This window comes from Akebia trifoliata, chromosome 15, assembly GCF_017979445.1.
Source record: "Akebia trifoliata isolate Shusen 1 chromosome 15, ASM1797944v1, whole genome shotgun sequence".
Classification (NCBI taxonomy): Eukaryota; Viridiplantae; Streptophyta; class Magnoliopsida; order Ranunculales; family Lardizabalaceae; genus Akebia; species Akebia trifoliata.
Genome location: NC_141389.1, coordinates 2,734,599 through 2,805,249, shown reverse-complemented (window position 1 = coordinate 2,805,249; position 70,651 = coordinate 2,734,599). Strand labels below are relative to the sequence as shown.

Genomic DNA, 70,651 nt, shown 5'->3' with positions numbered 1-70,651 from the left:
TATTTTTAATTTCATCCAGCAATTTTTAGACAGCGGGTTACCAAACAGTTCAACATCTTAACAGCATAATTAAACAGCATGTTACCAAACAATATATTCAATTCAGCAACAGCAACAACAACTTTCTCTCAGCTTCAGCAACTTAATTCAGCATCAGCAACTTTACATACAGCTTTTCCAAACAGAGCACAAATCTTATGAAAACTCGCTGTTTTCTAGCCCAATATGAAGGAGTCAGAGATTATTTCCAAGTTCATATCTCATCGAAGGGAAATATCAAGAGGTCAGAGCAACCTTTAATGCACTAGGTAATTAACAGAAACAAGGACTTAGCATATCCTATACGCCAATGTGTAGGTAACAATACAAACACATACAGACAGAAAAAAAGGGGTCTTCATAAAGCCAAGGAAAATTGGACTTAAGAATTAAGTCAAAACTGTTTTTAAAAAATACTCAGGCACTTTCACATGGACTTACTTCTGGAACAACTAAACGGTCAATACTCGCGTAAAGAAGATCGATTGATATTCCGCGTAGCTTAAATTTCAATACTGGGACATATGCGTCAGGAACTGGTTGTAGTTCAGTCACTTCCTCCATATCAGCCAGGATATCATGTAAAACAATAAAGAAATGTCCCTGTTGAAAACAACCAATAAATTTAAATCACCCGAATATTATAGCCAGAGTTCATTTATCAATGATTCAACACGAATAAGCCAACTGCATTCTACCTCTCGATTTATGTATGATGGCCCAACACACAGAGTGTCTATGTCAGCTCCAGGACCGTGTACCTAAAAATATAGTAAGATTAAAGGATTATTGCCATAATCAACAATTCAATATTCAACAAGTAAGACTTCTTGTTTTTTTTTTTTTTTCAAAATTCTTGAGTTCATTCATTCTTACATATTTGCTAAACCTGAAAATATGGTAAATGGTAATGAAATTAGATATAAAAAGACCATCAAAATATTTTCCAATACTATTTTAATAATTGCAATTTTTATATTTTTTCAATTTTTACTATTAAAAAACAAGCACAAAAATGTTTTTATGCGACCACATATGCTATGTGGATCCCCTATGTGCATAGTAAATCCTGATCAAATATCACCTCATACGCTACTTGAAAACACTGCTTAAATGTTAGTTGTGTTGACTTACCAGCTTGCTTGGTAGTTAGTATTATCTTATTAGTAATGACATATTTAGATTATGCTTTCTACTTTCTTTCTTTCTTTCTTAGAAAGACTTTACTACACTTTTAAAAATTAAAACATTAATTTTTTTTTGTCGTTTAAGCCCTACCTAGACCCTTCGTCCTCACCTAGGCCTCAAAGGAGTCCACCGCCTAGGCTCCACAACATTTTTAACAACCTTGGATGGCTAAATCTATGCCTGTATTGGCAAGTTTGTAATTTCCCTACTTTCTTTCATTATATATACATTTGGTATAGGGTTAGGGGTTAGTTAGCAAATGAAGTTGTGTTCAAGGGGTTCGAACCTAGGGACGTGGAACAACACTCCACATGTCTTAGTGCATCACAACAAATATATAACATCAATTATCAACTACACCTCCAGTCAAAAAAACATATTATCCACTATGGAAAGTTCCTTGATATTTGAACTTAATACCATCCTTCCACAATTTTTGTTTTGGCCCAAATACCATCTTTTTGGACTCTTTCACCTACGACTTCCTCCTCACTAACACTATTATTGATCTTCATTTTGCATGAAAAAAACTAGCTCAATTTGTCTTTTTATTTTTTTCATGCAACTCTAATAGTTTATACAATGTTCATAATGATCTTGTCTTTAAAGCACTCATCAATTTCTCAGTTTACAACTACAGTAAAGATACAACAACTCAAAATCAGTATGCTTCATTTTAGATTTTCAGCTATATTTGGGTACCAATTTGTTCCCTGAGTCAATTAGTATATCATGTACTTGACGAGAAAGCCTACGTTCACCTATGATAACACAACTATCTACATATTTCCAATGCTACTTTATATAAGTCAAGATCATAACACTCAAGATTCAAATTTCATGATTATTCCATGCAATACATTTTGGGGCATGTATTTTAAAATAAAAATATTACAGATGAGCGATCTCAAACACATATCTTACCCCTAATCGATAAGATCCAAAAGTAAATATAACAGCATTTGCATCCTGAACCAATCCATCGCAGTACCCTTCTTGACAAGTCAAGTCCTTCACCCAAGCTTTTACAACCTAAAACGTGGAATGAACAGTAACGAAATGTTTCAAGAAGTGGAAAATTGAAACTTCCAAAGCAAATTGAGAAATATGCGTGCAGAAAATATAAACTACAATTGTAATCAGATCTAGAGCCCAACTGGTGCACTCATGGTCAAATAACCATAATATTTTTTTCATGGCATTTCTGATTTAAAGGAGAAAAAATGACAACTTTTTGAATTTTTATTACTATTTGCTACAGTGGCTTGTAACAAGCCCATGGCAGAAATTTCACATTATAAACTGCCACATATGATTACCATGAAAACACTCACAATCACAGGACAAAGAGAACACCACTCCTAGAATATATGAAGGAAACTGCAAATTACAAATAGCTATAATATAAATTTATATTAATATATATATAAGGACAAAACAGAAGCATGAAGATTTTTCTTACATAGAGATTTCGTTTGTTACCTGATCGATATGGGCAAGAACCTCTTCTCTCTTCATAGTTTCGTCCCGGCTCTCATGAAGCCCAGCATCAACCAAGAACTTCAATAGGGTCAAAAAATTATTATCAGAAAATCTGCATGTTGGATAACAAGTAAAGAATATAAAAAAGAAGAAGCAATCTTTAATGTACCAAAACATGTTACGTACCCACTTAAATCATATCACAAAAATAAGAAAAAAGAAGAAAAAAAATGAGATTGATCTCGTTCGAGGGAGATCGGACCTCCTAGGCCACCAATTCGAGACGGTGAATCTCCAAAATCCAATAGGATCTTAATAATAATTTCTCTGCATATTTTTCATTAGTCTAATAATGAATTTAAATACAAAGAATTACTACATTAACTACCCACTTATCCAAACTACCCACTCTCCTATTCATTCAAGTAACTACCCCATAAGCATAATTCCATAACTCTTACACAATTCGTAACTACCCTTACCCATTACCTAAGACTCCTTGACTAATTAAAACAATTAAAATAAAATACATCAAGATGCATCAAATCTTGATACAAGATAATAAATTTCTAGGCACATAACATTCTCTACCCCTTGTAAAAAAACCTTGTCCTCAAGGTTTCAATCTAAAAAGTATTCCCTCCCCCTTCATCTTCAACTTCCTTTCCATCATCTCGCTCGTCAATTTCATCAATTTCTTTTGGCCAATTCCCCTCTAAAAGGAAAAGCTGCTGAACTTTACATTTATGACCTTGGAAAAATTTCTCATCGCAATTATACCATAACCCACGATCTCTACGCTCTTTCATGTCTACAGGTGAGAGTCGTTTAAGAGCAGCTGATAATAGTTTTCCTGAATGAACGATTGTGTTGGTGTCATTTGTAGGGTCGTTCATCCGCTTTCAAGCCAATATTTTTTCTTCTTGCATGCAAGCGAGGCCGATTGCATCAGTGAGTGTTGTTGGTTTCAACATCTAAACACTCAAACGAATTTCTTCCTTCAATCCTCCCACAAAACAACTCATCATGAAGGACTCATTAAGACCTTCAGTTCTGTTTGCTAACTCTTCAAACTGAGTTTGATATTGGTCCACCGAAGACGTTTGTTGCAGTTTAGACAGCATAGCCGTTGGATCCTCGTATGGTGAAGATCCGAATCTAACTTGCAAAGCAGAAACAAGTGATTCCCAATTTGAAATCGCTCCTGACCGTTCCATCCAACGAAACCACTGGAGTGCCTTCCCTTCCATGTGAATGGAGGCTATAAGTAGCCTTTGTGTGAACGGTGTCTGCTGGTGTAAAAAGAATTGTTTCGCCCTATAAAGCCAACCATCTGGATCCACCCCAGTAAACCTTGGAAATTTCAGTCGTACTGTCCGAGTTTGAATTCCCTTGTTAATATCAAATTGATAAGGTTCATCAAGTCTGTTAATTGTCTTACTGGAACTCTCCCCAATCTCCTTGCCTTTTTCTTTAGAGAGGTGCTCAATTTTGGTGTCCAAACTTGAAACCTTTATCACTAGTTCATTAAGCATCTTCCCATGAATCTCTGTGGTTTCCTTCAAGAAACCCATCATCTCATCGAGTTTGGCATTTCGTATTCTTTCCGCCATTCCAAAATCCACCGCTCTGATACTAATGTTACGTACCCACTTAAATCATATCACAAAAATAAGAAAAAATAAGAAAAAGAATGAGATCAATCTTGTTCGAGGGAGATCGGACCTCCTAGGCCACCAATTCGAGACTGTGAATCTCCAAAATCCAATAGGATCTTAATAATAATTTCTCTGCATATTTTTCATTAGTCTAATAATGAATTTAAATACAAAGAATTACTACATTAACTACCCACTTATCCAAACTACCCACTCTCCTATTCATTCAAGATAATAAATTTCTAGGCACATAACAAAACATACCTTCTCCAATTCCAAACTTCTCTGAAAATCTGCCTCTGTCGGCCCAGCTACAGAAATCGGTTCTGACCCTCGAAACTGTTTCGTAGGTGTTGGGGGTGGCGGACCATTCAAACCCTTAGAACGAACCATCTCTACGGAAACCAAAAACCCTAACCCTAAAAGTTATAATAAAAAAAAAAATTGCTCTAATTCTTATAAAGACGGGAGGAAGGAAGAGATCGAATCTGAAGCCCGAGCGAATAGTATGAAATAAAGACGGTAATGAAATCGGATCGATGGAGATGGATTACCAAAAACTGATAAATCGATGAACAAAAAAGCCTAAAACCTCAAAAGAACAACGGACCTTGAAGAAACCAACGGACAAGAGAAACCTAAAAAACCGTAAACTCTCAAGGAGAAGTTCTTGCAAGATTCGAATAGAAACAAAGATTTAAAAAACCCTAAATCAGAGAAACGAGGCAAATCGAGTTGTGCAGAAAGGGCGACAGGAAGAAACGATGATATTAATCTAATAAATGTGGAGAGAAGAAAAGAGAAACCCTTTTGAAATATTTTATAATTTCAATTCTGCCCTTAAATCTCTTTTAAGATATTTTAAAATTCTAAAATTCTCCCCGGTCAATCCAAACACGATAGGGGGAAATTGAGTTTCTCTTCTTTTCTCTTACGCTGTGTTTGGATTGAGGGAAGGGAAGAGAAAATATGCTATTTTCTCTTCCTTTCTCCTGTTTGGATTGTTAAGTGTGGAGGGAAGAGAAGCAAAATGGAGGGAAGAGGAGGGAAAAACTCAAAATTTTTGTTCCCCCCAAAAATGGAGAGACGAGGAGGGAAGGGAAGAGACCATGTTTTCTATTCCAAAATTGCCCTCACCCTTTTGTCAAATTTCCAAAAGAAATAGATATTGGCAGGCCGTTTATTACTACTTACACCCCGAGTATTAAAAGAGATTTCAGAAATCCTAGAGGTGTACAGATTACAAAACGAAGGAGGCCGAACCGAACTCGAGTAGTTGATGACCTCTCTCTCTCATTCTAGTCCTTCCTGGTCACCATCTCTATAGTGGAGCAGATATCACGGTTGCTGCTGTTTCTGCTACAGAGAATCGAGATCCATGTTTCAGGTTTCTAAAAGTAAATTCTGAAAATCAAGTTCTTGAATTCAGAGAGAGGCCAAAGGAGGAACCACTGAATCCTACTGTAAGTTCCCCACTTTGTTCTCTGATGTAATGTGTCCTATTTTATGTTTAGTCTCCTATTCTCTGTTTAGCTTTTGTTTCTGTTAATTGGAGTGTTGATAAAGCGAAGGAGGAGTACGTACATAACACATAATTTGGACTTTTAATTTGTTGACAAAAAACAGAGGAAATTAAAAAAAAAAACTGTGATAGTCACGAGTTTATAGCCATTTACTTAGTAGACTCGAAGGAAAGTTACTGCCTCAAGCTTTCCACAATGTACGAAGCGTAGAGATCCCTGCAACACAAAACAGTCCAAATAAGATAAGTACCCAGAAATCACATGGAAACTATCACGAACAGAGTATCAGGAAATTAACCAACATGCTCTTAAGTGGTATTGTTCACTAATGGACGATCAATCATTAAGGAGTTTTGGAGCTGAGCCAAAAGTTATAAGATAGTGGGCTGAACTAACTTGCATTCGGAATATCTTTAGGAGCATTACTTTCAAAGTATCGATAATTAAAATGTAATGTTGGTGCAAAAGGGTTCTTCGGATGCAAAACCTGAAAATTTGCCATTTCTAATGATTGAGGCAACTGGATTCTCCTTGAGATGTATTTTCAAATAGAATTCCTTTTGGGTGTCATGGATTGATCCAATGCTGCGTTTTTACAGTTTCCATTAAGTTGTAGCAGAAGGATTTTTTCATTCTCTCTCGAGTTTTAAGATATTTCCTCCATGCCCCCATAGCTTTCATTTGTGTACTATCTATGTTTGTAACTGAGTATCCTTTACTCAATAAAATAAGATGAAGTTTAGTAGACTTTATCGATGTAGAATGATTCTGGATTCCTTATATTGGATCCTTAACTGGTAGTCGGAACCGTAATTTTGTTAAATTCAATACTAGGATACGTTCACTAAAATTTGAAATGACGCAACTTCACTTTATTGAGATGATTCTTAATATTGAAAGATTTAGATTCAATTTCATTGATAAGATGGTGAGGTAACATAAAGTTTTGGGTCTCAGATTTAGTCATGAAAGTCACTATAGTTTATATTTATATAGCCCTCACTTGTCACGTATAGATTCCTAAAACCAAATCAATCCAAAAAAAAAATAATAATAATAGACCAAAGTTAATTATTTCAAAAGTAAGGGTGGGGTGTTGCTTACACACCCTATTTGTTTGTCGGGGAATATAGTGGAGACCACCGTATCTAATGGTTAATGACAGAATCTAATTAAGCATACTGTGCTTTTCTCCCCTCTTGTAAAAATTCCCTATGGTAGCTAATATCTTGATTTCTGAAAGTAGGATGGAATCTCATATTGTGTCTCTTTTATTGCTTGGGAGAGTATTGCGGCTATCTTACTACTCATTAAAATACTATATAGAGGTGGTAAGTGGTGACATTGTGATGCTTCAAGTAACCCAATTGCCCTATATTAGAATAGTTTATATATATATATATATTAACAAGAAGATACTTTCTTTTCCTTATGTGGACACAAGTTCCATTTGATTCAGTTTCACTTCTATACCATGTGTTTTGTAGGAGCTGATGATCCAAAATTGTGAGAACTTCTAAAAATAATTTTTTTTTTTCTTTTAACTATGTTGCATGATTGAGTTTGTTTTTATCTTGAGGAAATTAATGTGATTTCTTTAATTTGTTTCAGCCCCGAACATTAAAACTCGAAGAAAAGAGTTTTTCTAGTTACAATTCTCAATTAAAAATACAGCACCCCTTGTGTTGGCCAAACCATTTAATGCACTTCTTTTTTTCAGTTGCATGGTTCAATAATTTTTATATCACGCTGAGCTTGTATGTATGACATGTTACTCATTGTTTTGTGTTTTGTGTTTTGCAGATTCTTTGCTTTGTGGATTTCATGAGTATAACAATAGCATTTGAATGAATTGATCTTTGTACTGATGATTGAGGAGATAGGTACCAATTCTGGATTTTAGGTAACTGCACCATTATTTCTGGTGAAACATGCCTGGAGTTCTAATATTTCTGGTTTCAATTGGAAATCTCTTTGTTTTAGATGGTTGGCAAGCTAGGAAATAGAAGAAGGATTGTATTTGAAACTGAAAACAGGCACAATGATTAGGAGACCATTTCTGTTAATGTATTTGTACTTACTAATCTACATATTTCTCTCATCAGGAGTTATTTTGTACAACAAGGTAATGCGTCTTTTTGTTTTTCTTTATGTGCCTGTGTCTTGCCAACATTCATTCCTAATATTCTGATTCTGTATACCTTGAGTAGTCTTTTTATTTCTGAAATTGTGTAAACTTCCATTCCTAGATTGAACTTCCATTCACTTAGGGCTTCAATCCAATATTTAACGGGGCCTTCGATTTTACGTTCTAAAAGGGTTAGACCTAGGGTACATGGGCAACATAGGTTATGGGAAAGTTTGGACTGGATTTAAAGGGATTTTAGGTAGGTTTTGAGGTCTAGAAAACGGGTTTGGGCAGAACCATAGGTGCTGTATTTTATGGGTACAGGTATAGCTTGAGATTTGGAAAAGTTTGATGGGTTTTTTAGGTGGGAATTAATGGTTTGGCCATCACAAGGGGTGCTGTATTTTTAAGGCTTGCCTCATTGATATGAATTCTTAATGAGAACCATTTGGTCAAGATGCTTATGTCAGATGGTAACTTGGTAGGAGTTCATAATTAAGTGGTTGGTTGGTTGGTTACTAGTAAACCACTTGTTCTGTGTGAGCTCTCTTAGTTAGTATGCCATCTATGCGACTATCGCCAATTGCCTAAATCTCTCATTTTTTAGAGAGTTGAATTAAATGTTGCTGGCAAACTGACTTCTTTTTTTTCAGTGAGATGATAGAAGGTGTAGGTCATGAGTACTTGGAAGAGTTATTTGGTTGTTGCGAATCAGTGTTGGTTGAAAATGTTCTTCTAGTTCTACAGGTAACATTATTTTGCCAGGAAGCTTTTTAATTATGGTTGCTCTTAATGGCATGCCACTTCATAGTTGGTGATGAATAGTTGTTGCAAGATAACTTTATTCTTGATATCTTGAAGCCCGGCTAACATGGGACCTGCTTATCAACTAGTTCAGTTATCATATATTGCATGTCATCTCAAAAAAATCTCTGTTTATCCTTAGAGTCTGATATTGTGTTACTTCTTGGATTCCAGTAAAATACTTGCATTGGGATTCGATGAGAAGTTCATCAGGACATGGGAATATTATTTTGTCTATTGTGCAGCAGATTTTAAAACACGTACTCTCAAAAATATTATTTTGTCAATGAACACAACTTTCAGGTCCATGAAAAAAAGTTGGTCTTACTGCCATCTTATAATTTTTTCTTCTTTTAATTTGATTGATATGTGACTCATGATTATGGTCGTTTTCACATTATTTATGTAGGTGAAGAGGTTTGCATGCTTGTACACAAGTCAAGTTATCAACTTAAGCTTATACTCGCCCGACAAATACTACGGACCAAGCGAAGACTTCATGCCCCATGAATTCGATGTACTCGCCATCCAACTTAACGGAAATGGTGATTGATTGATTGATCTTTATAGTGAAAAATGTGGTGTCATGTAATAAATGTTTGTCAAATTGTTCTGGATCCATGTATCTTAACATGTCACTTGTGATTATAAATCAAGTTCTTCACTATGATTTCAGAATTGGAATTGATTTCACTTGGAAAATTCGAATTAATAAATTTCACTTGATCTTATCCTTTATCAAAATCACTTAAAATGATCATTGAACAGACATTGTTTTATGTTTCTTGGCAAAAATGTAAACCACAACACCAATTTGAGATCCAGGTGATAGAGGATCCAAGTGAATCTTCTGAACTTCAAACATCTTCCTTGCCTTTTTGAAGTAAATGGAATCAAAACACCTCTTCAGAAGAGCCATCAAGAACATGACATCATTGTCTCCATTTAAGAACAATCGAAGTATATTAAGAAGAGCTTCAAAGAAGTAATCGTAGTAAACAACATTAAAACCTAAGATAACATCAAACACTTCTCCAATTGATCCCACATCTTTAACCTCTCCCCATATAAGAGATTTGACATTGACAATCACACCCTTCAATCCAACTGCATTGGCATTTATGGTTGTATTGAATTGGAGGTTGTAAAGGATGTGAGGGAGATCAGTGAGAGTGACATTGGCATCGAGGATTGCTACAACATCAATGCCATAGTTGACCTTTTATTGCTTTCTTCTCCTCAAGAGGTAAATTAGGGTTGGCTTGGTTCTTTAGTCGAAAAAACTCGAAAATTGGAAATGGGTGGGTTTTATTAATGTCAAGCTCACAACTTTTTGTTTGAAAAAATGATGAACTTGATAGTAATTTAAAAAGCATCGAGTTCGCCAGTAAACAAAAAGTGAACTTGTCAATAAATAGTAGTGAATTCGATATTAAAAAAAATCCTTCTGCGAGGGTCCCTTAAGTAATTTTTCTAAATAAAGAAATTTACTATTAATTTTAAGTGCAATGGTTATTTGTAGACTATGAAGGGTATAATAGTCATTTGGACTAAAAATAATTTCTTATTATGATATTTGGTTGAAAGATAAATATTTATCATATTCTTTACAAATGAGTTTAAGTGTTTATATTTTGTATTATTGTACAAATAGAATTTTATTCTTTAGACTATGAAGGGTATAATAGTCATTTAACAAGAATAATTTCTCTTCTCTTCTCTTATGAATCCTAACCAAACAGAAGAAACTTGATTCTTTCTCTTCTTTTCTCTTTCAATCCAAACAAGATGAAGAGAAACTAGTCTTCTCTTCCCTTCCCTTCCCTTCCCTTAATGAGTTTCTCTTCCCTCCCCTTCCCTCAATCCAAACACAGCGTTAATGAATTTCTTTTCTCTCCATTTCTCACAATCCAAATAAAACCTTAAGTAAAGATTATTTAGGATCTTGGTAATTATATGAATAAATGGAAATAATCTTATGGAACTTATTATAGACTTACAATGGTGCCCAATCTTTCACATTTAACCTTTGCTTGGTCCACAAATTTTTTCCGGTCATGTTCATCTCTCATTTGGAAAAAAAAATAAAAATAAAAATAAAAGACAAAAAACCAATTTTCTTGCAAGTTCAAGGCTGGCATTAGCATTTTTGATGCCTAAATTATATGAAAATGTCATTAAAGTGCTTTAAATTGTATAAAGTTGGATTCTAAAATGGTCCTACAGGTTTCTATCCATCCTCTCATTCAAGTCTCACATGGAGGTTTAATTTCAAACAAGTTTGATTGGATTGCTAGATGGGATACAAACTCAGTGAATTAAGGCTCTAATTAACACACACACAAAAAAAACTGAAAAAGGATTGAGGGGCATAGCAGTGGGAAGCATAATGCAAATAAAACTAGTATTGTTGGTTAATTTACTTTGGACTTTCTTCTTCTTTTTAAGGTCTTAAGTCTTCAATAGAATTATCCAAGGATGGAAGGAGTTTTTGAGAGTAAAAGAAATATTTTGAGAAGAGAATTTGATAAAGAATAATGATAATCTAACACCTTCATGTGGCATACTCCCCCATACAAACGTGACAAATATGTGCAGTTGTGTATCTCAATGAAAATATATATGATTCTAACACATGCCACGTTAGGGGTGGATGGGAGAGTACACCACTTGGAGTGTCAGATTATCACGACTCTTTGATAAAGCTTTCCAAGTGAGAAACCTTGGATGGATTTGCCTTAGACCCCATGGTTATTCCAAACTTTTCATGAGATCATGGTGATACATTATGCTCCAAAACCTCTAATTGGTGATATTTGCAAGACAATCAAAGTGGACTACTTTTATCTTTTATGATGGAGGTCTTAAAGGTAATTTAAACTTTATGGTGTCTTATCAATCATGATCATTAATGGATAAGGGAGTAAATTATCTTCAAGATTTTGAGATAACTCCTTATGGATTTCATTGTTCACTCCCCCAAGATACACATAATTGCGTAATTTTCTTTGATTGGAGTATGACCTTATCCTTTTTTAGATGGTTTTGGTGGTAATTAATTACCACTTCACTTATCTTAATCAACAAGATTATCATGAGATTAATCTGTCATTTTATCAATAGTTAATCATAGAAGACCGAGGTCAAGGGGTTATGTTTTTTGCTTTGAAAACACGGAGGTATCTCAAATGAGTCATAATAATCTGACTCCCTTCACAGAATCATAGAAAACCATAAAGATATCTCCTTGTGTATCCCGAAGCAAAGCAAAGGATTTATGGCTCTCTAAAGAGAGCTTACAAAAAAGTGAGTTGGATTTTCATAACTCATCTCGAATAGGGATTCCAAAATAAATGAAACCGGAACCTCCAAAAATCACGGGTACCTATTGGTTCCGATTCTCAAGAATCGAATGAGAAAAAAAGTATTGCAAATCATTATAAAAAAATTCCTTTCAAAAAATTAATATTTTATAAACAAAATTATTAATTAAGTTATAGTTTGGTATACTAAAGATACAAATTATTGATTTAAAAAAAAAAAATTTATTTAAAAATGTATCTTTGTTAAAAGTAATAAATTTTTAGAAGAGTATCTCATTTTAAGATCCAATCAATAATTTATATGAAAAATTGAAGAATTTTATATAAGATGCATTATTTTGAATAAAAAATTAAATACCTTAAATCATCTATATTATGAAAAGAAATGACAAAATAAATCGATTTTGGGTACTCACAGGTATCCATTGGATAGAACCTAATGGTTCTGGTTCCTATCAGTTCGGTTCCATTTTAAAAGTAGCTCTACTCAATCCCAATAAAAAAAAAATCCGGAATCAAGATTTTTGATTCCGATTAAATGGGTACCCATTGACACCCCTAATCTCGAATAGGGGGCACACGTTAAAGTGCAAGAAATACACCTTGGGAATAAACATAAGAAGGTATTTTGGTAAAAAAAAAACATTTTTTGGCATTTTTGGTACAAAATTAAATCTCCCAAGTGTATTTATTGTACCTTAACGTGTGCCCTTAGGCCACATGTTAACAAAACCACCCTCAAATATTCACCAATTGATAAAAACGTGGTAGACTTATATTTGGGTTCGGATATTGGATTTTAGATTTCGGATCTATTTATCTCTCCGAGTCAAAAGCGATGACCCATTAATTTTCACTCCTAAATTTCTGGTAAATAAATAAATAGAAACCCTAACTCGCCTACATTCAGTTTTTTTTCCTCTCTAAAATATACAATTTTTTTTTTTTAATTTTTTCAAAAAATTGGAAAAAAAAAAACAAAAAACCCCGCGAAAATTACCAATCAAATCTGATAATCTGATGGCCTTTCACGTCGCGTGCCCAATTACATGGTTCGTTAATCGTTATTCCACTCACACTAAAACCTCCTCTAAATTTATCTAAACCTTCACCAACTTTAGCGAAGATTTTGTCATCTCGCTTTCAATTATCTTTCGATCTTTCTTAATTGGTTTTAATAATAGCGATAATAATTTGTTTGAATTCGTTTTACAGCCAACGCATCTGTTTCTGCACTCTTGGATTTCCTCAAAAGATTCAGAGTGAAAAAGGGAGGAAAGATTTCTTAGAGGAGATTTCTAGGGTTGAAGAGTTCTTGAATGATCCGTGGTTGGTTAGGGCTAAGGAGAAGACTACTGTGCAGATTTTGGTCCCTCGGATTGTGCGGACTCCTCCGCCTCCACCGCAAGTGATAGATGGGTTTGGAGGAGGAGATAGTTATGGTGGTGGTGGGGATGGGGAGGAGTATTTGTCGGTGCAGTCGAAGCGGGCTGCATTGCAGAAGAGAGGGGCTGAGGTTTCGATGGTGGCCGAGGATTATGCTCGGACGTTCGAAATGGGAAGCTTGGTGGTGGTGAGGCTTTTTCCTCCTCCAATTTATATATTTTTCTTTGAATTTTGGAAATTTGAGATATGTTCATTTTGTTCTAAATTTCTGAGATCATATGGTGTTGAATACATGGAAGCCAATTAGAGTACCCAAATAGCTTAACCTTCTTTTTATTTATTTATTTGTTTGCAATAATATCAATTGATGGGTAGAATTGTTATTGGAAGAATCATTTTAGTTGGCTTATATTGATAGCATTTAAAGGTGGATAATTTATTGGAATAGTAATTGTTGAATTATTAAAAAAGATAAAGAATTGAAACGAAATAAAAGAGCGTTAATATACTATGTGGTTGATAAGAACCTAACCAATGCACCTAAAGCACAAAGATGGTAATGGTGCAGAAAGTTAAAGTCTCTTAGAGTATCTGCAACCCACGTCTATAAATTTTTCTTTGAAGAAGATGCTCACCTCCAATCCATTCCCCTTTGCTAGAACACTATTCATTCACTTGGAAAAAGTTGAAAAGAGAAGGGGACAAAAATGGTATTGAAAACATGTTCCATGAAAAGAGAAGGTAAAAAATGACATTTATGGGCAAGGGCGATAAAATAGTATTTAAAAAGGTGAATAGTGATTTAGAGACGCCCTTCACAATTTATCCAGATCTCTATATTTGAAGATGTGAACAGTGATATAAAGGGGGTTTCTCTAGAATAGGGACCGTTTGGAGTTGTGTTCGGACATCTCTCCCTCTATATTTAGAGTTTTAGAGACCGGTTGGAGATGCTCTTAGGTTGTAACACATCACGACTCTCTGCATTTGATGTCCGTGGCAGCCCATTCCATGGAGCCTGGTCTTTTATCCGGTTCTGCCCTTCTGCTAATGTTCATAGTGGCCCACTTTGTGATAACTTCCATTCTGTCACTCTTCTTTTTGGTTCCCTAGGCCGAGATGTGGTGCTAGCTCTAATACCATTTAATAAGAACTCAACCAATACAAGCCTAGGTGATAATGGTGTGGAAAGTAAAGCTATTATCTCTCGGGATCATAACAGTGGATCTTTAGTTCTTTCCCCGCCCACCTCATCGTTCAATTTGACCATTTCAAATAATGTCTTCTTGAACCATCTGTATATTTGGGTTTATACAATATAAACTAGCCATCAACGCCACTATTGTTTTCATATTTAGGAAAGTTATTTATGCAACATTTTAAAATATGATCTTGTTTTGATCTGCTGCTTATTTGATTTGGTGTGTTTGATTGATTTATTTATTTTTTCTCGTGACCTCAGGATATCTTTGGAGAAACAATCCAAAATCTTGTTGGAGAAGACCAGGGTTCTTCCACTGTTAAAGTAATGTGTCGGATGTGCTTTCAAGGAGAAAATGAAGGAAGTCAAAGAGAAGTTAAGATGCTTGCATGCAAAATTTGCAGCAAGAAGTATCATAGGAGCTGCCTCAAAAGTTGGGCTCAATATAGAGGTCCCTTGACTGCTATCTCTAAACCATATTTAATAGACCTCATAATTCTAATTACTTCTGCTCTAATAACTTATTCTCATGGAATTATTTGCAGATCTATTCCATTTGAGTTCATGGGTCTGCCCCTCTTGTAGAACTTGTGAGGTAATTGTTGCCATGCTGCATATAATCAATTTATTGGTTTCTTTCATACATCAAAGTTTAGCCGATCCTTGCTTTCAGGGGTTACATTAGAGAACTGATCATCATCTCTCGAGTTCTTTTGTAAATTTTCTTTTATACTTTGAAATTATTTTTGCATGGCGAAGTAGTTTAGAGGAATGTATTTGCATGACAGCCGAAGGATGCATTGTTATCAACTACTTGTCTTACTTCACTTAAATCCTGGAAGTGTTGGACTAGACTCAATGTGTTTGTGGTGTTATAACAAAATTTGGTCAACAAATCTTTTTTGAGTGTACATTTAAGCTACCCATACATGTGGAGCAGGCAAAATTTATGGACTAGAGTGTTAAGTGGAGTGATAAGAGGTGGTGTAAGAGGGAGGATGGGGTGCATAATGAAAAATGGAAATTCATATTCGCTTGAGAAAACCGAGGAATTTAATTCTCACTGATGAATGGCTAGGTTTGCTTTATTAGTTTATAAGCTGTTTAACTAGTCCCTTTACATAAAACATGTATTAACACATATAATGCATTATGTTTTTTCTAGATATGCCGAAGAACCGGTGATCCAACCAAGTTCATGTTCTGTAAAAGGTGTGATGGCGCCTACCATTGCTACTGTCAGCATCCTCCTCACAAGGTGGGTTGTTTATTTACTACCCCTGGCCTTTCATTGTTATAATCTAAATAACAATTTTTTTTCCTTATTGGGATATTTCAGAATGTTACCAATGGACCATATTTGTGCCCAGAACATACAAGGTGTCACAGCTGTGGGTCCACTGTTCCTGGAAATGGCCCAAGTACTAGGTATTGCTTTTGCATATAAAATGAGTTGTCACCTTGTTACATTGGGGTGTTTGAACCATAGTCATTGGGTTGGTTGTTGGTATGATTATGAATTAACTCTCTATTCTTTGATCTTATAGATGGTTTCTAGGACACACATGCTGCGATGCTTGTGGGAGGTTGTTTGTGAAGGGGAATTACTGCCCTGTTTGTTTGAAGGTACCATATGCATATTTTTGGCCAGAATAATGAAAATCTTTGGGCTTTTATTAGAGCAGCTCCAACCTGTTTTGACCTTCTCTTTTCATGGAACATGTTTTAAATACCATTTTTGTCCCCTTCTCTTTTATACTTTTGAAAGTGAATGAATAGTGTTTTAAAGGATGAATAGTATTTTAGAGCAGGTGTTGGTTGGAGTTCAAACTGATTCAGAGGTGAGCATCTTCTCTAAATTTAGAGAAGATGCCAATTTGGAGGAAAAGTTTAGAGATGTGGGTTGGAGTTGCTCTTATTTCTGGTCACATTTTAAATATAAACTTGGTGATGTACTCATAGATAGAATTTTTCGGTTTGATGCTTCATCTTTTGCAGATGCATCACCATTGAATTTAAACTTTTTAATGGTATGGGAAGGTTTTATTGTTGAATACTTCTTTATTTCTTTATGATCTTTTTCTTTCTCTCATGAAGTGCCCCTCTAAAATTATGCCTGTAAATATTGAAGGTACATTTAACCTCTTTTGTCAGCTTTGAAGAAGTTGACTAGATTTCCCTCCTTTTATTTGTAGGTTTATAGAGATTCAGAGTTAACACCAATGGTTTGCTGTGATGTTTGTGAGCGCTGGGTGCACTGTCAATGTGATGGCATCAGGTTTTTCCCTACTATTGTTCTTAACTGCGACTGCAGTTGATTATTTTGTTGCATTCTCATTGTCAGTGTTTTATTCATATTCATTGTATTTAAATTCAGCTCTAACCCCAAGGGTTTGGCCTAGTGGCAAGCCAAGGCTTGATAAGTTCCTCAAGAAGGGTAGGTCAAGTGTTTGAAACCCACGAAGCAATGAATTCCTTGGGGTCACCCTCCAGGGTCTGGTTGACCCTCGATTCAACCAGTTGTACTTAGGACTTTCCGTGGTGACTGTGTGTGTGACCGTGGGATTAGTCTCACCCGAAGGTTGGGAATACCCACGATAAGCAAAAAAAAAAATCAGTTCTAGGTGTTTTGAAGATATGGATTTTTACTATGGACTTACTACGCATAGTTTTAATGGTGCTGGTCTTGTCTGAAACTAAAAGGAAATCTCAAAATTTTGGTCAAAATACCGTTGGTCACAATATTTTGTAACTAGTATGAAGCCCAGAAGTTTCCTGAAATTTCACCAATGTTCAAAACAGCTGCTTGAACAGAAACTCCACAAATGTTGATCGAAGCTTGAACCCTTGTATTGGTATGCAATTTAAGAAAGCACAACAATTGAAATGGGTAGTCCGTATTGGTATCAGATCTTTTCCCATGTTCCGATCTTTCCGTTTTATGTAACCATTTCTTGGGGAAAGTCTTCCAACTATATTTGAAAATGGATTGGTTATCCATAAAGATAAAGAAAGCTCTCTTGTAGTTCGCTTCTTGCTCTCAAAATTCAGAAAGACTTATGACAACAAAGCAGAAAGGAAAACCTTGGCTGAGGTGATGTAAAAATCTTTGGAAACTCTTTTTCTGTTCATCAGCCGAGAGTTGCATATCTTTAGCTGTTGAACACTGAGCTTAGTTGCATGAAGCGGGAGTAGGTGGGGGTGTGATGGTGGGGGAGTGGCTTGTAACTTCGAATGTATTCAACAAAGCACCAAAATGCGTTTGGTCCAATACCACAAGATTGAAGATCCTGATGTGAGAATAAAATATTTTTTTATGCAATTTAAGGTGGAAAGAAATAGTTGGGGATAAGAGAACAATAGTTAGGGTCAATATGCAAAAGCAATGACTGAGAAGAGCCACAAGGTTTAGATAGACAGGAAATGAGAGTGTTAAGGAATGGTTGGGGTGCAGTTATGTTGTTGGGTTTGGTTTTAAGGAAGGTGGCCCCAAGGTTCCCACCTTCAGTCCACCAACAACAATCTTTTCTTCTTAGTTGCATTTCAAAGTCAGCTTGGTTTCCTTAGAGGTCATGCAGTATCTTGTTTAGCCATCAAGTTTTCAAAAATTAAGGTGTCTGGGTTTGGAGAGGTTACCAATCTTCAGCATCTTGCGAATATAGGGTGTTTTCCATGTTCTTTCCTTGGTTTGTCTCTATGGGGTTTCAAATAGCATGATTTGAAAATGTATTTTAAGAAATAAAGCCCTTCATATATTTAAAAAGCTGTACGGGTGTGGCACCTTAAACTGGGTTTGTGAGGGTCGTGGTATCTGAAACTTCTTATGGATGTTGGTGCACATGTTCGTGTCTATTTTACATAGGTGCCGTTCTTTTGGACAGTGTCTGTTGTACGCATTTCCTATAAGAAATTTTCTTCAATCTTGGAAACTAGAGATTCAATGCTTTGGCTTCTCTTTCACACCATCTATCTCCTTGCCTTTGGTTCACTCATCTTTGATCCTGCTAACACATGTACGAATGTCTTTTAGTAATTTTTTTTTTTAAAATTAGACCACATCAAAGATAGTGTTGGGTTTAAAAACTCTGCTCTTGCTCTACTTCAATTTTCTTATGGATTTTGTGGGCTACTTGTCTATGTGATTCTTTCTAAGTAATTGTTTCCTGTATTTTTTGAACGGGTGAAGCTAGTTTTCAATCTCAATCTTTATTTTCTAGATTCATTGTTTCTAATACCGACCACAACGAAAAAGATCCTTAGTTTTAACTTACAATTTGTTTATATACATTGTGCAGTGATGAAAGGTATCTGCAGTTTCAGGCTGATGGAAATCTATATTACAAGTGCGCTGCATGTCGTGGAGACAGTTACCAGGTATGTTTAGCTTATGTGATAGTAAGCCTGCAACCTGGGCAGGTTGGAGGGTAAACCCAGTCTCCACCCAAGTAGCAGAACCCTCAACCCGAGCTCAACTCAACCCGACCATCGGGCCTAAGTTCACTAACCCAAGCTCAACTCGAGCTTGATCTTCTAAAATCGGGTTGAGTTCGGGTTAGCCTGAGTTAGGTAATTTTGGACAGTTTGGTCAGGTTGGGCTCGTGGAATAACCCTAATTTCATTTTGATCGCAACTAAATTTTATATTTAAAAAAAGAAAGATATTAAATATCAAAAACAAAAATCGCATAGAATCATCAAATCCATCATTCAGAGAATATTTAGAAAAACCATGCTAAACCAAAGTTCACACTAATTGTCCACGAGTCCTAATAATAAGATGGAATACAAAAGCTAAATAAAAAAATCTATAATTAATATAAAAATATTTATATATACCGATATAGCATCGGGTTGAATCGGGTTGCTCGTACCCTCAACCCGAGCTCAACCCAAATTGAAATCGGGTTGAGTAATTCTAACCCAGGCTCAACTCATCTTCCACATAACTCGGCCGAGGCTCGCCCATCAATTGGGTTGAGTTAGGGCCAGCCTGCCCAGGTTGCTGCCCTATGTGATAGTTTTGGGTGGAGAGGTCCATTGCATCTCTTACTAATATAAAGGGTTTTTTACATACTGGCCAGGTCAGGGATCCTGATGATGCTGTTCAAGAGATTTGGAGAAGGAGAGACAAAGCTGATCAAGGTCTGATTGCAAGCTTGAGGGCTGCTTCTGGATTGCCCTCTCAAGAAGACAAATTTTCTGTTTCACAGTATTCGGACGATGACGAATACAATCCCGTTATATTGAAACAAGAGTATGGACGTACGTTGAAGTTTTCTGTCAAAGGGTCAGATTATAAAGCAGCAAAGAAAACTAAGGAATATGAGAAGAAGTTCTCGAAAAAACAGTATGGAAAGAAAAAAGGCTGTCAGATTGATTCGTATAGAAGTGAAGGGCAAGAGATGTTTTCATCTCCTATTATCGGGAATCCAGGCAATGCTAGGGAGGCAAGCTCTATTAATCAGGCAGGAATTGTGAAGCACAATTTCATTGACAAGGTTGTGACGAATAATGAAGTTAGGGTCCCCAAAGTTATCCAGATTAAGAATAGTAAATTACATGGTTTGAACACGGGGGAAGGTACTGAAAAACATGCTAGCAAGTCGGAGACTGTGAAAGGAACAAAACTAGTTATACATCTCGGTGGAAGAAATAGATATATAACTAACCCTCCGAGGTCCGAAACTTCAAGTTGTCACAGAGAGCACAATTTAACATCTTCTTCTAATGGTATGTGATCATTTTTACATGCTAACTAGTAAGTAGTCTTTCTTGTCTTCTTTTACCAAGTGTCTATGCTTAATAAAAAAAAAACAAAAGTTGACAAAATACAAGGTGGTTATAGAGATAAAAAGACACAATAAAATAATTTATTTTTTTATGTTCACCTAATCTGTTTCCTTTCCAATATTTCCGCATCCGTTATGCTCATGAAGGAGGCCTTCTTATCTACAAGAGCACCAAAAGTTTTGGTCATATGTTTTAAATCAGTGGTCGTCTGCATATATGGTGGATATCTATCTTTTTTCCTTGGGTTTATTGTTCCCTTGATTGTACCACTGCTCGATGATAAGTTATCATGGATATCTAAGTTTTCAATGGGCTATAGTCACTTTTTCAAAATTCTATCCTCTCTTTTCAAAGTGTAATCCAAAATTTTGGTTTCAGCTGAATGAATCCTATCCTCCCATTCAATTCTATTAAAAGCCAAGTCTTTTTTTAATTATCGAGTCCGCAAATCTTCTTTCACTATGCTATCTACACCATTTTTTATCTTCACCCCCCCCCCCCCCCCCCGCACTTATGGAATCTTCAACTTGCACGTTCCCTTCTAATTGGGACTGTTATATGATCTTCGTTGTACATGACCAAAACATCTCAAGGACACATCTACTATTTTTTATTTTTTTTTGACAAGTACATCTACTATCTTTTGTTTCTTTCTCCTGCAAAAGTCTAAGGGATTTGGACATATTGTTCATCCACACTTAGAGAAGGATAAAACATCATAGCCTATTCGTAAGGTCAAGGAGTTTATATCTTGAAGATTGGAGACTTTGCCCATTTCCTCTTTTATTGGTAAATATTTTATAATAAGACTATATACAAACAAAGGGCCCTCAGGAAAATTTGAATAAAACATTTATCATAGGTACACCTTGGATTTTTGAACAATTTTTCAGCATGAGGCATGCACCAAAGTACTTGTTCTACGTGACCATAGCTTTTATATTAGATTGTCGGTTCTTGGGGTGTTATTCTTTTCATGTAAACTTTTTTGTTGAGTTTAAAGTGGTATTTATTTTGAAGATTTTGTTTTTAGGTGGGAGTCTGTGTGCTCCAGGCAGTCTTTTTTGTCTTTCTCTTCTTAGCAATAAATTTATATGTATATATAAAAAAATAGTGACACTAGTGTAACACCACGTCCATCTTTGACAGACATCTTTACTTTCACCTCCAATGCTGAAATCATCTTCAAATGATTTCAATGCAGTCTATGTTCCCCAATACCTCTTTTTTTTTGCTAAGCAATGTTCCCCAAAGCCTCAGTTACCTGCAAGTACGATTAATTTGAAAGTTCCCTTTTTATATTCTTTATCTGAAATGTTCCTTCTTTTTGAAAATATTCATTTTCCTTGTGTACTTAAAGTTGTTTTTATATTATTTGGTAATTTTTTATGAACAGGAGGCAGTGAAGATACAAGCCATCAAAAGGTCAATGATATGAAGCATATGGTTAAGAGACAGGAAGGAATAAGCAGCTATTTTGACGGTAAGGGCTTTGCTTAATTCAAGTTTCTGATGATAGTTGGTAGTTGACATGTGTCTGCAGAAGTCTGTTCTGCTTTAGAGCAATTCCTACCCATGTCTCTAAATTTTTCCTCGAGAATTGGCATCTTCTCTAATCGTCTCCAAACCAAGTTGAACTCCACCCCGGCCCCTTCTCTACAATACTTTTCATTCACTTGAAAATTTTGAGAAGTGAAAGGGACAAAAAATTGTATTTAAAACATGTCCCATTAAAAAAGGTCAAAAATAGCATTTATGAAAAAAGTGGGGACAAAATCGGTATTTTAAAAAGATGAATAGTGATTTAGAGAGAGGCCCTCTAAAATTTCTCAACTTCTCTATATTTTTGGAGATGTGAACAGTGATTTCGAGGGGGTTTCTCTAAATTAGAGACTGGTTGGAGTTAGGTTCGGCCATCTCTATCTTTAAATTTAGAGTTTTAGAGACCAGTTGGAGTTGCTCTTACGATGCCCTTTTACTCGTAAGCCAGGCTTCTAGATAACATTTTCTTCTGAAAAATTCTCCCAACGGATGAATAAGACTTGTTCATTGGTGTTATTCTTGGGGTGTTATTCTTTTCGTGTGACTCCCAAATTTAAATTTTTTCTGATTTTTGTTTCCCAATAGATTAATAGATTAGCCATTTGTGCTTTTTATTCGATCAACAAAGAAAAAAAAATCATTAAACGCTTATACATTTGCAGGAGAGAACCTTGATAATGCAAATCTGTTAAAAGGTTCGAAGAATAGAGGCCAGGAAAGTGGTTTGATAAAGCTGCAAAAAGTTACACCGGGATACGAGTCTACTGCTATGGGAAAGACTCATGTTTTACCAGAGAGGAGCACTGAAAGAAGCACGACTGTAGATCCTATAACTGAAACCCCAACATTTGGAAATGATGAGTTTGCCCTGAGGAGGCATTCAAAAGGCACACCAAATGCCCCAAATGTACATGGGGAAAGCCACGATAACAATGCACATACAATCTCTGTTTTGGCTTCATTGCCTAAAGACCCCAAACCATTACTAAAGTTAAAATTCAAGAATCCTTATCTCGACAGCCAGAGTTCGTGCGTTCCTCACAGCGAGGACGAGAGGAGTTCCATCAAAGGCCAGAGGTCGAAAAGAAAGAGACCGTCATCACCTTCATTGGAGGAATCTCAAGTGAGGAAAGATGAGGATGGCACACAAGTGCATCAAGACAACCCGACAAATGAGGTCATGGAGGCTAACTGGATCCTAAAGAAGTTGGGTAAGGATGCTATTGGAAAGAGAGTCGAAGTTAATCACACATCTGACAATTCCTGGTGAGTTTGAGATGATTCCGACTTCCATGAAATTGTGAACTTAAGATCATTCATGTTTTTCTAAAATTTGTCAAAAATAAATGCAGATGCAGTGCAGCTAAATAGATATATAGAAACTCACTGTCCTTACAAACTTAGTAAGATTTTTAGTCTTACTAAGGGTTGTTTTGCTCAAATGGATTGCCACATTGGCAAATCCAACACCCCATCCAAGGTTTTGAAAATGGATGGCTACCGAACCTCCATGTGACTCTCAAATTTAAATTAAAATTCCTTGGTGAAAAATAACATTTTTTTGAATTTTTTTTTTCAAAGTTGATAGAATTTTGTCCTCTACAACCCGTGACATTGGATCATATTTTTGGATGCCACAAAGGTAAGGTCAATGACCCTTAGTAAGAGTTGAAATCTTACTAAGGCTAGTCGGACTCATATATACATGTTACCTGTCTTGTAGGCACAAGGGAGTGATAACTGGCGTGATCGAAGGCGAATCTGTTTTGGCCGCTGTTCGTCTGGATGATGGCAAAGACACGACCTTGGACCTTGGGAAGCAAGTAGTTCGCTTTATTTCTCGGAACCAAAATCAGTCAGAATCGTGAGATTGGACCTGCAAGCCTTGTGGATCATTTTAGAGCTAGTGGTGATTGCTACACCGTTCTGAAATGCTGTCGCAAATAGAGCTTTTCAGTTGTAGAATAAAGAAAAGAAATTCCTACACAACTGAAATCTTCTCTACTGCCAGGGCTGTCTTTTTTTGTTGTTGAATATTATTCAAAGCATGCTTTTGCCGCATATTTCTTTGCCCCATGAAATGTATCCTCCAACTATTGAAATTTGATCATATAAAAGGTACAAACCATTGGTAATTCATACCGATTACTTTAAAAGTCTCTAACTCATACATTTTTATATATTTATATATACATATATATTTGAGGCACAAAATTGAGTTTGTCAGAATTGATCCAATTTGATGAAATTATCTGTACTAACAATCAGGGTCGATGAAAATAACATCTTGATTCTCATATTTGCTCCCAAAATTTAAAAAAAAAATTTCTTTTTATGGGTTAGATCTTCATTTTGATTTTGATTTTGATTTTTTCAATTTTTTGGGGAATTTTATGCTCTATATCCATGTTGCATCTGATCTTATTTTTGGGTGCCACAAGGCCATGCGGTACATATGAGTCGGTCCGTATAATCTCATTTCATGTATGAATACAATGTATGACAAATATAAATAAAATATGTACTATACATATACATCATTTATTTACTTTCAAATACATGATGTATGTCCAAATTCCTAATCTGGATCGTATTTGATCCGATTCATTGCCAGTCCTACCTACGGTTGGCAATGGATCGGATAATATCCTCTTACCTGACTCATCCTACTACCCAAGTTATTTGAGTATGGGTACACTTTTTTATCCGATTATGAATTCAAGTAAATTTATCCACAATTATTTTTATCCAAATATTTTAGGGTTGGCTATGGATAGGCATTATATCTAGTCCGAATATCCATTTATCTGAATTTAATTTGATAAATTCACAATAAAATATATGTATAATCCAAAATTAAGGTTTTTTCCATCATCTTCACAATAATATACATATATATATCCACTTGAAAATAGTTGGATATGGATATCCTTAGCATAAGTGGGTATAAAATCGGATATGGATAATTGGCTTTAACTTTAACCGACCCACACCCGACCCATTGCCAGCCCTACCGCAAAGATTTGGGCTCAAAAATTCATGGGCCACGGAGAGCAAAAAATTCATGAGTTTTATGGTGAGGCCCACGAGATTACCGAAGTTGATAGACAGTTACTTACCATCTATAATCACCACACGATCAAAGACGAAACCCTACTTCTTGCCCACCATATATAAACCCTGTTTCACAGCTAAATTTCCTCTCTCGAACTCACGCTGAGATCGCACCAGCACAAACTTTAGCCCAACAATGGCGGAGAGAGGTGGAGAACGAGGAGGCTTTGGTAGAGGGTTCGGTCGCGGAGGCCGAGGTGATCGTGGCCGAGGAGATCGACGTGGTGGCCGACGTGGCGGACGACGCGAAGAAGAAGAAAAGTGGGTCCCAGTAACGAAGCTCGGACGACTCGTTAAGGAAGGAAGAATCAAGAGTTTGGAACAAATCTATCTCCATTCACTCCCAGTCAAAGAACACCAGATCATCGAAACCCTACTCGGTCCTCAACTCAAAGACGAGGTCATGAAAATCATGCCGGTTCAGAAACAAACCCGAGCCGGTCAACGAACCCGGTTCAAAGCCTTTGTAGTCGTTGGTGATGGTAATGGTCATGTTGGGTTAGGTGTGAAATGTAGCAAAGAAGTTGCCACTGCGATTCGGGGAGGTATAATTTTGGCGAAGCTTTCGGTGATTCCGGTGAGGAGAGGTTATTGGGGGAATAAGATCGGGAAGCCTCATACAGTACCGTGTAAGGTTACCGGTAAATGTGGGTCAGTTACAGTTCGGATGGTGCCGGCGCCTCGTGGTGCTGGGATCGTTGCTGCTAGGGTTCCTAAGAAGGTCTTGCAATTTGCTGGGATCGAAGACGTGTTCACTTCTTCTCGTGGATCGACTAAAACGCTCGGGAATTTCGTTAAGGTTTGGAAACATCTCAACTTTTTTTCTGTTAATTTCAGTATTATATTTGCATTTTTTGAGAAGCTTAGCGGAACTATCTTCAATGAAATTATTAGGTTTTAGGTTCCTTAATCCCTTTTTTTTTTTTTGTTTGTTTGTTTAGTTTGATTTTAGGGCTTTGTATGATTTTATGGATTTTTGCATGAGGCATGTTGTTTTCTTTTCTAATTTGTAAAATATATAATAATGTGGCATGCTTAATTTACATTTTTTGAGTATCTTAGTGCAACCATCTTCAATGAAATTATTAGATTTGTGCTTCCTTAGTCCTTTTATTTGCTTGTATTAATTTGATTTTAGGGTTCTATATGGAGCATCGAACTCATTAGTTTTAGGCCTTTAGTTAAGAACTTATTTACTTGAAGACGAATCAACAAAAAATACGATTTTGACTAATCAACAAAAACGATTGTCTGTTCATGTAAAGAAAAGATAAAAATTAAAGAAGTCACATTCTTTTTATATTTTAATTTTAGTTCAAGTTCATTTGCTTCAAGATATTTTTTTTGGTTGATATTTAATTAGATTACAAATGTTATTATAACTAAAATAAATTGACTAGTCGAGTACCCATATGATACCTATTGGGTACCCAAATGAGACCCGACTCTTATCAAGTCCTTAAGATAGCCACCCAAAACCGGACCCAAAAATTGATCCCATAATGGTAGACCCAAAATCAACTAATCGGTTTTGGGTATCCATTGACATCCTTATTAGAAACATCTGTAGAATCAGGGGTGGGGCTAGGATTTTCTTGGTGGGTGGGGGGGATTATAGTTGATTGATGTCGTCAGTAATTATTTTATCTAAATTTAATACAATTGATCTACTTATCTATAAATAAAAAAAAGTAATTATTTAAAAAGTAATTATTTGACCGCCTTTTTTTCTTGTTAAATTTTCATCAATAAAGTACCACCATTGAGAAGGGAATTGAAGACGAATCAACAAAAAATACACAATGATTGTTATTCAAATCTTTTCTTACTTATTTACTTCCATTACAAAATTCTTTATAATTATTATTAACGAATTTTAATGTTCTGAAAGCAGTTCATAATCTCTTCATTGTCAATATTATTAATAATGTCTTTCTCAATGTATATACTCAAACAATCATTAATCCACTCGTATCTTGTATAATAGAAAACCTTACCATCTTGGCCCTTTTTTGCATTATTTTATATTAATACTGCAAAAATTCTTTCTACCCAAAACTTCATCTTTTCTACTTCTCCTAAATCTTATCTTGTGCTTCAGATTTAAAGGTTGAAGGAGGTAGAATCTTAAAAATGAAAACAATTTCAACCTAAAATTCCATCATCTTCAACTTATTTAACTCTATGGTAGACTATTATTAATCTATCCAACCTCTTCTTCAACCCATTGTCTTTCTATGCAAATATCCATCCTCTTACCTATGAAGAAAATTCTATCTTGTTATTGAGGTTTAAATGTTGAAAAGGTGAAATTGTAAAGTTGAAATAGTGGTAAAAACAGTTTGGAGATGATTGGTTTTAGGAGAAAATATGAAGATGGGGAGCATTTAGGTCATTTCACATCTATTCTTAGAGAAGAAGTAGGTCAAAGAGTGTAGTAATCTTTTTCAAAAAATTTATTTTCCTTTTCAAAAAAAAAAAAAAAAAAGTGTATGTAATCAGGTTGAAAATCCAAGGGTATCTCTAATATTGACCAAAATTGGGAGTGGCGTGTCATTAATTTGATAAGGGTGTCAAAAGTTAAAACATGCGAATACGACGTATCTCGAACATAGACCAGAACATGAGAGGGGGCATATCTTTGAAAACACAGGTAGTCTCTAATATTGACCAAAACATGGGGAAGGAAATAATGAACCAAATTTTTTACCCACTATCACCCCCCTAGCTCCACCCTTGTGTAGGATAAAATCAGTCTTATTGTCAGCCAGGATATGAGTTTTTAACAGATGTGAATATTTCCAATGCAGTTCAATGTGGAGAATGAATGTGTAGAATATTTCACCTTTCGGTTTTTCTCTAGTACTACAAGCTCATAATTTCATGGGTCCACTTCAAATAGTTGGATATTGTGTTCTGTGTTGTGCTACAAAGGTAGTGTTGCACCCATGCTGTAATGCATCAAGTCTAGAGATGAGAAGATATTCCTCCGATTGTCTGTCATGGCCCATCACCCAAAACCTTTTTCTTCTCCTTTTCGTTGCACACATGCACAAATGGTTTAGAACAGCCCTTCCATGTTTACCAAAATATTCGAGATTCTCCTGTGTTTTTAAAACGATGTAAGTTCAAATATGCCCTTTCAGCTTGGTCTCCTCTGGACTATTCCTCTTTTAAAGGTGATTGTTGTGTCTTTTTTTTTTTTTTTAAATCTGTGTTTTCAAATTTCATGCCCCTTGACCTTGGCCTCCTATGAAAGACACTCTTTTTAAGAGTGATCTGGATGTTTCTAAAAATATTTGCGATACCCCAATGTTTCATTGACCTGAGTTTCCTTTAGAAGGTTATCCCTTAAAAAGGTTGATTTAGATAAGGTCCTCCATGTTTTGAAAGGTATTGAAGATACCCTCATGTTTTCAAACTGACAACATATCTCTTGTCCTTGGGCTCCTTTGAAAGAATCATTGTTTAAATTTGATTTTCACATTTTAGATAAATATTTGAAGTACCCTTGTGTCTTCTAAATGATGGCATGCCACTTGACTCCAGTCTCCCATTAAAAAGGTGATTTTAGACAAACCCCCTCACATTCTTGTTAATATTTTGGATAGCCCTGTGTTACCAAGCCAGGATTGATTTAGAAAAACCCCTCCATGTTTGGTAAATGTTTGAGAAACTCATGTTTTTTTAAAGCGGATGACATAATATACCTTAAGCTTGGTCTCTAAGAGACTTTCACACATTTACCTAAATGCCCTCAATCTTAAACCATCCCTTCAAATCTTCTCCCTAACCCATTCTTTTTTCAAGCTTTTCTTGAACCCCCCATTTAGAAAATCTTCGATCCTTGATTTTTCAACCCTAAAATCGATACAATCATGATTCAAACTTTGCTTTGTTGTTGATATGTTTCCTTCAGGTGTTTCAACTAATAAGTGGTTCTGTTTATGAAGATGTTTGTATATAGAGAAAATGATGATACACACGATGTCTGATAAATAACTGTGTATATGCAGGCAACTTTTGATTGCCTACAGAAAACGTACGGGTTTTTGACTCCTGATTTATGGAAGGAGACCCGTTTCACGAAATCTCCGTTCCAAGAATACACGGATCTGTTGGCAAAGCCTACTAAGGCAATCGTTCTTGAGGATGCCGAAAAGCTAGACATGTAACAAGAAAGAGATCCAAGGGTAATGTATCCATCCATATAGCCTAGGGAGGGACTAGTAGAACTTGGTTTCTCATTTCCTTTATTCATTTTATATATAAATGAGTGAATTTTTGGACATGACATTGTCTTCTTGAAAAAGGGGAAGAAAACAAATCAACTTCAGAGGTTATCAATTTGATGAACATGTTATTTTGTGTCAGGTATTGAAAGTTTCATGATATATTTTGTTTACTTGCTATTTCAAATGCAACATTTCTCAATAGTGCTTAAACAGCATGACTGTCAGGATCTTAATGTCCACTTTAATTGGGATATTGATCTTTTCTAAATCAAATTTCCTCATCGGAGGAGGTTGGGGTCGGTGAGCGTCAGCATTACAGTTGATTAGTCGTTCAATGAAGGTCAATTACAGGTCCACTTGGTCACCCAAGATGAGGATGATGATGATGAACCAAATGAATGTTAATTAAGGTAGTGAGCGCAGATATGGGCATATTTGCAATTGCAGTGGAAGTGACTTGATAAAATTGAGCCATTTTATACATGATCAAGATCGTGGTGATACATTTGATTTGATTTTGAGCGCAGTTCATGTATCAGCAAAGTAATGGGCTTAAGTTTTCCTAAAATTATTCAGAAACTGAACTGAAAATTTGCAGTAAACCAATTGCTATAAATCACAAATAAGGTGGATGTTTAGATTATGTTTTAAAAACTTTCTTAATAATGACTGACTAGTTGCGCACCAGCAATTGCTGGTTGCACTAACATTGCAAAAAATCCTTTATTTTTTATAACCTTTATTTTAACCTATTGCTTGCATTTCAATATGTGTAACCTTTTGGGGTTGAACCTTTATTTTAACTTGTAGTTTTGTATTATTTGCTCGTGTTTTACTTCCCTCATGTTTTGTGATTGATTTTGCTCGTGTTCTATTTAACTCAAACTTAATTAAGGAACTGATTTTTTTTTTCTTTGTTTAGAAATTAATGTGAACATGTGTATTTTAAGGGAATGTATGGTTCAAGATCGACAAAATATTTCTTGCAAAATTTACTGAATCAACAATAATTTTTGTGGGCTTAATTGAGGAAGAACAAAAAAAATATAAAAATATAAAGAAAAAAAAGACTTTTTATAATTATTTTTTGAGTGTAATCCAAATGGAGTGGAAAGGAGAATTTTTTAAGTGATGGAGTACATTTGGTAATAGGTGATGGGCAACTAGTCGGTCCCTTTTATATATTTGCGACTATCATTTAATTTTCAAAGAATGTTCTTGATGGTTTATATTTCAAATTCCATATAATAATATATTTATATATATATATATATATATATAAACTCTTTTTATTTAAAATGCTATCTGTTAGAATGGCATTATGAGTTTCAAACCTTCTAGAAGGAAATGAAAATCTTAGACGTTAAGTGTAAAATTGTGATCCATTTTTTTCCACAAAAAATTAGTGCTACATTGGATATTAGTTATATCAAGCTACTGTGCAGAAGTGGTCCTAATTAATGCCAACCAAAAAAAAAAAAAATCAATTTGTTGACTATAATTCTTATTGATGAGATAATGCCGGCTTTTCAAGAGATCACCTTGATTTCTATAAGCAACAAATTGTCGAGCTTGATTTTCTGATTGGCTGATCTCTACGATTTCAATCACCAATCTCAATGATTGGAATTCTCCGTTTATCGAGGTGAGAGGAGGGAGGGGGGCATTAAGAAAGATTTTACTAAATAGGTTGTTAAGATACCACCCAAAAACTCATGGTGGGTGCATTTAGAAAGACATCCCTCATGTAGTACCACACATGGTTTTAAAACTCGTCCGAGATCGAGATATATCGCTCGAGTTAAGTAGATATCAGAACTAAACGAGACTAACTCACAAAGTCATTTTTTTATCAAGACTTAGGACTCACATACAATTTTTTTAATTTTTTTAAAATGAAAAACTCGTCCGAGACGACTCGGTATCCAGCCTGGACAAGACGAGACGCCAAACCGAGTTTTAAAACCATGGTACCACATGACCTTCTCTAATTGGGATCGGACAAAAAAGCATCCAACATTATCATTCTATAGAATAACCCAAATGAGCAATCAAGACCACTTTTTCCCACCAAGATAAACCAATACACGTGGCTACCATCCATTGGTTAGAGAACATGTCTTAGGATAAGAAAATGGGTGGCCTTCTAACAAGTCCTATTCATGTTAATTTGCAGTCTTTAGCCTAAAAGAACTCAACTCAATAGAGAAAAAACACAACAGAGAGAGAGAGAAGAGAGATCATAATGGCTTCAACCACCATGGCAACCTCATTCCTAGGTGGCGTAACAGTCTCCGGACGAGCTCGTCCGACAACAACAACAACAACCCCTCGTAGACTGATAATTGCTAAGGCTTCAAGTATCATTGAAGGAGGAGAACAAGTGAAGTTGAATGAGACTAAGAAGAAGAATGAGAGCAACAATGGAAGGAGGGACTTGATGTTTGCTGCTGCAGCCGCAGCGGCTTGTTCGATTGCTGGAGTTGCATTTGCTGATGAACCGAAGCGAGGGTCTCCAGAAGCAAAGAAGAAGTATGCTCAAATTTGTGTCACCATGCCCACTGCTCGAATCTGTCGCTACTGAGGATTTGGATTTGATTCTCTTTCTCTTTGTTTTCTAAGTGTTCAAGTTGTTATTTGTATGTAATTGTGTCTTTTAATCTGTTTTCTTGTTTTCCCATTAAACATTGTTTTAATGGGATGAAATGGAAAAAAAAAATTTAAGAACTTAAGGATTATCTAGTAATATGTGCATTTAGATTGGTTCATTGCTTGATATGGTAAATCATGATGATTCTTCTATAGGTGGTGGTGGTGGTGGTGGTGGTGGTGGTGGTGGGGGGGGGGGATCTTGATATAGTGATATTTATTTTGTCGTAGCTATTAATTCCACTCCAACGCCCAAGTTAGAAGTAAGATGTTAAAAGTCAGAAAGGGGTCTATATATGATTTCAAAACTCATTCGAGACGGAGACATATCGCTTGAGTCATCTCGGTATCAAGAAATGGATGGACTAGGTTTTTTTATTTTGCGGAATCTCACAAGACAAACAATATGTCTCGGACTGAGATTAGAAAATCTTGCGAGAGATCAGCAAGTTTTACCAGTTTTCATGATTAAAACCCTATCATTTTTATCCTCAAATCGATTTTTGCTCTTCTTCTCAATCAAGTGAACCTGTTAGGAGGTTACTTGTAACGGTGCCTTCTTTAATGAGAGAAAAGGCAGTTCTCAACCCACTCGAGCAAGAGAAAAGGTGATCCTGTTGTGCAATAGCACAATAATTGAAGAGAAAAAGAAAACCTATGGTTCCAATCACTCTTACTAGAATCTTACTAAGGGTACTTGAGCGCAAATAGATTACCAAATTGGTAATCCAACACCATATAACCTTCTATATTTTATGGGAAAACTCAGACCAAAAGAAACAAACTCAAAAAAATAATTTAGTTTAAAATTTATCATCCCAAGATTTTAAAAATGGTTGGTTACAAAACTCTCAAATTTAAATTTAAATTTACTAGTTAAAAATTTTTGATGAGCTCAACTACCCATAGTAAGATTTGACATACCACCAAGTTAAAATTTTAGTTTAGGTCTGTTAGGTCCATAACAGAATCACAAAAATCAGATTAGGTTTGGGTCCAAATTGGGAGAAAAACTTCTTACTCACCAGATTATTTAAATGGTTAAAAACTATTGTCTCAATGCTGAGCAAGACGATTTGAATGAGACAAGACGTATCATCCAAGTCAACTCGGCATCAGATGCAAAACCGAGTTTTAAAACCATTGGTTTATATCACTGTCTTATTGTACATGGAAAATGGGAGGAAAAATGATTTCCTCGGAAAATGTGATTTTCAGGTATATAATTAACAATTTTGTTAGAATTCAATTTCCCACCTAAATTGATTTTCCACCGTGGGAGGGAAGATGATTTCTAACCTCCTATCATCATTCTCTCACGACTTCCTCCAATCTCAAAACAATAACCCAACTCTCTTCATGATATTTTCTTAAGTACAAACAAACAATGAATTTCATTTTTCGAAGGATTTCGTTTTCCCTTAGACAAAGAATTTCCTGCAATTATAAAGACCCAAAGTATATTGGCTCTCTACGCCTGTCCCTTACCTTCAGTCTCACTTCTAACTTTATAGATCACGATAAGTCGATTTTTTCACACAACATTTAAATCTCGGAGAGGTTTAGATTATCAAATTAGATCCTTATCAGAACCCAAATTCTAAATCCACATCAAATGTTATTGGATAGGAAAGAATAGGTTTTCCAGTATGATCTCATCCATTGACAACCCTAATCCTAACTCATCAGATCTGCATTATTTGACGATTGGTCATCTTGAGGTTTTGATGGATGATCAACGATTAGAGGTAAAAGCCAACAAAAAGCTAATAATTGGTATCATCTTGGACCTACCAAGGCACTGAGGTTATACAACTCTCTAAATTCTCTAACTATGACGAATTAAAATAAAAAAAGAATACAAGAAAATAAAAAAAGTTAAAATCGAGGGAAATAATTACACTAAAGATACAAAATGAAATTCTTTATTTATGTACAAAGCGAAAGGTAAAGGAGCAGCCTCACCTAGCAGGCCCTTCTGAGCCAAAATTGAATATAAAATTTTATTGGTTCAACAAATAAAATAATGAATTATGAAAAAATAAAAAAATAAAAAAAACATGTTAAACCCTCCTATCTACAGATATACATATATATGCTTCACAATATATGTATTAAAAAAAGAGCTCAAATATTTATTTGAACTAAAAATCCCTTACCTCATAGCTATGCTCAATGAGGAAACATCACATTTTTCGTGGTGTTATAGTTATTTTGCCTTCATTTTTCTTCTAGCAGTTGATTCCACACTGTTGAATATCCGGGCCAGTGATCTGTGTCATGAAAGGATCGATCCGAACCCATAACAAAGAGAAGATGGAAGCAAGAAGAATCGACCACACAACTACGATTGTAGGTGTTCGGTTCTGGCGTCCCATCAAACCCTTTAGGAAAGGATAGAGGTGAACAATAACCCAAAAGGCAAAGAATAGCTTCCCAAAGAGGGGACCCCAAGATTGGTATCCACTGTTGATAGCATAGGAGATTCCAGCGACGACTCCAACCAGGTTGATTATGAGGAGAGTTGTTGGTGGGATGAGAAGAGTTGTCCATTTGAACATGTAAAGCTCGGTGAAATCTCCGTCCTCATCGGATGCCTTTGAAGTGACGGTGAAATTGGTGTCAATCCCTGCAAGGACTTTGAGCAGGCCTTGGAAAACAGCGAAGAGATGGGCTGAAACACCACCGATGACCCAAAACTGTTCATTTCTCCACCACTCGTCTATACCGACACCACTCCATCTCATCTCCAATATACCAGTGACAAAGATGGAAAGGAAGAGAGAGAGAAACCAAATACTAGCAATGTTACTGATCTGCAATGAGGAAAAAAACACCAAATAACGAGATTCATTAACACTCAACCCAATATTTTGGAGAAATAACTTGAAGGACAAGGCATAAAGTCAAGACAGTTTCAATCTACTAGAGTTTGCCTGTGGCTATGGCACAGTCATCCTTTTTGGGATTAAAGGGGTAAAAGAGGAAAGACAATAAATTTATAAGGCTATAGTTGGAAAAAGGGTAAAAGCAATAAAATTAGAGGGGCATTATTGGAAGAATCAGAATCTAGAGCAGTGTCCCGTTCCTATAGAATATGAATGATATCTACATGGCACATCTTGGTTGGAGTTTAAAACACATCGAACTCCTCACCAAGTTGTTTTCTATTTTGCATGCAGCACTATGTGCTTAATCTCCAACCAAGAGGTGCCAAGTAGAGACCATTCCTAGCTATAGGAACAGGACACCACTCTAGATCACGACTCTTTTTGCAAAAGATCAAGATCCAGAACGGTGTCTACGTGGCCCATTTTGGTTGGGGTTAGAAACACATTGGGTTCCTAAACATGCCGTTTTCTACATAGCACGCAGCCCAATGAGAAATATCAAACCAAAATGTGCAACATAGACACCGTTTGTTATTATAGAAACGGGACAACATTCTGGATCGTGACTCTGGAAAAGGGGGAGAAGAGGTTATTATTGGAAATGGAGTAAAAAAAGGTAAAAAAGTTGAAGGGTATTCTTAAAATGCAATAAAGTTGAGGGGTATTGTTGGAAAGGTGAATAGAGAGAAGGGGAATAAAGTTGAAATTGTTCCTCGAAATTCGTGGGGAGATTAAATCTCAACCCCTACTCATGGGGGTGATGATAAACATTGGAAAGTAAACCGTTGTGTTTTATTATATAGATATTTTTGGGTTCTCCAAAATAGCACTGAATAGTTTTCACGATGGGAGGGTACGTAGATAGTACCTGTGGAATAATAAATTTTCCAGTGAGTAAGCAGACAGCCGGTAATGTACAATATGCAAGAAGAGGAATGGCAGTGATTGGGTAAATGGTAGTGTTGATATATGCAAATCTCTCAAGCCATTTCAGTCTTCCACCATAACCATACCATATGGGGCAGTGACGGCTCAGAAGAATTTCAACAGAACCCAGAGCCCATCGAAGGACTTGATTGAGACGATCTGAAAGGTTAATAGGAGCGGACCCTTTAAAGGCTGGGGGGTGAGGCATACAGTAAATTGATCGCCAGCCACGTGCATGCATCTTGAATCCTGTAAGAATATCTTCTGTGACAGACCCATAGATCCATCCTATCTACAGAACCAAATTGCTTTGTCAGAAAAACTCTTTTTTTTTCTTCTTTTTTATTTTTGAGAGCTTCAATTGTCACACCAACGTTTGCTAATGCCACCCAAGATGTGTATTAATCCATTGGTGATTTACATATGATTTGGGGTGGCATTAGCAAAAGTTGGTGTGGCAATAGAATTGATAATGCTAGCATAAAGTAGAGATGGAGAAAAAGAAAAATGGCTAAAATTCACTAGATCCAAGGTGGATTCTATAAAATTGATAATAGAAGACTAAATGCATTAGAAAGTCATGATTATCCATTTAAAATGATTCTAGTAGCCAATTATCAAAGTCAATTAATAAAAGGAAATAAGGAAACCATAGCATCAAACAAAAGAAACCAGCATACCTCATTCCCCCAGTCTGTCTTGTCCTCATATCCACAACTGATAACATGGATAGCTTCTTTGAGGAGAGTCTCCGGATTGGCTGGCAGAGGAACACCACCATTTTCAAGAAGTGTAGAGGTGACAAAGACAGATGATTGACCAAACCTTTTCTCCAGGCTCATTTGCGACATGAGCAGTGACTTCTCATCATCAAATCCAATATCTGGTTTTGGAAATACATACAACAACAATCAGTAACTCGTCTCTTTTAATATATATATATATATATATATAGATAGATAGGGTCAGGTTCCATTGACTCAGGAAATATGATTCAAAAAATAACACAAGCGCTTGACCATATAAACACAAAATCTAACTGTTGAGATTTTATGTGTGTATCTCAACAATACATATCCCGATGATACTCATCTCGAGGATAATTGTCAACCGTTAGCTTTTGCATTCGTATGGTCAAGATCTTGTCATATTTCTTGAGTCAATGGAACCCAACCCATATATAGGGATGGGTTCGATAGACAAAGTGTTTTGTCCTATATGGACTAAAAGTTTCGGAATGGCCTGATCTTTTGTGAGGATGATCTCTATGGTGAGGAGATCATCCTCACAAAAAATCAGCCCATTCTGAACTTTCTAACCCTAGTTTATAAGTTGAAGAATTGTGAACCATCAACTTTTACCATTAGTTTGTAACCACTTTTCGTGGGGTTTGGAATGGGCAGATTTTTGGTGAGGATGATCTCTATGATGAGGATGATCTATATATATAGGTATGTTGTAAGAGTCAATATAAAGTAAAATAAGGCATACAAATGTGAGCCATTGTGAAAATAATTTTCCATAGGTGATGATCAAGGGATGCGCAGCAAAAAAAAATCGGATAATAAGAAACATGGGGTGCAGATGACCATTCTCTGTACTAAAATTAAAATGAAGAAAAGCAAAAGAGATAATAAAGCGCTAAAACAAAAACAGAAAAACACAGTAAGCTAAAGTGGATCCTATAAAGCATACAATTCAACTTGATCCAATCTGTTCCTGATGTAATAAATCAGAAAAAAAAAAAAAAAAAAAATTCATGCACACTTCAAATGCTCAGAAGTTTCAAGGATATAGTATGTATCTCCATTTCTTCTCAGAACAGAAAGCATGTATGGAACAAAATTACTACATTTAAGATAAAATGGGCAAGGGAAGAAAACAAGAAAAAGAAATGTAGCAGGGAAGGGAGCCACGTGGCTCGTGTTGTAATCCTGTTGTGGGTCGCATGGAAAACTAGGAATGATGAAGTTCAATGATTAAATCCTGGGCCCTCGGATTCACGAGAAGTTTGAATTACTTATGCCCTTTGGACAAGGTCAAGAGATTGTGGACATGGAGTCCAGATTGCAGATTCACGGTAAAATCCTTCTACTCAGTAGTACACTTGTTTCCCAGATTTTAATTTCTAGCATCCTTTGTTTGAGGTTCTAAAATCCCTTCATATGATATAGTTTTGTCAACCGAACTATTTTCCTAGATAGGATCTAGCAGTGAATCATCTCATTACCAGTAAATGCATAATTTTCATTTTCTGCTTCATGTGTAAAGTTATTGGTAGATGTTAATGGCAAACGTATGAATCATCTTCTTTTTTATTACAACCTAACCCAGGAGGTTTGGAGCTCATTATTTTCCCAGTTTGAACTTATTGGACTATTTTGTGCTCTCATACTATAGCTCTATCTCCTTGGCATGCACATTGTAGAGATTGTTTCCTCTTGCAATCATTCAGACTATTTTTATGCAATAGGGTGTCCTCACCCCCTTTGGAAGTAGGACTAATCCCTGCGGATACACCCTGCCACTAAAGATAGGCGTATTGGGTAAAATCAAGGATGGGAAGACTCCATCATCTTTAATATTTGGAACAAGGTATTAAGTTTTGATTTCGATGTCTATTTCGATTGTCTGGAAATAGAAATATTTCGATCAGTATGGAAATTAATACAATTTTTGGAAATGACAGGAATATTGAGGAAAATTTCATTGATCTAGTAGGCATTAAAATAAACTCATTAAGTCATCAAAATACAATAAACCATCATGTGGAGTGTGAAATTGAAGATCAACAATACTTTTTACACATACGCGCAAGTATTGAGATTCCAACTGTGGAAATAAGAATAATAATGTTGCATTAACTACATACAACTTGAACTTGACATATAAAACACTGAAATGAAGAAACTATAGAGTATTGCATTCATGTGTTATTACATTTCTTTTATTTTTTGAATAAGCCTGAATAAATTGCTAACGTATCCAACTAATTAAAACATGACTCGTTGTGTGTGTGCTTATATAAATGCAATGTTGTTAAATAGCATGTGATGGTATATGCGACCAGCACATGCTGTTCACATATGTGATTTCGCACATGGCATATGTTGCAAGAAAGAAGGGGAAAAAATGCTAAAAAATCTGAAAAAATCTAAAAAGCTCTTTGAACTTGAATTCTTGATCAATCTTGATTCTTGAAAGTTGAATCTTGGTTCTTGATTTGAATACTTAAACCTTGATTCTTGAGTCGCTTTCTTTGTCTTTTAAGTCTTGAGAATTGAAAATGAGAGTGACTTGAGTTGAGAGTCTCAACTTGAGACGTGAAGTTTGTAATAATGTAGAGTAGAGAATAGAGATTAGAGAATGTTTATGTGAGAAATAAATGTATTATATAGTAGAAAATCTGAAAATGTAATGAGATTTAAGAATTGGAAGCTTTGTGAGAGTAAGAAAGAGATTAGAAGGTAAAAGAGATGTTGTAAAAGGAGTATGGGGGATAGAAGTGGCTGTTTATAAGAGAAAAGTATGTCTAAATTAATAAAATAAAATAAAAAAAAGTCATGCAGGAGTGACCTCAAGATTGTACCTCATACCACACGTCATTCAGTGAAAGTGTGTAGGACCATAAATGTTTTTTGACTCTTATGTCGATGAAGAGCATTTATGATTCCTGCACACTTCACATCAAGATGTGTGATATTGTAGGACATCTACAATTCTCGTTAGAGTTTTAGTAGAATTTTGATTTCTAATTCTAGTAGGATTTCAATTTCATAGTTATGTTAGGAATACAATTCCTAGTTAGTTTCTAATTTGTTTTTATTATTTAGACTCTAATTAGAAATGCTTAGAAGTATCCAAATTGAATTGCAATAAGATTAGAAAGTTGCTATTATGTTATAGATAGGTTAGGAATTAATTTTTAATATTTTAGTAAGATTCTAAGTTGTTATGATGGAGTTATCTATACAAGAAGCGTCAAATCTGAAAATTGATAATAATAAATAAATAAATTCTGATTTTTTTAAAGATTTCAGACCTTTTCCTCCTGTGAAATTTAGTAATTCTACCGGTTGAAGACAATGATCTTCTTTCTTGTTCATGATCATGATTTACTTCACACTCCACTACGTCAGATATGAGGTACGATCTTGAGGTCACTTCAGCATTATTCATATAACAAATATCGTGTCCAACAGTCATATTTCAAACCGTATGCCATCACACACACAAATATGACATTGCATATTGGCAGATAGTAAATTTTTGGGGTATGCTACTGTAGCATATGCAATTTTCACTTTGAAATTAGCATATGCGAATATGTGACCGCATTTGACAAGACAATAAGATGAAATAAATAACTAACTTATAATAATTCATTTCTATCAACAGGTGAAAGTTATATGCAATTTTTTACTAGTAAATATGCCTAATTTGATAATTTCGTGATGGAAATTGTGGAAATGGAAATATTTCGCAGAAATATGTCAAAACTTAATACTATGATTTGGAAGGAAATAAGATGGTGTTTTTTAGGGTTGACTTTTGATGGTACCCCATTGTTGCTAGAGAGGGATAATGTGTTGTATTTTTAGGTTTCTTCCCCTTAATGGGCCACCTTTACGTACGGGGTTGATTGTTTTGCGTGTTTAGTTTTTGTGTTCTTTATTTTTATTTCAATGTATCTTTGTTTTTGTTTTGTTTTGTTTCCTTCTAGGCAAGCAAGGTGGTTAGTAGTCAAAGTCAACAAGATTTGAACCTAGATAATGGGATCTACTCTCCACACCCCTTCACCAACTTAGCTAAGTTGGAACCTTCAACAATGTATTTATTACACTAGTTAAAAAAGACATTCTTATCCAGAGACGCTAAATTTTGGCCACTTAAGCTGGCTCAATAGAATTATATTTGTGTTTGTGTGCTCTTTCACATTTTAGAAATATATTTATATTATATTCATAAAAGTAGAAAAATTGGGTAAGACTCGACAATTTCCAATACGCAAGGAGATTATATGCACGCTAATTCTTGCAAAGGAATTCATTATTATTCATAATCCTTGATATGTTTAGAATATGTGTGCCCATCTTATAGCTCACTCTGTTGTATGACTATCCGTCTTATTTTACACTTCATTGAACTGAAAACTGATAGTAGATGCTTATTTCCATATAAAGAAGCTGTGTTTATCGAAATAAATCCTTAGAAATACTTAGATGGAGACAAATCATTGATACTGAGGGAACCCAGTGAATCAAATTTGACAACCAGCCAAGAGAAAATAAGTAAAAAAATCAGTCATTTCTGATATTTAATCCCCCACAATATCCCTCAAAACGCCTGTTATCAACCTGGCATGAAATCATGGTTCCTCAACCTCTATATGAAGTTTGTAGAGGGAGCACCAATCATTTCTAATTTCATGCAAAATTCAGATTACTAAATATTTCATCATTGGGAAATGTGGTGTGTGATAAAATAACACTTTAAAAATTTTTTTTTAAAAAAAAAAAGGTTTTGATTAACCATGGATCAATTGTATAAAATTAGAAATGAAAAAATAATAATAATCAGAAATTAAACTTTAAATATATATTTCAAATTCCATATATTGAATATTTTTTACGATAGAATGAAAACTACATAGAAGCATAACCCCAATAACAAACATGATTAAAAAAATTCTCCTACATCAATTCCATTGCTGACACTCTCTTGGGAAAAGAAAATAAAAAGATTACTTGTCTTGTTGCAAAATGTCACCCTTTAGTTAGATTTGTACACTGATCACATAATATTCTAGAAGCACTCATCCATTGCAAAGCTTAGATTAACCGTAGATCAATTGTGTCGTTTGTTGGCAACCAAAGGAAGGATTAAGGATTGGCTATCGTGTAAGGTACACAATTTATTTAGATTTTGTTTCTGTTGATTGAATGATTGTATCCCGGTCTCTTGGGGCACCCGAGAAGTCCTCGGGGCACGTGTAGTCCCCTTCCCCCACCACACACCAGGTAATCAACCTTAATTTTTCTTCTAAGAAAGCATTCTTCATAAGAAAAGTGAAAACAAAAATGAATTCTAGTACTTTGGGTGTGCACACCACAAATGTCAAATCAATGGAATTTTCTTCTTAATGAAACACTTCTTTTTTTGGTTTTCATAGGTCCTTAATTTTAATTGTGTTCTCCTATGATTAGCTATGTCATGGTCATTGTTTGAAGGTTTACCAATGTCCTTGGTTGACATGGATGCGACTTCATGCAAAATGAGGGACAAACCCATTTGACTCAATAAAACTGTGTGCAAGTGCGTGTTTGTGTTTTCCAAGTCTTTTTTTTTATATAACGCATGGTATCCCACATCCCTTTTATTGGGTAGACTCCAAAATTGAAGTAGTGTTTAGATTTTCTCCCCAAAAGTTGAGTCCACCCTTTCAAACCTTACTTTTCCGGCTTGATTACATATTCCCCTTTGTATGGCCCCAAAATACCAGTTATTTTTAAATGAACAAAATATGCTCATTTGCACGTAGTTAAGTGAATAATACTGCTATCACTCCTAGATTAATATAAGTGACCGAAATGCCCAGAACATGTTCTCTCCTATTTGATTGGTTCCAACGTGTATTAAAAGATCGTTATAAATCAAACGTGCGTGTGTTCAACACCATTAAACTTTCAGTAGAAATATCCTACATTTTAGAGAGAAAAAAAAAGGTCAAAGTGACCATGTTCATCATCATTTTGGGTGTCTAATTTTTTTTCCCAGAGTTCAAGATATCAAGTTCTCTACAATCAACATTTTATTCCTTTTCTTTGGGGGGAAATCAAGGTTTAAATTCAAAGAAATTGGAATATCTAATGTCAAGAATCCTCTTTGACATGACTTCGGGCTGTTTTAACTGGTAGAGCCATGAGAAAAAAAAATGAGAAAGTTTAATAGCCATACCTTCCACTCCCTCTTCAATATCTTCTAGATTGAAAATTAGTAAAGTTGGATCCATGTGCTTGCTCAATTTCTTCTTGTCTGAGCTTCTTTTACAAGACTTCGGAATGTTCTTCCATGATCCACTGAAGCATGTAGAGAACATACCCGGTTTCTTATGTTTAGGCTTGAGAGGGGGCTCGTAACCATATAAAGCCATTCTGTTGAAGACGCAGCCTGTACCCACATAAACAGGACCTTGGATCCCATCTAAGCCTCTTAAATTGATCTAAGCTCCACAAGAAAAAGAACCCAATCAGAAAAACTAGCAAACTAAATAAAATCAGAGCCAATTTGGTAAAATGTTCTGCAAATAGGAAATTTTAGCTATGAACCTTCTCACAACCATCATGCGTACAAAAAAGGTTATTTTAGAAACACCACCCTGTTAAATTGGTGATATTAGGTTTACCCCCTTGAACATAAGTCAAGGTAGCTTTTTCTTGATGATTTAACAGTGAAATATTGATTTTTTTTTCCTAATTTTATTTGGTAATTCAAGTATTTGAAGAGAATCTTGACAAAAATCAAAATTTCAATGTTAAATCATCGAGAAAACACAACATTGACTTACGATCAAGGGGGGTAAACCTAATCTTGTATTTTGCAAGGGGGTAAACCTAATATCACCAATTTAACAGGGACGTATTTCTAAAATACTCAAAAAAAAAAAAAAAGCAACATATTTTTAAGACACTTTACAAGCAACGAATACTACAATCTACGAGCACATTACCAAACGCAGAATATAATAAAGTAAACAAATAAGGGAACAAAAATGAACTCTGAAAAGGGCGACAGGACTTACATCAAAGAAAACAGTATTCCGGTTGGCATAACGATCATTCTTATCAATACCATCAAATCTTTGAGGAAATTGAACATAACACACTGATTTCCCAAGGTTTGGATCCATTAAGAAAACACATAGCTTCCCTCAATGCTTTGCTGTTGTTGATGTAGTGGTCACAATCAAGATTCAATAGGTAGGGGCCATTAGTAAGGACAGCTGAGACACGAACCTGTTGAGGGAGGGGTAAAGTGACTATTAGGGCATAAATATGACTATCTATATAATAAAACACAACAGTAGAGCCCACTTTTGAGGGGACAAACTTCCATCTAGCTTGGATAAACATTCCATCCAACAACAATTTTTGTGGGGCACACATTATTGCCTTCTCTTTTCACCCTCTAATTTTACCATATTTCCTCCATTACTCCTTTAACCCACTTTATTGTTTTTTCATCTTTTACCCCTTAACCTCAAAATTTTTTAATAATACCTCCTAACTTTATTCTTTTCCATTTTTACCCCTTTAATCCCAAAGAGGATGCCCATGCCGTAGGCACGGGTGAACACTAGTTTATGAATAAGCTTTGATCTGCGATTGCTTAACTACTTACAAGTGCATTCATTGCACCAGCCTTCTTGTGATGTTGGAAGCCTGGACGCTTCTCACGAGACACATAGACTAACCGTGGCAGCTCATTCCCCTCAGTGTCAAGTCCTCCACTATGACCCAAGAAAACCTGCATATAATGAAGATATGTTCAACTTGAGAACAAAATGATGCCGATAGGAGCAAGTCACCGATTTTTCTTTTCTTTTTCTTGATAGGAAAGGAGGTGAAGGCAAAGAAAGTCAAAGAAATCGGCCTGCTTTGAGATCAAGAATGCACATTACAGTGGAGGAAAAGTAACAAAAATACAAATGTGGAAAACTTAAAAAATAGAGAGCTGCTATTAGAACCCCAACTTTTACTTATTACACCACAATTAAAGATTAAAACACACTATTCAAACATTGCAAAGGTTTGGCTCAAGTTATTGCCTCAATATTACAAAACATTGTAGCACTCATTTAAACAATTTCGGTAGTTGTTTACAATTAGGATTAGGCGTGTATAAAATCCTAAACCTAAAAATTAGAAATCTAGCCATAAAATAGAAAGAGCTTCTATTTGCACCCAACTTTTACTAATTCTCAATCATTTACTTTTTTATTTTTAATTTGAGTGTGGTAAGTAAAAAAGTTGGGCTGCCAATAGCAGTTGTCAAAAAATAAGCATACATTTAACAGAAAAAGAAAATCAAGTGTGAGGCAATTATGTATTACATGCACAACATCATCTTTATATTGGGAAATATAATGGAAGTACATGAGATATTCATCGAGGAAAGTAATATTTGAAACACATATCCCAAATATTAAGGTACTACCGAGTCATGTTCGGCTCAGTTTGATTCTATGGGGGGAAAATAGGACAAACCTGGATCATTCCTGGATGATCTCTTGTGTTATTTCCTGGCCATGGTGTACCGTCCTGCATGATCCATCCTTCATCAGGAATTTCTTGTGCCTTTGCAACCAACACATTAACACGAACTTTAAACTCCTCATATTCTCTCTGCAATATAATCCATGACAATAACATTATATATGGCCAGGAGAACAAAAAGATAATTAATAACTTAGATAAAAATACAAATCCACCAACCTTCATGGCTCTCCGATCTTTGACAAATGATGGATGAACTTTATCTTTCAAGTAGTTGATCTTCTGTGTGAAGTAAAATTCTGGAGCCCGGGGTTCAATGCTGTATTTCTTGCAGAAAGAAACCCATTTCCTAGCAAATTCTGAAGTTTCGGACAGAGCTTCAAATGTCAACATGGAAGCTCCATCATCAGAGACATAACAAGAGACCTTGTCAACCGGGTAATCCACTGCAAGGATTGATAGCACTGTATTGGCAGTCACAAGAGGAGGCTCCTTTAAAGGGTCAACAGTACTAACGAAGATATCAACATCAGCCAGCTGTGATGGCTCACCTTCTTGGTCATATCTGTTTTTTATATTAACTTTCAATTAAAATCAGAAAATGCAGGAAAAGGAAACACATCCAACAGGAAGCAGGTAGGGCTTAAATGAGATGGGTTTGGGCTGGATCTGAGTATTATATCCATATCCAGGACCGAATTTTCATTTGGATTCCAATCACTCAGATTTCAGATAAAATCCGGCCCATTTTATGCCCTAGATGCAGGCAATCTAGAGGTGTAAATACAACAAATGAATCACATACGAATGAATTCGTAACTTACCTTAGAGAAAGTCTATCAAGATATGTCTCACGATTTACTGGGAGCCATTTAGGGAACTGATCTAATATCCACGATATTGCAAACCATATCTCACATATCACAGATATCAACCACAAAGCATAGGCATTGGGCACTGGATTTGTTATACGGTAGTGCAGGAAAATGGAGAGAATAATAAGCCGTAGAACAATGACCATCCTATATGGGTTAATCCTTGAAGAAGGAATAGAGACCTTTCTTGAAAGTGGCTGCCGTGCTTCTTCATTCCTGCAAACAAAGAATAATTCGACAAATGAAATTAGCCCCATTTTTCTTTGAAATAAATAAAGCGCATAAATGGGTTTCACCAACGCATGGTACTAAATTAACACCTATTCTTGTGCAAGAAAACCAGATAATTTCTAAACAAAGTCTGCACTTTCTTTTCAGAACAGTGTGCTGATCATCGTCACAAACTCCTCAGAAAAAAGAAGAAAAAATCGTAAAATTTCTTGAATTAGGGATTAGCCAATTAAATCAGCAAATTGACGAATTAATAGATGATTCCTCATTAATCGTGGAACATGGAAACATTTTTACCCTTCACCTTCAATTTTTTTTCTTTTTGCAACATTCAAACATCAAAAAGAAGATATGTGTTTAGAGAGGTTTGAAATGATGGGTAAGAAATCCAAAAACCTATTTTGTATAATCTTCGAAATTTTGCCAATTTTTTTTGTACGTAACTTTCCCAAATTTATCTGAATTAACCAAACTGAACCCCCAGTAAATAATTACCAAATTCGAACTTTGCTATGATGGTGCTGAGATGATCTTAATAGGAAGCATCTGATATTTGTTGGGTTTTCCTCTTTGGAAGCATGCACCCGGGCACCTTCTACGAGAAAGTAAATTAAAATATAACAGTTGAGATAATTTTATCAACTATCCAAGAAAACAATAACAACCCTGAGCCTTTCTTTCCACAAAATATTGAAAACCAAAATTTAACCAAAAAGGGAATAAAAAACTCAAGGTACCCAATAACATTCATGGTTTCAAATCTTGGTTTGACGTCGCGTCTCATCCATGGAGACCGAGTTGACTCGTCTCAGACGAGTCAACTCATCTCAGACAAGATAAAGCAATTAACTCGGTTTACAATTATCTATTCATGAATATTTATATAAAAATAATTATAAATATTTTATGAAATAGGGAAGATTGGAAGATGTTTAATCATAAATTCATATTTTATTTAGATAATAAATATTGAAATTCTAAAAAAAGTTAATTATTTTAAGTAAAATATGCAAAATTCCGGAAAACTCGGCCAAGATTTCAAAAATATCATCCAAGTCATATTGTTTATCTCGTGAGATATGTGAATCCTGAGACACCGTGTAAGTCCAGCTCGTTGACGAACGATACCGAGATGACTCGGGCAAGTCGTCTCGGACAAGATTTAAAACCATGATCACATTGCTGACTTACAGTAATGAATCATCCATAACCATATCGGTACTGGAAACTTCTGAAGTGTCATGACTAGTGTTCATCGAAACTATATTCTTCTCCTGATTCGCCTTCCAGTTATCAAAGTCCTCTTTCCAGGCTACATTGCCAAATATCGGTGAACCAAACTCCCTCGCAGGATCTACAAATCTAATATCAGCTGCAAAAATTGTGAACCCCACAAGTTTCAGTCAGTTTATATCAAAAGACGACAATAAACAAATAACCAACAAGTTTCAGACGCAAATTACACACGTGACTGATTGACATCAGCTGCATATAGAAGTGGATGCATAGGCTTTCCGACTCCCGCTTCAGGAGATGCCATCGAAAGACATTCGGGAGATGATGATGATAACTCACTCGACACCTGAAAAATCATATTGACCAACAAAAGACTTATACCAGTCGAAAATTCACAATGAGATATTCTATTGCCACACCTACTTTTGCTCAAGCCACCAAATTAGCACACATCTTGGGTTGGCATTAGCAAAAGTTGGTGTGGCAATAGAAGCTCTCTTTCACAATACATGAGGGAAAATACATACCACCTAAGCAACTAATGGACCTACCTCATGGCCATTGGTGGGCGAAGGAATATGGTTATGAGAAACCTCTTTACCATAGTCCGAAGCACCGACATCCTCCCCACGTTCATAGGCCATATGCCAGCTCAGTATACGCTCAGTGATCTTCTGCTTCTGGTCTTGATTTCCAGAAGAATAATTGAAATCAGTGGCCAAATCATCGGCGTTGCCGACGTCCACTTCATATCCATGAATAGGAGGGCTTCCTAGAATTCAACAATAGAACAGCATATTATCATTTCTTACTTAATTTGTAAATATACCCAACAAACAGCAACTATAACTATAATCACAAAATTCTCTGATTTTTTCCAAAAGTGTAAAATTCTCAAAATAAGGGCCTAGCGGATTAAATCGATGATTTATCGATTAATTGCTGAATATGGTAAAATTTTTACTCTTCACCCTCAAAATTTTATTTATTTTATTTTCTTCATCTTACCAAATTCTGTCTTGTCCTAGTTCTTGGAGTGGAGCAATAATGTGCTTTCTAACAGGAAAAGGTATTTGTGGTCCATCCTTCTGCTTGTGATATGAAGGAGGCTTTCAAAGGAGAGAAATAGAAGAGTCTTTTAAGGAAAGGAGAAATCAGTTTATGAAGTAATCCTGGATATCACGGGGCCTATTCTTTTGGTGCAAACTAAGCAAGATTTTTGAAGGTCTTTGCTTTGAGGATTTTGTGTTCAAATGGGAAGAACTGCACTCTTAGAGTTGTTAAGAGTGTTGTGTGGTGGTGTGTTTTAGTTTTTTCGTGTTTGTTTTCTTTTATGTCTTTGTGAATTTTTCGTCCTTTTTTTTTACTTGATTAATAAATTTACACTAATCAAAACAAAAAAAAATTACTATTTTCTTCAACATTCACATCTCAAGAACAAGATAGGGTTTTTAGAGAGGTTGAGGATGATGGGTCTTGGTAAGAAACCCAAAAAACATTATTTGTGTTAAAACCCATGGGCCTAACTCATCCTTGAAAACTGGCTTGCAAGGAAAGGGTTGCCCCCGCTTTATACATCGCACATCCCAATAGTACCCAGGCAATGTGGGACTATTCTAACACTCCCCCTCAGTGCCAAGACTGGAGACACTCGTCTCTCCCCCTCCACGCAGGGCTGGAGATACTAACCCAACCCATCCTTGAGGTACACCCACTATGATACCACATTAAAGCCCATGGGCTCATCCTTGAAAACCGGCTTGCAAGGAGAGGGCTGCCCCCGCTTTATACATTGCACTTCCCAATAGTACCCAGGTGATGTGCGACTATTCTAACAATTTGAATATTCTATATTTTGTTAACAGACTACAGATTAGATTGACGATTCATTGATTAATTGCTGAACATGGTTACATTTTTACCCTTCTCCCTCAATATTTATTTTCTTCAACATTCAAATCTCAAGAACAAGATAGGGTTCTTAACGAGGTTGAAGATGATGGGTTTTGGGTAAGAAAACCCACAAAACATAATTTGTATATTCCCTATTTTGTTTAAGAAACTTTCCCAAATTAATCCAAATTGAAACCCTGAATAATTACTGAATTAGAACTTGGTTACTATGATTATAAGTTTTAACAATGATAATCACATGTGACGTAAATCAACTAATTGCTGTATACGGTAACATATTTACTCTTCACCCTCAAAATTTTATTTTCTTCAACATTCAAATCTAAAGAACAAGATAGGGTTTTTACCCTTTAGAGGGGTTGAAAAATGATGGGTTTTTTACCAAAACCCAAGAAACATTATTCTTGTATTCCCTATTTTGTTTAGGAAACTTTCCCAAATTTATCCGAATTGAAACTCGGAATAAACACTGAACTCGAACTTGGTTACCATGATTATAACAATGAGAATCACATTTGAAAAACCTTTGTGACGCTTGTATCTGATTTGGCATTGAGGGCAAGACTGGTTCCCATATTTTCTCTTGTACTCGTAACACGGCCTACAAACGGGAAATGCACAGATATTGCAGGCAACGAAGAGTTCTCCATCTACAGTTGTCCCAACGTTCCCACTACACATCTCGCAGACCTGACTTTCCTGGTGCTTTAAAGGTTTTGGCCGAAGAAAATGTTATAATTTCTCATCAAAATTAAAAGGTTAAAACTTAAAAATTGTACTAGAGTTGAACACTAACCCCTGCATCTCTGTTCGCCTCCATTAGCAATTAAATCTCAGAGAAGTCTACAGTTAGGGCATTTGACATCCAACAATGCTTCAAAAACTGTTTTTTTTTTCTCACTGTTTCATCTTGAGATCAAACACCTGAAAAGAAAGACTGAAAATCAGATATCCACAATTTTAACTAATCTACTATCACAGTCACAGAGAGATAATCGATCCACTGTTAGATCTACAAAACAAAGGAATTACTACCTCAAAAAAAAAACACATTTTTCTAGGCTTCCAGAATATCAAAATCACACAAACAGTAAAGAGATAGAAAGATTCATGCAGATAAATTACCTCTAAAAAAAAGTTTTTTAAGATAATCGACTTGACAAGAATAAAAGTTAGAAAACGAGAATCAAACAAAGTTCAGATTTTTATTTTTCTATACGGTAAGAATCAAAAGAAACCCTAACTTCACTACACCGTGTGACCGTGTCATAGAATTTTATAGTCAGTACCTCAGTGATAGTGTCACCCACGTGTTGCAAGATTGTTTCGATGTTGAACATTTCGTAATCTATACTTCGGAAGCGGATCCTCTATGGCACCCAGGAGCACAGATTCAACAGATAAGAGAGCGCCACATCAGCCATAAAATTAGATACATGGTTTTAAAATTCGGTTTCACGTCTCATCTCATCTCATCTAGGCCCGATATGGAGTCATCTCAGATGAGTTTTTTAATACATTTGAGACTTCTCATAAGACAAATCAAAAAATTAAACATGAGTCCTAAATCTCGATCAAAAAATGACTTTGTAAGTTGGTCTCATTCAGCTCTAATACCGAGTTAACTTGGACGATACATCTCAATCTAGAACGAGTTTAAAAACCATGATTAGATCCCAGCAATTCATTTCAAAGACATGGATATGAAAGAGAAAACTGTTTTTTTTTTTTTTTAAATTAGATCTAACTAATGAACGTAGGACTTTCTGAGGGGGGTGGTGCGTGTGACCGTGGGATTAGTCCCACCTGAAGTGTGGGGATACTCACGATATCCCAAAACAAAAAAAAAAGGCTGAGATGTTAGTGTTTTTTTTTTTTTTTTCTTCTAAGATAACTCTCCCTCATCCATTGGATCTGTGCTACAGAGGATCCACTTCCCTCTACTTTCTACAAGAATCGTGCTGGTGTGACTATGCTAGACATTGTGTTTTACACTGCACTAATGTGGATGTGTTCACAAAACTAGGATTGGCAATGACCCGGTTGTTATCCAAAATCTAAATTGATTCGATCAAATTTGGATCAATTTCGGATTAATGTCAATCTGATCCAATGAAAACTCAATCCAATCATTTCTCTAATAAAACCCCATTTTAACACCTTTATCTCCGACTTTTATGTGAAAAGAAAATATCCTAAAAATTAGGGGTGCAACTTGGTTTGGTTTGGTTCAGTTTGAAGTTAAATTGGAACCGAACCAACATAGGTCAGTTCCACTAAATAAGAATCAGAACCGAATCAAATTCCATTGAAACCAAACTAAAGTCGGTTTGGTTCGGTTCTATGGATTTCCAATATTCTATAAATTGTAAGTAATATTGTTTAATGAAAAAATAAACATAAAATTTTATACAATAATCATTAATCTATCCATAAAAATCACTTATATATGTCATGACTCCTAAAATAATTTATATATATATATTGTGTAGGGGTTCGGTTCTATACAAACTTGATCCAAAAATCGAATCAAATTGATCAGTTCTTCATTTTCATAACTCGGAATCAAACCGCTACTTATTCCAAATTAAATCAAACCACTCCAAAAATATCAGTTTGGTTTGATTATTGATTCGAATCGGACCAAATTGCACCTCTACTAAAACCCATCGCACCAATAAAAAAAAATTGGAACACATCATGTATCACCTCTCCACTCTAGGAGTTGGAGAAAATAGACGTTTTCAAAGGCATATTGAAGACCTGTTCTATTTCAAATCATCATGATTTTCTCCGTACATCTATAAACACCTTTTCCACTCACAAACAAGTCACTCTTCCCAAAGTAGTCCTTGAGAATCTTTTCTTGTGAGGTTGGTTTGGGTAAGAAAACCTTTTGTTCTAGATGAGTTGATCAGGTAAGTCTGGCTATGGACGGGTTTGGCATGCCAATTGCCGCCATTGTTCACTACTCCACCTCTTTATCCCCCTTTCTCTGTCCATCTCTCTCTCCTTCTCTCTTTCTCTTTTATAAAGGTTTAATGGTGTGTCTTATTCCACCTCAACTAGAAACCCTCTCTCTCGCAAACCCCTAAATCCAACTTGTTAAAATAATAATAAAAGTTTATGGTTTTGGATTGGATCGGATCGTCTTTGGGTTAAGTGAAATCTTAATCGGATCAGATTTGATTCAATAATTTTTTAATCCGATCAGATCGGTTCAGGTCTAGATAAGAAGGTAAAGATTTCGGATCGATGTTGATTTGACACAAATCCGGTACCAAACCGATCCAAACCCTACACAAAACCCATAAATGGAAAAGCATCTATGATTCCGTGCATGCATTCACGTCAGTGCAGGGTGAAACGAAGTATCTAAGTCTAAGACCCATCAATGGTGATTTTAAAATGTAGATAGAATCAGTTTAATTTCTAAAGTACTAACCTATCCCTAATGTATACAAATATAGTTTCTTTGACATTTTGTTGAATGTATATATACTTAGTCCCTTGCTTCAACTTCAAAAATCCACGCATCATACGAATCACATCATGTACATCGCGTATCTCGATGTTATTTCTTATCTTTCTCAAACTCATCTAATTGGGTCCACCTCATGCTCTTGGTTTTAAAACTCATCCAAGATCGAGACGACTCATCTTATTCATCTCCAATGAGACGGATTGATAAGTCATCTCAAATCTGACGTGTCTATGTCATTCTTGAACAAGACTCCTCGAATAAATCGAAAAACTTATCCAAGTCAACTTGGTGTCTCATTCATGGCCAAGATGAGACATCAAAACAAGTTTTAAAACCGTGTTGTTTTTTTTTTTTCCAATTACAATCGCACTTACAATCATCGGATCGATCTTCGTTTTGGGTTGCATGATAAGTGTAAAACCACAAAAATTAGAATTAAGGGAAGAAAGATCGCCATTTATTAAAACCAAAATCCATTACACATAAAGCAAAAGCGATTATATTCTAATCCTCCCCTAAGTCCTCCGTCACAGGTGAGGACTGCACTTGAAAACGTGATTAATGATCGATCAAGCCCAACTAACTCGAACCAATTCGAGACCTAAATGGCACAAGAAGAGCATCATATACTCAAACTTGGATTTCAATTGGCCATCTGTACATCTCCTTATCCGGGACAGGGATAGCAAATGTCAAAAGTCCGGTGTCAGCGTTGTAGTTGAAGTCGGTCTCGGTGCCACCGACATTAATTTTCAGAGGCTGTTGGGATGAGTAGGCGCCAAATCGACCACATCCTCTCACTTCAAGGACTATAGTTGCAGTTGGTGATCGGTTTTCACTAAGTGAACCCGACAATTCCGAGGAAACTCCCCCATCAAAGTGTTCTGGTTTCTTGTCCAAAGTCATCTGGATATCAAATCCCTCCACCGCTCCACCGCTGTTGAACATGTCAAGTAGGCCTATTGGTGCAAACGAGATGTTGGTTGCGATTTCCTACATTACAAGAGAAGGTATAATTAGCTTCTTACATACATAGTAAGAGCATTGGGATTCAAAAAATTGGGATAAATAAAATTACACTATCACTTAAGTCATATATTAAACAAAATTATATATCAAATAGAAAATAAAAATAGTCTTTAAATCTTTGTGAATAACTCGGGATTAAATCACCAATTGAAAGAATCATGAATTAATCCCTTTTTTTTTTTTCAAAAAATCGGAGAATTTTGTCAACTATGCTCGAAAGAAAATAATTTTGTTAGTGTTTAGAACGAGGTCATACTTTGAGGGGACAGAAGTGGAAAAGTTCATAGGCTAGAACTTCAAGTGACACCGGCAGTGATGCACCCTTGGGTAGCCGAACAACCTCTCCTGCAATGATAAAATGGTGTTAAATCGGTCTAACTACAGATTCCATTATAGGAAGGATTACTCAACCAATAGAGCCTACTGACCTGATTTATAGGCGTACACGACAGCTTCACCATTCCAGTTGGCATCGGTGACCTGAGATAAAGCGTCAACATCAGTGACACTAACAGAACCAGTGAGGGTTCCAGGTGACGCGTCGTGTATACGTGTCTTCTTGGTATCTTTGCACCAACCGGCACCTTGGCAGTTGAACACGCCAACAACGCCCGAACATTTGTTCACGTTCCATACTTTGAGCAAACTGTGCATTGTAAACACCGTTATGTTTTTAGTTAAATACCGTTCGGCGAAAGAAATTTAATCAGAAGATGGAAGAGAAATAAGACAGCAAACCTGATTCCGTCTCTTGCAGGATCAGCGAAGAGGCAGTCGCGGGTGGGCCTGCCAGGAAGTTTGGCCCGCAGTACTGATCCATCGGGAAGGACCATCTTCTTCAAAAGCTCAAAGTCGTGGTGGCCTGGCTTGTCACTATTCAAGGCGAAACATTGGAAATGTCACCATGATTTCAAAACTCGGTTTGACGACTCCTCTCGTTCATAGACGAGATAAACCATTTAACTCGGTTTATAATTATTTATTCATATATATAATATGATTTAAATACAAAAAAATTAATTATTTTAATTAAATATACAAAATCCTGGTTGACTCGGTCGAGATTTACAAAATATCATCCAAGTCATCTCGTTTGTCTTGTGAGATTCTGCATATGTGAGACACCTTATATGTCCATCTCGTTCATGGAAAATACCAAGATGACTCGAGCGAGTCATCTCGGTCTCGGACAAACCATGAATGTCACTCATTAGCCTTAGTTAACTCCATGTCTAATTAAAGATTTGATCGAAAGGAGTAATTGGGCTTCAAATGTTGCAATACCTGACATAGATTGGACATCCACCGATTGCTCTAGCGGCACCGTGATACTCTGCAGCTGGGTGTAGGCTCTGCACAACAAAGATATTCTTTATCAATGTCTCACCTTATACAAGTCAACAAGAACATTTTTTTTTTCCCAGGCGAGATATAATTGAATTATCTATTACTACTTACGTGGAACATATCCCAATCGGGCTGCATGAATTCGCCGAGGAAAAAAGTGTTGTATGCTACTGAAGAAATGTGAATGGTGTGAGAAGCAGGGTCACGAGGGTAGAAATCGTCTGATGCTCTGACCACAGAAGTCAGCTTAGCACTATATAAACCATCGGTGTTGTGGCACATGCAAGCAATGCAACTGTTGCCTGCAAAGTTACGAGCGATTGAGGCCTCAAGGGCTTGGTGATAGCTGCGAGTGAGAGCAACCCGCCCACCATAACCCTCACCGAGAGTCTCAATGATGTTCTGCACATCAACCTTAACTCCATCGATTCCACAAGAGGCTAAGTAGGCATGAAGTTCATTGTAGAAGTTGAAGACCTTCTTTGGGTGCACCAACCCAAGCCCATGGACAGAAAGGCTGTCCATAACAATGTCGGGCTGGTTGCCCATTACGCCTGGTGACTGAATTGGGTATGCCAATGCACTATCGTAGTGCTCCATACCATTAGCCGTGGGCTTTACCCCACCCCAGTAACCGGCCAGTGCATGCCAAACATACACAAACCTGTATCATGACAGAGAATCATATAATGAAAATTAAGAACTAAAGACATACCAATAGTAAACAAATGTTAATCTTTCAATAGGATCTTATTAAATGCTAATTACACAAACATCCTATTGAGTGTCTATTTTCCTCCACTCTTGGATGTGTCATACCCCAGTTAAGTCTTATAACCCTCTTATATTCATAGTTCTCCCCCTCTCCAACAGATCAATCTTTTGGAGTAGTTGGTTGGTTAACATGGTATCAATGCGCAAGGTTTGTATAGGGCACGGGTTCGATTCTTTCCACCCTTACGGGTGAGGGGAATGTTGATGTATATTTTCCACCACTCTCAGGTGTGTCATACCCTAGTTAAACCATATGACCCTCTTATATTCATAGTTTGATCAGTTTTTTGGAGTAGTTGGTTGGGTTAACATATCCATGTACCTTTAAATCTTTTAACTTACCTTTCTTGGGAGGTAAGGTGTCACCAATTTTCCTATAGGATTGGGCTAATTAGATTTTTCAGGTTTGGGGTCTGTGCTTTTGGAACCAAATAAAGGTTAGATCCAATTGGGTCTTGGTACACAAAATTTTTTTTTTATCAACATCCCCGATTCCAGAATATGATGCAGTCCTAAATCAATTTGTTTGGATTCAGACCCTTCTTTTAAACTTGATTAATTGGAGAATCATAACTAGTTCACACGCCTAGTTAAAACACCTCTTAAGGAAAATTAAAGGCTAACAACCAATGCATCATATCCAAGGGCTATGTAATTTCAATCCAAAAGTATATCTTCAGGATGTAAGGTTCAACTTGTAAACCTAAGGACCATTTAGATTGGCATGTTCGCACAATTATAGAGGGTTCACAAGAAAACGCATGCAATAGATAAGAGGAACTAAGAGAACCAAAGAGTAGATTAAACTTGGGAGGGACACCACTGATACTTACTTGACATTGTGATGTTGCTTGGCTTCATCCACGACGTGCTTTAGGCCCGGGGCTTCATCATTGTTCTTGCCATTCTTTTGGAATTTTTCATTCTCTTTAATCCCTGTGAGTCTGCTGGCGAATCTGCAAAAGATCAACGATTTGATTCACTATCAAATTAAGTGAAAAATATAGAAACATATGTTCAATGCTTTTAAAGGCGTTGATTGCTAGCTTTTGTCTTTGGGTAAGAGAAAGAAAGACCATACTGTGCTCCTTCTTGAACGGTGCAGTCCTTGGCTTCCTTGGCTTCACTACCAATTTGTTGCCACCCATCATCAATGATCAAGAAACGTGGAGGAGTCCCTCCTGCAGACAAGCTGTACACCACCCAATCAAAATTCTGGCATAGCAAAACTTCCTTCCAATCTTTTCATAGGGAAGAACTTCGGTAGTGAATATTTTATCACATTAACTCACTTTGGGTTCAAGCATGGACCCATCAAAGTTAAAACAAGAAAACTTTCACCCACTAGTATTTGTAACCTAACATATTTAGCCTGACTCATCAAACCAGGAAAAGGGTGCGTCATTGCAATTGGCACCATCAACAAAACGACAGGGGAGAGTGTCATGCCATATGCCCCCCATGATGTTTAAAGTGGATGAAGCCAGTTTGGGCAAGGGGCTCTTTTCTTGAGGCAAAATAGTTTCGATCTCTCTAGACAGATCAAAGTCTCTTCTTCCTAGCCTTGTGCCATATAAAAAGTTTGTTCTTTTGAACCATGCCCTTGAAAGAACATCTACATTACTATACCAAATAGATAAGGACTAAACTTTCTACACGACTAAAATCTATGTGCTTTGTATTTGAGGGGGTTCGTATCATTTAGTATTAGAACTAGTTTCATGGCTCATGTTCAAACCTTGGAAGGAGCGACATGGGGAAAGGGCTACCTAGGGCCAAAAAAGAAGGATGCCGTAGTGAAAACCACCACAAAGTGAGACTCACTCGTAGAATGGCAAAGGAAAATAGAGCTTTTGCACATTTTCATTAATCCATGAACAAGATGGCATGAGAGTGAAGGCCATCACAGAGCGGACCGCAATGGATATCGAAGGCCAACTTGTTATACTAGTGGAACCTAAGTGTTTTTGGTGTATTGGTTGGGCTTGTATCATTATGCCTAACCATCAACGGGTAGAGAGTTAAAACACACCCTAGTAAATCCTACTTATTTTCTTACCTCTTGAGGCCTTCCTCCACACCTTCGGCTGTAACGTCTGTATAGAAAGCATCCCAAGTACACCAGCCAAACCAATCAACGAACGAAGGCAACTGCAATTACAAATACAATGAAAAGAGATCCAAAAATGGGTAGAAAACTAGTTATTTTTACTAAAAATTCCTGAGAATTATAAAATCAAGAAAGAGACCTTTTTCTTCTCTCGATGGAGAAAAGTTTGCATGTGTTTTTCAACAGCCCTGTTTCATATAACAGACACCCATTAGAGATAATCCAAAACTAGACTTGATCTTTCAAAGAAAAAAACTTCAATCTTACTTCACAGCTTGGTTGATGACTTCAAAGGGATTGGTCCCAGCATGCATGTAGACCATGTAAAGTCCTTGGTTGGTCTCAACAGTATTATCTCCTGCAAAAATCAATGAGCACAAAACACAGTTCGTTTCGGTTCTTTCGAACGCCATCTCTTTCATCATATATAATCTCCATAAATGACAAGGCTCCACCCAATTTCGAACTGTTGGTTTTTCCCTTCTGTGACGGATGGATGTGAACCTGAAGAATTATATTTTTTTACTCACCACTCTCGAGACACATCTCTACTTCATTCTTCTCGTTGCCTTGAAGAACAGAACGGAATTGGCCTTCAAGTATGGGAAGGAAGACGGTATAGATGGTTGGGGAATCTTCTTCTTGAGAGTTAGCATCGGCAGTTTCGTCTTTGCTTTCTATGAGCATGAATTGAGTCTCAAAGGGAACATCTTTCCCGCATGTTCCCATCCTCTGTGTCATCCACCATAACTTGAATCGGAAACAGCACATGAATCGTAGACCCCTGTCCAAGACCAAAATTGAATTAATAATCTAATCTAATCCCCCATAATCAGAGCCAAATAAGTTGATTTTACTCAGTTATCGTGACCATCCAGAGAGTAAAATTTAAATTTAGAAAAAAAAAATTTCCAAGGTGCAAAAACTGGTTAAAAAATCCTCCACTCTTACTAGGAAGAGAATTAAAAGGGTAAACCATGAAAAAAAGTAGAAAGTAAATTTTTTTTTCAATTAAGATTATATATATATTTTTTAAATTAATCCAACCTTTCAAAAATAAAAAATAAAATAAAATAAAATAACATTTTTAATAATATATTTTATATACCTAAAAAAACAAACTTTTTTCTTTTATTTTTGGAAGTTAAAAAATTTATTTCAATTTTTTTTTTTTAAATCTTTATTTTTTTTAAAGTAAAAAAAAAAAAAAAAAGTTTTTATACTTTTTATTTCTTTCTTTTTTATGATGGGGTGTCCGAACTTAGTCTGACTAAGGGACCAAAAGAGCTAGGGCCGAAACCAAGGCATATGGGTCCCTCCCAGGCACGTGCAATGCCCACACATCACATGCACCAGGCCAGTGAGGGTGCACCCTTGCGGGTGGCCCCAAGGAAATACTGCTCATACTGGGTATCGAACCACTACTTTCTACTTTGTATCCATGCAGGACCAAGTGTATCCCAGAAAATTTCTAAATTGACTCGGCAAAGTTAGCTGATTTATAGAACTAAATGGGAACTTACTCAAGAGTGCCCATGGGAAAGACATGAAGGCTTTTGCTATTAGAGGCAGTGGCACCAATGAATGTACCAGCGAGAAGCCCAACTCCTGAACCTGAAGTCAGAATAATGTTTTCTGGTACATTTCTCAATATGGTCTTCCCGTGAACCACCAGGTTTCCATCATTGATTGAGATCTTAGGTGTGACCGTCATCTTCGATAGCTGTAATTGCACCACAAATCAAATTAAACAAGAAGGAACGTGTTAGTTAAATTTATCAGAAAAGAAAGACAACAGATTACACTACTAATAGGCCATGAAACCTGAATAACACAGGGGTATTTAAGTCATTTCAATAACTAAGAGTTGAAAAGGACCAAAATAGACTTCATATTTGGTGACACTAAATGCCACAAACACAACAGCTCACGAGAAGTTTCACGGCCGCCCATGGTTCACGTTAGTTGTTGGCTGGCCAGCCTACGTGATGTTGAAAGGCCAATGACGTAATTTCACTCAACTTTTATATCACAATAAAATCATAAATATTAAAGATAGCTAATATTGGCGCCCTAACTTTTATTTATTACATCCCTAATTTCTTACTCCCTAATTAAAGATTAAACACACCGTTAAAACGCTAGAAAAGCTGTACAACAGGCTCATATAAAATTCTAGTCTAAAAAAAGATATCTAAATAGTGAGATAGTCTATTGGCACCCCAATTTTGACTCATAGTCAACCATGGGCTTTTTTATTTAAGTGGGGTGTAACAAGTAAAAGTTGGGGTGCCAATAGCAGCTCTTATATAAAATTTAGATCTGAAATTAAAAGCAATTATGGACTTCGAAATTCTGGTTCTGAGTCCTTAGAAATTATTTTCTCATGGAAGCAAAATTATGAATCTGCCTTTTGAAGAAAGAAGCATTTTTGTTCCTCAAATTTCTCTGTTAGGCGTATTTTTTCTATATGAAATTGATTTTCAAAGAAAAAAATAAGATGGAGAAAAATAAAGTTCTTGATCAGTTGGTTTCTGAACTAAAAACTCCATTTACATCAATTTTGAGAGATCAATCAAGAAGAAACAACCAGAAAATTGATGGAATCATGAAATGAAACGTAACGGCAAATGTAAATTAGATTCGGATTTCGAAAGTCAGTCAACTTTTTCAATTATAAGAAGGATTTATAAATTATAATTAAAAATACTTTCTTTCACCGAAATTCTAGGTTTAGACGTCGAATACCTTTTCGGATTCCGATCCGAAAGGGCCTTTTCTAACCTCAAACAACTTTTGAGACAGAGCATCAACATACGGCTAAAATCAGTACCGATCCCTAGGAATCCAGTGTTTTTCCTCCCATCTCAGCCTTACGTTTGAGGTTCGAAATCAACGGATCCATGGAGATATCATGGAAACTGTTGCATGAATTTCAAAATTGCGCCAAATCTCCAGATTTATTCCTAAAAATTCGTTACTGGAGCTTTAAAAACCTCATAATCACCAGATTTTGAATCGTCCACTACTTGATGCTTCAAATTTTTTCCAAAAATCGCAGATATCTCACGATGATCGCGATCTTAACTTTTATCGCAAACAACTACACAAAAACTAAAAATTTCGCAGAAAAAAAAGCATCTAATTTGCTCGAAAAACGAACTTAAATCTCAAGATCGATCATCATTTCCAAGGAAAAACATTAAAAATGCATCATTTCTCCAGATCTCGATTTCCATTTGAACCAAAACCGATCACACAAGTTTTTCATAATTATTCCCACAAAAAAAAAAAAAAAAACTCCCACCGAAAAGAACAACAGAGAGAAATCTTCAAAACATGAACTAAACTCACCTGTAAATCTCTCACTGAAGAAAGAACAAACAAATTGCTTCTTCAAGATCCGATCGGAGAAGAATACACGAAGAAATAGAAATTTTTGAAAAAAAAAAAAACTCAGTAGAAGTGCATTCGATAGGGAATGCTTCTTCTATTAGAGATGGAAAAAAAATATACACTCTTACACGCAGTGAGGAATATGAGAAACGCGGGAGAGACTATTTATACTATCTGAACTATTAAAGGTCGAACAACTTTCTTAATAAGATCTCATAGTGTTTTGACACGTTTCATTGGATATCACTTTGGACCGTTGATTATTATTTTATAAAAAACTATTAATAACACCAAATAATGTGTATTTTAATCACGTGGAAACGTGGGACTGCCGTTAAAATCCAAAGTCGGTTTTTGGTTTTATTTGCAACTCGATCGAATTTGTCTAAGAAGTCAGAAACCCGCCGTCTTAACGGCGGTTGTAACGTTCAAAGGATTACGCCGTTAATTGGGATAATTTTTTTTTATGTACGATGCAGCTGGATACATCATGGAGTGGGTCCACTTTATTTTTTGATTGATTTATAACATTTAGGGTTGAATCCAAAATCATGGCCAATCGTGATATTCTTGATCGAAGGTACATTCTCGTTATGTGCAAATATATGAGTACAAATCATGTGATATGCCCCGAATGATAGATAATTGGGTGGACCCAATTTGTAACAAGAGTTGTGACTCAGAGTGACATTTAAAATTGGCATTGATTCGAACATTGCTGATGTGGAAGTGCATGTAAAATCATAGATGCTTTTCACTCATATCTTAATGAAAACCTATGGTTCATTTGTACGCACATCTACGCCAGCAACATGTGTGTTGTGATACGTGCAGCAATTATGAAGAATAGTACGAAAAGAGAAAAATAATAAAGAAATAAAAACATACAGATTTAACGTGATTCGATTGTATGCCTACATCCACAAGAACTAGGAGTTGAATTTTCACTATATGTCAAATTATGATTACATCAATGAATTTATAGTAAATCCTAACTGTATAATAGGTATTAAAAAAATTTAATAATACCCATGTACCGTACCGTAGGAGCGTTGCCCCCATACCCCCAACCTATATAATCACCCCTGACAATAAAGCAGTAAATCGTTCCAAAGAGCAGATGTCGTAATTTCCCTCTGTTCAGAACGCAACACTCCCCTCTTTCCACTCCAGTTTCCACCTATTTTCTTTATATACATATTCCACTCAACATATACTACAATATTGTGGATCGATCAATTTTAATGACACTCCAGTATTTTCCTTCTAATACTTAGAAGTCTCACATCGAATCATGATTGTTGACTGCGTGACATTTTATAAGCCAATATGACACACGTTCGACCTAAGAGTGTTATATATGAAAAATCATTATTAGCACACCTCTTGCAAATGCACGTAACTTGACATTTTGTAAATACTTGGTAAAATGTTTCCATATGGACATTATCGAAATCTTCAAAAGTGATATAAATAAACAATAAAGTGTTACAGTGAGACCCCTTAACTATAAATAGATAATCAACAAAGGCAATGATACATAATATATGTTATTCGAATATGAAACTTTACCAAAAGTTTTTCTAATTTGATTATTCATGTGCAATCGCAAGGAACATCGGCTTCTTGCCTAAAAATAGCAGATTAGCTTGTCCAATGAGATTAGAAAAGAGCGTGATGAATTTCTAGCCTCTTCTTTATATGAATTTGATTATTTAGGGTTTGTTTGTTACAGATTCCAACTTCTGCTTCAGGATTTTGTGTCTAGGAGAAGTAGAAACCCAGAGTCTAGGAAGCTGCTCTAGAAAAATCTTGTTCGTTACAGAAGTTGATGAAAAAGTAGTAATAGAGAGAGTTTGAATTGATTTTGTTATTTAATTGGTCAGTTAAGAAGAATGAGTGGTGAAATCATCATTTCACCCCCATACGTTTTTTGGTGTTGACTTTTATTACTGGCTTTCGTGCGAAAGCAGTCTCGACAAGGTTTCTCAAAAACGTAGTTTTGAGCTTCCCACAAAAGCAAAAGCTGTTGAAGCAAAAGTCGTTACAACAAACGTACTTTTATGACTTTTTCAACTCAAAGCCCAAAAAATTATAAAAAATACCGTAACAAACAAATCCTTAGACTTCATAAAATGTCCCAATCTCGAAGATTTCTACTCGATCATCCGTGTTTACCTGGTATGTGTGGTTTTGTGGGGATATTGCATGTACCCAAGGGAATTTGAGCTACATATAGTACCCTAAGAGGCCAGTTGTCCCACCCTTGCTTGTCAATCGTACAAGTCCAAACCTCTGTCATAAAAAATAAAAAACTGTTTTTGGGAATGAAGATCAACAAAATTGGTCCCATTGATTGGTTGATCAATGGAAGATCAAACATTTAATCTTTGTTATGTATCTTAAACTTATACATCTGTCATACACACTAGTAAGGCTATTAAGATATCAAATTACGATATATTGGTCGAGAAATTGAAATTCTTCTTTGGTGTTTATCTTCTCAGGACTTATTTTTTGGCTTTTTTAAATTCACACGTCTCTTCCGGTCATGTTGGTACATGGTGTGGACATCGTCCTACAATGGGCGCACTGACTTTGATTTAACCAATCACTTTTCAACACGTGTTACTTTCCAAGTCATCTCTCGTGATTTTGTTTCCGTGTATCAATTTGACACGTCAGCATACTTTGGAATTTACTAGAACTTTGGTGGGTAGTTGAATTTGGACTCTGTACGACGACACGTGGACCTATAACACGTCAGATTCCCCCACAATATTGTCCTTGGTGACTCAAATTATCGTCCTCCATAGTTTATCCAACGAGAAACACAATATCAGTTTTACTTTTTACCCCCATTGGATTCCTCACCCTTTTAGTACATATTTTAAAGTTACTTTGATAATTGATCTTTGCTATCGAAAGTACAAACAGCTGAAAGATTCTCTCCAATAATTTTTTTTAAAGATACTTTATTACATATTTTCTCTAATAAGATAAAAATCAAGAATAATGATTTTCTACCTCCTCCTCTACTATTTTCATGTGACATGTGATTGAATCATAGATTTTTCTCGAGATACACAACTGCACATGTTATGAGGACGTGCAATTGTGCATCCCGATAAAAGAAAATCTATGATTCTACCATGTCGAAAGTGTAGAGAGTGAGTATGTCAGAAAAGGAGGAGCGGGGGTTTGACTGAAAATTACGACTCAAAATTTAAAATTCATGAAAAAAATATTTCATTTTTTTCTATTTTAAAAATATTAATCTTTTGATTAAGTTGAAAAATCACAAATTTATCATCAAATATCTTTGATTTTTTTTATTATTTATTATTATTTTATATTACTCCACTTTTAATGAAAAAATAGATAAATTTATCCTAACTATGTCAAATGGATCATTGTTCAAACCATTTTGATCTAATGGATCATAAAGACACATTGGTTTGATATAAATTAAAGAAATTTGACAAACCACTATAGAGGAACGATTGACTTTATTCCTCGCAATAATGGAATCAATTTGGAATCACTTGAGTATGTAAGGGTTCGATTATGTGTAGTTTGGTATATAAACTGACTTGGAATTTTAATTAATATAATTAAGGGTTGACATATATTTTTCTTGATAATGTTTTATTTTCTTTTTCAATATTTTTTTTTTTTTGAAAAATAATTTTAAAAAAACTTATTTCAGAAAGCAAGTATGAGCCTCTTTCGTTAAAAACAACAAAGTTCCTAATTCCTTATGGAAATTGATTTTCTCATTTTCAAGACCACATTTTCAAAAGAAAAAACATTAATCGAAGGTATGGTTCGTTAATAAACTTTGAAAATCATAATTTTCTTTAAATACATCCTAAAAAATAAATCCAATTTATCTTTTTAGTACAAATATATATAGATTATGTTGTTCACACTTAATGCCATTTTTAAAAAAAAATTACAACTTTGTGATATTTTACAAAAGAATAGTGATTTTCTAACTAGAAAGTCTTCCCTCAGTCAATACTCATCTCACTTGGCATGGACACGGAATCATATATCTTTTTTTTGGGATACACAATTGTCCATCTTTTATGGGGATGTGCAGTTGTGTATCCCAAGAAAAAAGATCTATGATTTTGTATTCGTGCCACGTCAACTGGATATTGATCGAGTGAAGACATTTTAGTTAAAAAATCAGCACACTTTACAAAATGGGTCGTGTTAATGTGTGCCTGTTGAAGTGCAATAACTACACTTTAAAAATTACTAAAATACCCTCAAATATTTATTCCCAAAATTTATTTATTGCACTTTAACGTGTGTTTTTAACAAAATTCAATTATTTTATTTTATTTGTAATTAAAAGATAAAATTTAATTATATTTAAATTATTTTATGAAAAATGATTTAAGTCTTGGATGCTTTTGAGAGATTTTGTTAACGCGTGCCCTTAATTATTCACGATAAAGTACATTAAGTACACCTTGAAATCTGATTTTTGTGCTGAAACCAACCTCAAAATATCCTAAAATGTATTTAATGCACACTTAACAAGACCCATTTGTATAGGGAAGAATGTACACCAATCATTTGATCTGGGTCCAATCAACTCTTTTTAGTGGGCCCATGTCATGATCTTTTACTATCCGAGCTATTAATTAGCTATAGATTTTTTTTTCTGGTTCAATTATTAGGGACAATTAGTGTAGATCTCATTAATACCTTTAGGAATGAGTAAATTATCTTTGAGAATCTCTAAGGAAGAAATTTCAATCTCAGCCGTTGATGGAAAATCCCACTAGACGATAGAGTTAGTTTTGTACATTAAATACAAAGCTAACGTACACATAGTTCTAGATCAGATCAACCAGACAGATTTAGTTTGGATGAATGTCGGTTTGTCGGTTGGATTATTCGATTTGGATCCATTTAAAATAAAAAAGGGTAATTTAAAGAACATTTTTGGCCTTTTTCGTAAATATTTCGAGGGATGAGAAATCCTGACCGTTGAATTATAAAATTTAATTGTCCTATATGTCAGGCATCCCAAATATATATATCTCAACCACTTATGGTAAAATCTATATTTTAAAGTAAGAAAAGAGTTATGATAATATGACTATGGGTGTCAATGGATACCCATTTAATCGAAATTGAATCAGAATCGAAATCAAAAACCTCGATTCTAGATTTCTTTTTATTGGAACCGATTAGAGTCGAGTCTAAAGTGGAATCAAATCGATAGAAATCAAAACCGTTAGATTCCAAAATAAATGGAACCAGAACCGTATTGCGGGTACCCAGAACTGATTTATTTTGTCATTTATTTTCATACTATAAAAGATTTAAGGTATTTTTTATTTCAAAATAAATACATGTTATATACAATTCTTCAATTTTTCATATAAATTATCGATTGGAGCTTAAAATGAGTTATTCTTCTAAAAATTTGTTACTTTTAACAAAGATACGTTTTTTTATTACTTTTGCAAAAAATCATTAATTTGTATCATTAGTATAACAAATTATAACTAAGTTAATAATTTTGTTGATAATATGTTAAGTTTTTAAAGAATTTTTTTTGTTATAATGATTTGAAATACTTTTTTTTCTCATTTGACTCTCGAAAATCGAAATCGATGGATACCCATGATTTGTGGCAATCTAGTTCCAGTTCCATCTATTTTGGAATCGGACTCGGAACCGAGAAGAACCAGAATCGAACTAATATTAATGATTATGGTTCTAAATTCCTTAGGAACTGAATCAGAATCAACCCATTGACACCGCTAAATATGACGCCCCCTCTCTTTAACACACTCTCCCATCACAGAACCGTAAATCACTTGCCTCGGGATACACAAAAAATGATTTAAGATTATACGTAACTCGAGACAACCTATCTACAGTTCTATAATGGTGTGTGCCAGAGGGGGGGGGCATTAGAAAATCATTACTCTTAAAATAAAAATTAAAAATAAGTACTATACATATTTTTAATAATATAAATTGGTCGAACCAAATTGATTAGGTTTGACAAATTTGATAAATTTATTTTTTGTGCATAATCAAAGGAATCCATTTTATAAGACATTGACATTAGCCCGTATTATTACATTATATATAATTATTAATGTAATTTAATTGGTTAGAACATGGTGATCATACATATCTAATAAGTTAAAATTACTTTTATCTAATCAAAATTATTATTTTTTCAATTCTATAAAATGTATGCATACGGTAAAACCATAATAATATCATATTGAGTATATATACTTTAATACACAAAACACTTGCTTGAATAAAAAAGATTATTAAATATTATATTTATTTATTATTGTATTTTATATATTTAAATAAGTGTTAACATAATTAACTAATTAATATATGATGATTATCCTATCTTAAATATATAACGCATCTTAATCTTATATGTGTCACCTAGGAATCTGCAATGTTGAAAGAAAATTGATGAATTAGGATTTAATTAATTATTCCTTATAAGAATATTATTTTAAGGGTGAATCACCATTTTGTGAGCTAAAATTGAGTTATTTACGATTCTAGCTAATTGCTCATTGTAATTACCAAAACATGGATGATCACGTTTTCGTTAAAAAAATTTAGAATGGGAACAAATTCGATAGTTTTAAAGTGACTATTTCCAATTAGTCACTTTAAAAACCTCTGATTTCTTTATCGTTTACATTTTAATAACTAAAATAAACAGTGAGCCATAATTGTCAATTCGTCGAAAGTTGATCACTTTTCTGTAAAATATCCCTTATTTTAATGTCAGCATAGGAGAATTTTTTAGCACAAAAACTTGGGCGTATTGCATTAATGATTTTGATTGACAAAATAAGATTTTATGTACAATCTAATAACGATCTCAAAACTCGGTTTGATGTCTCGTCTCGTCACGTCCATTGATGAGATGGAGTTGTCTCGACTGAAATTTTCAAAATATCATTCGAGTTATCTCGTTTATCTCACGAGATGGTGAGAAGTTTGAGACACCATGTAAACCCGTCTCGTTCAATAATAATATTGAGTCATCTCGATCTCTAACAAGATTTAAAACCAAAGATTAAATTAAGTCATGCAAATCTCCATCTATATGTTGTAATGAAACAATATGTAGATATTTAATAAGGGCAACGTTCGAAAGCCCTAAAGAGAGTCAAACATTATGCGAAAACATTTTTCAAAATAGGGGTTATAAGTTTCAGAATGGGTTGATTTGTTATGAGGATAATTTCTATGATAAAAAGACCATCATCACAAAAAATCAGCTCATTCCGAAAACTTCTAACCCTAATTTACAAGTTGAAGAATCGTGGATCGTTCAATTTTGTAAATCACTTTTGATGGAATTACAAGTTTTAGAATGGACTGATTTTTTGTGAGGATGTTCTACTCATCATAGAGATATTTGACTATCTGTATAAATTATTTGACTCCTAACCTATACATCGAAAAAATATTTGACTCTATTTAGGTCTCTGAATGCCAAATTATATCTATATAAATTTAAAAAAAAAATGTTTAAATTTTATAAATATATATTAATTTTTCCAAAATCATCCGATAAGAATCTTTTTTTTTTTGGGACACTTTAGGGCTGAAACCTCCCCTACAAACCTACTATCATGACTCTCTATGACCTAAGAGTTAAAAGTCTAAAAAATCATCCTATGGTAGTTCGGCCTCTCATAATTTCAGGCATGTGGGACCCACAATGATTTGGAATATTTGGGGACTATTTTAATAAGTTACTTAGGCCAATAATATCTCTTTGAAAATAAATAATTTTTTTAAGTAGGTTTCTGTCGTAATGTGATCATTATTACTTCGATAAAGACAGGTCTCTGTTTGTTAAAGCCTTGCCACGTCAGCCATTATAGGCCGTTGAATTTTACCAACTTTTTTTTTTCTTTCTTTTGTAATTTGACATTTTTACCCTTCTTATAATATGTTGAAATTTGGACGCTTCAAGGAGTTGGGGGCACAAGGGTGGCTTTAGTAAAAGTTGATGTGCCAATAGAAATGCCCCCTTGTGTTTTCAACTTTCATGACATGCGCTTTGACCTAGGTTTTATATCATTGAATAATAGATAATGTCCTAAATACCCTTGTCTTCAACCTCAAACAGAAACCCTTTAATTTTTATCCAAGAAAATTATCCATTTTCAAGTTGTTAACCTCAAATCCAAAATCTCTTAATTTTTTCTTTCTCGAAAATATCAAGTTTTCTACTTAAAAAAATTCTCATTCTTCTCCAAAATCTATCTTATTATGGATTTTGAAGGTTAAAGGAAGTAAATTGAAGACAAAGATTAAAATCTTTAATCTTCATGAAAATAAACTCTATGATAAATAATTTCTAAAATAGTTATTCGATCATCTTGTCTTCAATATCTCGTAAAAACCTAGATTTGTCTACTAAGATTCCATGATTTTCTTTTTCTTAAAAATATTACTTTGTTCTTATGATTTTAGGTTGAAGAAGATAGAATCTTAAACTTTTAAACTTGAAGTGCGAGGTAAAAATAAATTACCCTCAGTTCAAGATGACCCGATTATTTTGAAGATGAGGGTATTTAGGATATTTACACTTGTTTCTTAGAGAAGACTTATGTCAAAAGGATATGTTATCAGTTTGAAAATACAGGGTTATCTCTAATATGGACAAATTACGCTAAATAATCTTAATTGAGGAAAGACAGCGAGGCAGTGGGGGTCCACTTCGTTGTCATTCTAAGCAGCATTATAGCAATATGATTAACACGTGTAATCATGTCCGTGTTATCGGGAACATATGGAAAAGATGGTCTCCGCGGTGGTGCGGTCCCATTTCAACGATACGTGTCCCTATGGTCGCAATCAAAAGTAGAAAACTATAATCTACTAATTTGTTCTATTAGCTTAGAAGGAAATCATACCAATCAATCTCTCTCTCTCAATCATGGTTTTAAAATTTGATTTCGTGTCTCGTCTCGTTCAGGTTCTATATCGAGTTATTTCGAATGAATTTTCTGATACGTTTGAGACGTTTCGTTAAAAAAAAAAAAAAAAAAATTAAACGTAATGTATTA

At 35.3% G+C, this 70,651-nt stretch overlaps 5 protein-coding genes, 1 long non-coding RNA gene and 1 pseudogene across 14 annotated transcripts in view; 4 read left to right on the top strand and 3 right to left on the bottom strand.

The window, feature by feature from the left end:
- LOC147383909 (nuclear poly(A) polymerase 4-like) overlaps positions 1-5,185 on the bottom strand; it is a 10,580-nt pseudogene extending 5,395 nt beyond the window's left edge. The window contains exons 1-5 of the transcript XR_015172433.1: positions 4,632-5,185; positions 2,710-2,787; positions 2,152-2,259; positions 738-800; positions 481-642 (exon numbers count right to left, since the gene is read on the bottom strand). The product of XR_015172433.1 is annotated as a nuclear poly(A) polymerase 4-like (transcript). The remainder of the gene's footprint in view (positions 1-480; positions 643-737; positions 801-2,151; positions 2,260-2,709; positions 2,788-4,631) is intronic.
- Positions 5,186-5,366: 181 nt separating this feature from the next.
- Positions 5,367-9,506, top strand: LOC147383908 (uncharacterized). Of its 4 annotated transcripts, none has more exons than XR_015172436.1 (5): positions 5,367-5,830; positions 7,694-8,015; positions 8,672-8,765; positions 8,997-9,139; positions 9,232-9,506. It is a non-coding gene; the product is annotated as an uncharacterized LOC147383908 (long non-coding RNA). The 4 variants fall into 4 exon arrangements; XR_015172437.1 differs by having other exon boundaries at positions 5,368-5,830; positions 7,694-7,793; positions 7,874-8,765; XR_015172435.1 differs by having other exon boundaries at positions 5,371-5,830; positions 7,694-7,773; positions 7,874-8,765.
- A 3,530-nt stretch (positions 9,507-13,036) lies between these two features.
- On the top strand, positions 13,037-24,219 carry LOC147383907 (uncharacterized). Of its 3 annotated transcripts, XR_015172884.1 has the most exons (14): positions 13,037-13,197; positions 13,361-13,718; positions 14,994-15,183; positions 15,278-15,327; positions 15,898-15,990; positions 16,072-16,160; positions 16,280-16,358; positions 16,928-17,010; positions 19,028-19,106; positions 19,813-20,461; positions 21,918-22,004; positions 22,726-23,329; positions 23,645-23,705; positions 23,787-23,865. XR_015172884.1 is itself a non-coding variant. In XM_086426251.1 (13 exons), the coding sequence occupies exons 1-13, from the start codon at positions 13,166-13,168 to the stop codon at positions 23,929-23,931; spliced, it is 2,535 nt and encodes an 844-aa protein (XP_086282377.1). In that variant the 5' UTR covers positions 13,037-13,165; the 3' UTR covers positions 23,932-24,219. The 3 variants fall into 3 exon arrangements, 2 of the variants coding, with proteins under 2 accessions (XP_086282377.1, XP_086282375.1); XM_086426251.1 differs by lacking the exon at positions 23,645-23,705 and having other exon boundaries at positions 21,921-22,004; positions 23,787-24,219; XM_086426249.1 differs by lacking the exon at positions 23,645-23,705 and having other exon boundaries at positions 23,787-24,219.
- A 1,044-nt stretch (positions 24,220-25,263) lies between these two features.
- Positions 25,264-29,550, top strand: LOC147383906 (uncharacterized). The gene is made up of 2 exons (XM_086425990.1): positions 25,264-25,976; positions 29,194-29,550. Exons 1-2 carry the CDS (start codon positions 25,314-25,316, stop codon positions 29,350-29,352), a joined length of 822 nt encoding a protein of 273 aa, XP_086282116.1. The 5' UTR covers positions 25,264-25,313; the 3' UTR covers positions 29,353-29,550.
- A 2,041-nt stretch (positions 29,551-31,591) lies between these two features.
- LOC147383905 (uncharacterized) lies at positions 31,592-32,097 on the top strand. Its single transcript, XM_086424744.1, has one exon. It carries the CDS (start codon positions 31,658-31,660, stop codon positions 31,994-31,996), a length of 339 nt encoding a protein of 112 aa, XP_086280870.1. The 5' UTR covers positions 31,592-31,657; the 3' UTR covers positions 31,997-32,097.
- A 1,930-nt stretch (positions 32,098-34,027) lies between these two features.
- LOC147383904 (cellulose synthase A catalytic subunit 3 [UDP-forming]-like) lies at positions 34,028-50,677 on the bottom strand. 3 transcript variants are annotated; one of them, XM_086425217.1, is made up of 15 exons: positions 50,536-50,673; positions 50,207-50,334; positions 49,935-50,115; positions 48,048-48,268; positions 47,728-47,842; positions 47,452-47,632; positions 45,979-46,245; positions 45,374-45,719; positions 45,146-45,283; positions 44,280-44,405; positions 43,681-43,894; positions 42,837-43,101; positions 36,560-36,762; positions 35,821-36,171; positions 34,028-34,877 (listed from the first exon to the last, which is right to left on the bottom strand). In XM_086425217.1, the coding sequence occupies exons 11-15, from the start codon at positions 43,786-43,788 to the stop codon at positions 34,293-34,295; spliced, it is 1,512 nt and encodes a 503-aa protein (XP_086281343.1). In that variant the 5' UTR covers positions 43,789-43,894; positions 44,280-44,405; positions 45,146-45,283; positions 45,374-45,719; positions 45,979-46,245; positions 47,452-47,632; positions 47,728-47,842; positions 48,048-48,268; positions 49,935-50,115; positions 50,207-50,334; positions 50,536-50,673; the 3' UTR covers positions 34,028-34,292. The 3 variants fall into 3 exon arrangements, 2 of the variants coding, with proteins under 2 accessions (XP_086281343.1, XP_086281344.1); XM_086425218.1 differs by lacking the exons at positions 43,681-43,894; positions 44,280-44,405 and having other exon boundaries at positions 50,536-50,676; XR_015172514.1 differs by lacking the exons at positions 34,028-34,877; positions 35,821-36,171; positions 36,560-36,762 and having other exon boundaries at positions 42,963-43,101; positions 50,536-50,677.
- A 2,652-nt stretch (positions 50,678-53,329) lies between these two features.
- LOC147383903 (putative galactinol--sucrose galactosyltransferase 2) lies at positions 53,330-61,680 on the bottom strand. The gene is made up of 14 exons (XM_086425219.1): positions 61,509-61,680; positions 59,678-59,877; positions 58,685-58,938; positions 58,422-58,512; positions 58,294-58,342; positions 58,104-58,195; positions 57,126-57,236; positions 56,878-57,000; positions 55,382-55,934; positions 55,208-55,275; positions 54,662-54,796; positions 54,352-54,569; positions 54,180-54,268; positions 53,330-53,887 (listed from the first exon to the last, which is right to left on the bottom strand). The coding sequence occupies exons 2-14, from the start codon at positions 59,866-59,868 to the stop codon at positions 53,525-53,527; spliced, it is 2,337 nt and encodes a 778-aa protein (XP_086281345.1). The 5' UTR covers positions 59,869-59,877; positions 61,509-61,680; the 3' UTR covers positions 53,330-53,524.
- Positions 61,681-70,651: the final 8,971 nt, after the last annotated feature.

Bases quoted from the DNA above. Each gene is read 5' to 3' on its own strand.
- LOC147383904 (XM_086425218.1), bottom strand. From the start codon at position 50,230: ATGGAGGCGAACAGAGATGCAGGG. The intron at 50,116-50,206 runs GTTAGTGTTCAA...AAACCTTTAAAG, and splicing joins AGGCGAACAGAGATGCAGGG to CACCAGGAAAGTCAGGTCTG. The intron at 45,720-45,978 runs GTAAGTTACGAA...TATAAAAAACAG, and splicing joins CTTGATAGACTTTCTCTAAG to ATATGACCAAGAAGGTGAGC.
- LOC147383907 (XM_086426249.1), top strand. From the start codon at position 13,166: ATGGCCTTTCACGTCGCGTGCCCAATTACATG. The intron at 15,328-15,897 runs GTAATTGTTGCC...TGTTTTTTCTAG, and splicing joins CCTCTTGTAGAACTTGTGAG to ATATGCCGAAGAACCGGTGA. The intron at 17,011-19,027 runs GTTTTTCCCTAC...TACATTGTGCAG, and splicing joins TGTCAATGTGATGGCATCAG to TGATGAAAGGTATCTGCAGT.
- LOC147383903 (XM_086425219.1), bottom strand. From the start codon at position 59,868: ATGACGGTCACACCTAAGATCTCAATCAATGATGGAAACCTGGTGGTT. The intron at 55,276-55,381 runs GTAAGTAGTAAT...TTTGTTGTGCAG, and splicing joins CCGATTGGGATATGTTCCAC to AGCCTACACCCAGCTGCAGA. The intron at 53,888-54,179 runs GTATGACCTCGT...CTTGTAATGTAG, and splicing joins TCCACTTCTGTCCCCTCAAA to GAAATCGCAACCAACATCTC.
- LOC147383905 (XM_086424744.1), top strand. From the start codon at position 31,658: ATGGCTTCAACCACCATGGCAACCTCATTCCTAGGTGGCGTAACAGTC.
- LOC147383906 (XM_086425990.1), top strand. From the start codon at position 25,314: ATGGCGGAGAGAGGTGGAGAACGAGGAGGCTTTGGTAGAGGGTTCGGT. The intron at 25,977-29,193 runs GTTTGGAAACAT...GTGTATATGCAG, and splicing joins CGCTCGGGAATTTCGTTAAG to GCAACTTTTGATTGCCTACA.